Genomic DNA, 72,089 nt, shown 5'->3' with positions numbered 1-72,089 from the left:
ACTCGTCGAGTCCATGCCCTGACTCGACGAGTTAGGCAGTTTGTTGGCATAATTTTTGAGTTTTTGGCCAGTTTTGAATTAGGATCATTACCACAAAATGTTTTAGTTCATAAATTTTTATTTTGTTGGTATGGTAATGATTATCCTCTTCCAATAACATGATTATTGCCAAATTTTAAGATAATTACTTGATTTTGTGAAAAACTAATTATTTGTAAAATTTGGATCATTTTGCTACAAGAGTTGAATTAGATCAATTTAGTAATAGATAAAATGATATGATTGTTTTATTAGTTTAAAGTTTGATCTAAGTGTTTCTTGAATAGTTTCATAACTTGTCCTCAAGTTATGGAACTTGAAAAGTCTCTATTCATAAAACAAATTAACTCCTAAAGTTATGGATTTCAAGAGTCTTGAAAGGTTACAAAACTTGTCATCAAGTTTTGGAATCCAAAAGGTTTTAAAGAGTTACAAAACTTGCCCTCAAGTTTTGGAATTTAAAATTTGATTAATAAGTTTTAATTGTGAAATATTAAATACTAAACCTTTCGACTTCATAACTTAAGTTTAGAATTAAAATTTTTTAATTATGGTTTTGTTGATAATTAATTAAAAGATTAATTAAAAGAGTATTAATAAATCCATAATTATATGGTTTGAGTTTAATTAAATTAAAAGTCTAGTTTAGTTAATAGATTAAACCATCTAGTATTTTAAAAGTTTAAAAATACACCCTTATACTATATAAAATTAAAAGTTTAATATATTATATATGTATAAGTAAAAGGTCAGTCTTACCGTTAGTAGGCCTCATTCACGAACCCGGTCTATAAGGGGGGTCTAAGGTTACTTCCTATAAAATGGTGGTTTAATGGGTGTCGACTCTCACCAACCGCTTCCTTGACTGGTGGAGGGTCGTTAGCCGAACGGGTAGGATAAGACATAATTCTCATTTAAAGTATAATGAAATACCAAGTAACTAAATATTTTTATAAATTCTCAATCTTAGTTACTTAGGGAAAATGTGAATTTGATGCTAACCCATGAAATTGCACATTGCACCTTATTAGTTGTTAGTGGAGCGTGTATGGTTAACTGGCACACTAATATGAGACTAATGAAGGATGGCAATGGGTAGCTCGTTCTTTATCATAGATCAATGGAGCGTGTGTGGTTAACCGGAACATTGATTAGGTGATAAATGACTTCGAGAGTACCAAGCTAATTTGCATGGTTATTCATACCTTTTTTGTGATCCTCGGTATCCCAGTCACAAACTTGAAGGGCATAATCGAGATTAAACATGCCATTGAAAAGGTTTAATGAATCTCAAAGAATCTAGGAATTTCAATTCATTTAAAACCTAATGCTCTTTTTCGTTTTTCATGGTGGAAATTGGTAAGTTGTCATTTACCTACCTTCAAATATTTTACAATTGGATTAAGGCATCCCTCTTCCGAATTGTAGAATAATGTGTTGGGTCCTAGCCTTAATCTTTCATTTTGGGTGTTATATTAAGGACTTAAATCAACTAACTTGAATTTCTCCCCTTATAGATGTCTAGGTCAGACAACTATGGTCTGCCTTATCCTGTTGGAAAAAGCTTTCGACATGAAGATGATATTCCACAATATCATACTTCACTTCCTTCACCTCTTCCAATAATTTTCCATGATCCACATGTTCGTCGACTTGAAAAGTTCAAGGTCACTCAAGCCCTATTGGCTAGCAAACAAAAAGATGGAAGGTATGTGTCTACACATGTATTGGAGATGAAGTCACACATTGACAGGAAGGTAATGTTGGGTGTCGTTTTCCCGAGGAAGTTGGCTGTTGACTTGGTTCTTCAGTCACTCCCCGAGTCGTATGGTCAGTTTGTTAAAGACTACTATATGACATATCACGACGTGACCCTTATTGATCTTACATATTTGCTAATTGCTGCTGAATATGCAATGATTTGGCGTACTGGTAAAGCAAATTTGATTGGAAGATCTACTTCCCAAACTTCCATGGACATTGACAACGGAAACATTGGAAGTCCAGAAAAGTCTTCCCAATGGAAAGGGAAAGACTAAGTCTGAGATTGTCTCGTGTGCCATTCTAAAAGAATATGTTTGCTTCTATTGCCAAGAGAAGGGGCATTGGATGTGAAGCTGCCGTATCTAACTGAAGGACCATAAGGATGGTAAACTCAAAATGTATGACTCCGCTTCAGGTAAGTCCACTATCTAACTCTATTAAGTTCCTATTTGAAGATTCTTAATACATGATGTGATGAGATCACATTTTGATGTTTTGTAGGATCGAAGAAGAGAAAGGAAGCTTGAAAGAAGAGTAAGCTGATTCTGATCGCGAAGAGATGGATTTCGATCGCATGATTCGATGATCAGAATTGTGAGCTGCTACTTAAGAGTTATGATAGATTGCTTAAGAATATTTAGAAACATAGTTTTCATATGTATTTGCATTGTAAGGACAAGTTTTCCGCATTTTATAAATAAAGAAAAATTTTCATTTTATCTTATTTTATATATCCTTGCAATGGCATTTGTGAAAATTGATGTTTGTATGTTTCTATTTTTAGCAATATGAATTTCATTCTTTCGTTTGTGGTAGTTTCTAAATTTACCAAATAAGGAAAGATTCTCATCACCAAGTTTCAATTGGACAGAAACTTGGAATCATGCAACTTGTATTGTATGATGAATTAGAACCTTCATCTTTGGGAAATTAAGACTAATTCCTTGTTCACATATGTATGTGAGTCAAGTAAGGACTAAGGGATCTAGTACACACTGCTGTGTACTGGTCTAGTTCCACGACAAAGAACGATAAGACTATTCGTCATGATTTACTTAAAGCTTAGTGAATATGATTATTCTTATAGGATTAAGTGTAGTTCTGAATCATTGAAAAAGTTTCAATGTATAGTCGAACGAATAAGAAGAATCAATTAGGCAGAAAAATAAAAGTTTCTCCAATCTGAAAGGAAAGGAGAGTACTTTAGTATCATGTTTTCCGATCATCTTATTGATTATGGTACCATGTCACAATTGATCCTCTAAGGACACCTTGGTACATTTGTATGGCTAAGAAGAGGAATCGGGAATTGTAGAAATGGTTAAATCGAGAAGGTGAATCATACTTCGTTCCAAAATCTAGTCTTAAAGTCATACTCCAAGATTGTACATTGAGTGACATATCCTAAGTAGGCTTATAACACATCATGAAATGTAGAGTAGAAAATTTTTCTTACTCATGCACATTTGTAATTGGTAGTTGTGATGTTTTAGATAAGACAAAGACCAACTAAGACTAATTATATGAAGTGTCATTCTTGATAAGAATCTGCACTAACTCTTGGATATTTGTTTGTCAAGGAATGGTTCTTGACAAGAGAATTTTATATGTCAAGAAGTCAGTGGGAGTCTTAAAGATCTTGAAAAGTTTCAGGAACTAATCAAGAATAAACCTATTGTTTATCACTAGCACATGACTTGAGGTTTGTAACCTATCGTGTTGATATATTCTTGTTTCTGTGCCATTCCAGTTAAAGTTGAGTATGCATGTGAGTTCTGCAAGTTCTCAATCGTTTACATAAGGCAATGCACCTTGATCAGTGAAAGTTCATTGATCAGTAAGGGTGATCTTCTCAACAACTTGGAAGACATGATAGGCCCTTATGCTGCCAAGTGGCAAGAAATTAAGATTGAACAAGTTCAATCCATATGAGTTTGAATCTGCCATAGACCTTATCTAATGATAATGGTTGGAAATGACATGTTCATATGGATAGGAACACATACACCAGTAAATTTAAGTGTCATAAGGTTTCTCTCCAATTCATGAAAATGATTGTGAGGAAACTGTTTCACTAAGTAGATTTAAGGAGATAGCAGTTGTGTTAATTGCATTCAAAAATTCGATTATGATTGCGGCATCCCTCTTCATCGTTCAAATTGTGAGAAATAGAAAATAATTTGAACATTCGGGATTTACTGGTATGAGTTCTGAAATAGTTTAGACACACATATGACCTATCTAAGGAAATGTGTATGAGTTTGAGAAGCCTAGATAAAGTCTTATCAAAGCATCTTGTATCAGAAATCTGAACTTTGGTAAGAAATTCAATAAGTTTTGATTTCTAGAAGTCCAATTGATTTCTGGGTACATGTCAAAACTTGTGGGAGCATACGTGTAATGCTAGTAAGAATATAATTATCGTGATAGTGGGAGCATGATTATTATGTGAAGTGTTGCAAGTTAGCAATATTGGTTATAGGAAACAAAGGTTAAGAATTTGCCAAGTTGCAAAGTTTGAAAAGCTGTTTCGCTATAGAAGGATTTAACGGAGAGGCAATCATACTTCATTTCGAATCTAAAAGCTTAGATTGAAATTTTAATAGACTTGGTCATAAATGTCATGTTGAAATGTTTCAACATAAGAAATTCTATACATGGCAATATTATAGCAAAGGACTGGTCAGGTATCATGTCTTTATGTAAGACATTATGAATCGTACTCCATATGCTTCGGGTATAGGATCGATTGCATATGCTATAATATTCACCTGTTCTGATTTTCCAAATGCCTAGAGCATTGAGAGGGAAAAGGGACCAGAACTGGTTATGACTGAAAGTCATTAAACAACCGTCAATGACAATCTGAGGTTTACCAAGGATTGGTTGCTTATGGATAGTTGGAAGTATAGTAATGAATGGACCATATTGATATAATTCTGAATAGATAGGATTCTATTAAGAATGGATAGTCATATGGAAATTATGGATAAGTTTCCATAATGGGGTTGGATATCAAGAATCTATGAGTAAGTTAGAAACTTTTATGCAAGAAGGATGTTCAAAGTAATGTGCTTTGAATATGAGACTTCGTATCTATGGAATTGTCTTGTAACAATTTCCAATGGAAAGTTTTGTAATTGGCAAAGTCTCTGTGACTTGTGTACATAGTAGTTACAAAAGGATCACTGCATATAAGCTTAGAATGTAACAGATTACAGTAAGTGGCAAGGACCTGGTATTCTTACACTTACGATAAGGATTTGGAATTGGGAAATGAGTGTCATTGGAAATGTTTACAATTGATCTATTTCACGAACTAAGGACCATAGGTAAACATAGTGTGCATGCTTGGAGCGTGGGATGACTATTGTTTTACTTCAAGTATTAAGTTGATCAGTCGAAACGTTATACAATGAATAATGTGTAATAGATATGGTGATTAGATAAAAGGTGTTTTATTTATATTCAAAAGTTTTGAGACCATATTGGATTCGATTATTCTTGTGTTTCACTTCGCATGTTTTGACTTCCCGAATAATAAGATTATTCAAACCATCCACAGTCGATTATACTTTGGAAGTAGGTATTGAGGAAAAAATGTCATGAATCCGTCTGTAGATTGTCCAAGTATTAGACACAACACAAGTTTGTTGCAGTGTTCATGAGTACTCCTGTAATAAGATTTAAGTATTGGATTAAAACCATGCTCATCTAAATCACTTCATGGATTTTATCACGAGTGATTGTGAGACGATAATATCTTATATTCTTGAAACGGAGAGATATGAGTTGTCGTTTACAAGTCGGTTGCACATTGATGATATGTAAACGCACCAGTAACTTGGTGTTATAAAATGTATTGTTGTGTGTGATTTTATGAGTAAATTGAGAACGCATATGAGTCAAAGTTTATCAATTCCTTTTACCCTAAGAGGGATAAAAGCTATATCTGTGGGCCCCTCGATGATTTACTGATGACAACCCTGAGTGCTTGGCCATGCCTGGACTAATTTGATTTGTTCAATTAGTCAGTCGTCATAAATCGGAAATCGTAAAACAACACATGGACAGAGAGAATGATTATAATCCATGTCTCATGTCCATACGATATTTAGAATGGAGGAATATATTATCCCTTATCTAATGGACGCATTGCTGATAAGATCAGAGTTCAACAACGGCTTTTGCGAGCTACGATTGCTAGTTGGGTTTTGAAGCCGTACTTGTAGTTATAGTTATTAGACTTATCCAAGTGGGAGACTGTCGGATTAGGTGTCTGAGCCCATAATTATAATCGGTATGTACTTGACCCGAGAGTAGCATGGTCCATTTCGGGTTGTCTTCACCAGAACAATCTGATAGGATGGATAATTGAGAAAGAGGTTATTTGTGATTTATTAATATATTATAAGAATAATACATTAATTGAGAAATCATATTATTTAATTGGTATTGATCAAGAATTAATTTGGAATTAATTTAGTGATCAAAAGAGACTAATTAAATTAACGGGGACTGATTATGTAAATCAGTGATACATATAGTTTGGGCCAATGATCCATGATTGATTAGTGATGGACTAAGTTTGTGTGAGAGTCCGTGAAGTAACCCCTTAGCTCCAAGTGAATTAGGGTTTACAAGATGAAACCCTAGGAATTCCACACTATAAAAGTAACCCCTTAGCTCCAAATTCACCACCCCAAGGGTTCTAAGAGAACCCTAGCCGATTTTGGTGGTTCTAGACTCTCTCTCAAAGTCCGCCATTTGTTCATGGTGTTTGTGACTTGTTTGAGGCATCACACTTGAGGTGCTAAGCTCTTGAAAGGCCAACAACTACAAGCTATAAATAGGAGGTATTCTTCTAACTAGTTTTATGATTCATGTACCAAGTTTGTATGCTAGATAGGTTTCATGCTTTGGATAATTTTTGTTGCATGTATAACTAGAGAAAACTTAGATCCAAGGCATTAGGGTTGTATGTGCACCATAGGAGTTTTATAGTACTAAAAACCCAAGATGGTCACCCTCCCGTGCCTAAAACATACAAATGGTCCGCACCTGGCCTATTGCACACCATTAGCCCACCCAGGTATCTTGGCCTACAACACAAAGCATGACCGCCTCAATCCAACCAACCACATATGTCGACATATAACACAAACAAGCAATCAAGAAAGATCATAAACACATGCAACTTTCTACTCTACTCTACATGTCTAACAGCTAACTACAACCTACCGAGCCTCACACAGTACTCTATGTTACTACTGGCATATCACTAATGAATGCCTAGGTATATGTAATTAGAGGTGAGATAAACAGTCGAACAGGTGATTCCACTCTAGAGCCACAACCAAAAAAGGAATAAGCAAGAGAACCTAGATCAAGAGTTCTCACAATATCCTACATGACCACGTACAACCCCTATGTCACTCAACTAGATGACCACTGACCCCTGGTACTCTAACCAACACACTTCTACTCTTATATCCTAACATACAAGGATATATGCTACAATACATAGTATAGTGAGGAAACTCACATGAAACGAAGACCCAAAGAAGTACAGCAACACCCCCACTCCCTTGCACTGATCACTCTTGCGAACTGACTGACACCAATATAGATAAATCCTTAATCAATAACCCAATTCCTTCAAGTTGGACACCAAGTCAAACTAGTCAAAGTCAATGGTCAACAAAAGTCAACATTCAACCAAGTCAACACTCACCACGATGCGGAGACCTCCTGGCCATGTCGTGGGAATACCAGGACAGAACAATCGTGAAACAAAGAACCCCCACATCGTGACCATCCCATTGCCACATCGTGGGAACTGGGGGATTGCTATATTCTTCATTAAGTGATTAATCCTTATAAATCTAATCCTAAAACTTCATATCTACTTCTTTTCAATGACTTAATGGATAAATTTTCCAACTTTATCCATTAGGACTCCATTCTAAGGCTAGATCTACAACCCTAAGTCCATTAAGTCCTTAATGGGGCCAAAACTTGTGCATGGGACCAAAAATCATCAAAACTAAGGCCTTTTCTCACTCAACAGAACCTATGGATCATTAGAAATCCATAGCAAGCTCTGGAGTTCCTCAAAGTCCAAGAGCATTCATGGAAAGAATCAAAACCACTCGATAATGACCACAAACTTTAATTAAGAAGAAAATATTTCAAGGTGAGAACTTTATACCCATAGATCCAAATCAACTCCTTGCTTCTTTCTTCCTTGTGAACTTTCTTCTTCTCACGCTTCACCAAAATCAAAGGAATAAGCTTCAAATCAAGAGAACGAGCGTTCTATTCTTCATAGATGCAAGGGTTTTGTGGTGAGGGGTATGAGGCTAGAGAAATGCCCTAATCCTAGAGATTAGGTGCTTAAATATGGAGAAAACCCTTAAAATCATGGGCATAGGCTGCAGTCGCTGCCATGTAGTGTCCTTTTTCTTGCCACGTCGTGTAAGCCATCCGGATACACATTTGATGCATTGTCATGCCATGTCATGGTGCTCCATTCACCACGCCATGGCACAAGTTTTTTTTCCCAAAAACCTTACCTTTCATCCCTCTAAGCTGTCGACCGATCTATTTTCAAAAACAGGAGTTACAATTCTCCGCCACTTAAATTAGATTTGGTCCTCAAAATTGGTTCTTACAATTTCCATTTATATCCACTACAACCATCTCATGGTTCTTCTAATACCACTCTAAGTGCACGGCCGGTACGACTTTCTTGCTATGGTTTGCAGCTCCCACCTCAAAACCTTCCTGGATAAAAGAAAATTATATTCATGGACTAGAAGACTTATAATAGATCTCTCGAATTCATCAGCACTGGATCAAAACTTAAATCAGACGACCACCCTCTGGTACTGATGTTGAATCCATCCTTAGAGAGAACTACATGACCTAGCGAAGAATTAAAACTGAGACAACACCACTAACCCACAATTAGCAAAACTAACTTCCTTGTTCTTTCCAAGGTCATGCCTAACTTTCATGTAAACAGAGCCACCCCATACGTCACGCATGCTGACGAAAAGCTCACAGAACTAATCTGCCCTAGACCTCTCGACCTTACATTGTCTTCCAAATAACCAAAGAAGGAATCTTCAACCAAATGCCATAGCCGAAAATCTCACACACAGACGTACCAGAGAAACCCTAAACAAAATCCTAGCAGGCAAAGACTAAAATAACCCATACATCAAACATGTTGATCTAAAATTCGCAAATTTCATTGGTCCGAGATCTTCCCGGCCACACATCGTCCTACTAGTAAACCGAATTTATGCAACCCACAGTCGAACACCATGGACGATAAACTCGCATACAATGCACCAGCAAAGACCTGAACCCAATGAATGGATACTAAACTAGATTATTTACTCACTAGGCTCTAAGAGCCCGGATCCGTTATACACTAACAAATATCGAGCTTAACCCCGATCCGCCAACCAATAACAGTTCTACTCAATCTAATATTAGGCATACGTTGAACCTGCGAAGCTTAAGTATCCCTATCAGGGCTTTGGGTCGTGACTCGGACCCTCAAGTCCCAATAAACAAGAACAGACGAGGAGATCCTCATTGCAACCCTCGACCTGACCGCCTAACACCCTAGGACGCTAATCACAATGACGCCCTACAAAAATACTAACACAATTGCAACTAAGACAATCCGGAAGGAAATCCATCAATTGGAAATGACCCCAACGCAAAAATCAGAAGATTAAGCAACTGCGTGAAATTCTGGAACTTGAGCAATCTGGCTGAAAACTGCATTCTGGTTTGAAGTGTTTCCGATATGAAATATCCACTCTCCACCACTTGGAATCCTCTGCAACAAGCTAGTAGGATCCTCCTTCAACCCCAGGCACCTCAGCTCTCCCCTGGCGTCCATCTGGCATCTTCCAAGCTAAAGATGTAGGGTTATGCACTTCATAAAAAATGAGGAGGGGAAAATAAGTTCTGATGTGGCCATCCTGGTTGCAATGAAAACAAACCTGCACACTCTGCCTATAATCCCTGTAGAAATGTACCTCCTTGACACACCTGTGACATGCAAAAGATCGACACCTTCCATCACCGAACCTCTGACATGTACCACACCCAAAATTCCTCCACTTTACTGCTCCCGATCTTGAGTCTGCGAACTTGAACCGCTTTGTCTCCGGTTGTTTCTGCACGGAAACCAACATTTTCGAAACCTTCTGAATCTCTATCTTCCTAGCATTTGACTGCAACTCAGCCAAGATCCGGTACGGCTGAGTCGACACGAACTATCGAATCTCTGTTTTGAGCATGCTCAAGTACCGCGACATCTACATTTGCTGTGAAGCATCATACTTCGGGCAGAAGAGGGCTCTCTTTATAAACATTCTGGTGATCTCTGCCATCGATTTTGTCTTCTGCTTTAGCAACAAGTACTCATGTGCCAATCGCTCTCTCTCCACTAGTGGGACATACTACGCTTGAAACATCTCCAAAAACCGTTCCCAACTCACTACGGCTCGCTCTGCATGCAGAAAGGTGTAGTTCACAAATTCCCACCAATCCTTTGCTCTCCAGCGAAGAAGGTCAAGCGCAAACTTCATTTTCTGTTCCTCAGGACACGAACATGTGTAAAAACATCCTTCCATGTCAGATATCCATATCAAAGAGGTAATCAGATCGTGGCCCCCCTCTAAAATCTGGAGGCTTCGTACTACTGAACTCTCGGTACTACATCGCCCCACCTCTCTGAAGTCCTGCAACGGCAATAGTTGCAGTGGCTGCGACAGCAACAGCCTCCGCGACAACGACATAGTGCTTGTCAAACTCCTTAATCAACATGGTCTTGACAGACCCAAACATCTCTGTAATCGCCCCTCTGATTTCCACGACCACCTTGGTAATAATGATCTTGCAAATCTCCTCATCACCCAGACCCTCCCTCTCTGGGTTTCCAACACATGATCCTAAACCTCTAAAACCACCATACTAAAAACATACAATAAAAGAGTCAAACATCAAGTCATGGCGCTTAAGCACACCATATGACTTCACCTATTAGTTCCTTCGTAGCCTCGAGATTCCTTCTGGTTCTTATATGGACCCTATTCTTTCAGTAGTACGGGCCTATACTACCTTCCACACCTATGTGTAGTCGACTCATAATTCATCTCAATGTCTTAAATCACTACATTAGACCACCCCTTGGTGCACTAACTCCTACATGCTCCTAAGAGCTGCAACTAACTTCCTAGGCACTCCTCCTAGCGTTCTCCTTAATCACGCGTCCGCTCTACTGGTTTCCTTTGTGCATGCAAGTTGTATACAACACAAGATCAGATACACTATCAAATAAATGACTCTACCTTAAGTCCATAACCAAATAAGGAACATGGAATAAGGCTAGGTCCCTTATTCTAAGGCTATATAATCCTAACCATATACAACTATACAACATATACTTAGCAATTCACATGATCAAATAGCACAGAACAAGCAATTCCCTAGGCTACAAGGCATCATAGAAGTCGGGAAATACTTATCACACAATTCCTGAAAGAATCCTTATCCTACTCACTAGCATACATTTCTAATAATTCACATATCAGCAAGCTCAAATTCAACATATATAACAAGTATGAGTACTTTGGGAATTACTTTCCTATTTGGGCTCTGGATGACTGTACACATCACATATTCTTGTAAAACCAAGGTTGAGACAGAGATCCATGTTCACGATCCCAAGCCAACAATCAAACAAGAACATCGCAAGAGACCGAGCCCATGTCTCTAACCGAACTGTTTTATTAAAAGTTCCTTTTCAAAAACGTTTTGTGAAAATTATCTGATCCTAGTTTGAGTTTGGATTCCCACAAGTGTTCTTCCAAATCCCTCAAACCAGGGCACTGATACCAACTTGTAACATCCCATTTTCACAAGCAAAATTTTCATTTTTAAATGAGGTAATTTCATCATTTACATAAAACCCATGTTATGAAAACCCATTTGTTCCAAAATACAATTGTTTGAAAATCAGAGTAATATATATCATGCGGAATTTCCATTGTTGTGGATGAGTTTGTATAGTCACGCCTTCACCTTCACATGATCACCAGTAGTACCTGAAAAACATTTAGTACACAACTGTAAGCTAAAATACACATACTATGCATACATACATGAGCCTTCAATCTGCCTAGACCACCTCGTAAGGCCTATAGGATGCACAAACCGATCTACTGAGCCTACAGTCTCTTGGACCACCTTGCAAGGCCTACAATTTTTAGACCGCTCCCTTGGGCCTCCAGTCCATAACTGGTCACCCTCTTGTTCCTACATCATAAAACTGGTATGCACCTAGCCTACAACACACCCCTGGCCCACCCAGGTATCTTGGTCTACAACACAAAGCAGGACCACATGAACCCAACCAACCACATACATCGACACATAAACCAAACAAGCAATCAAGAAAGAGCATAAACACATGTAACTTTATACACTAGTCTATCTATCTAACAACTCACTACATCATACCGAGGCTCATACAGTACTATATGTTACTACTATCAAATCACTAATAAATGCGTAGCTATATGTAATCAGATGTGAGATAGACAGTAGAACGTGTGATCCCACTCTAGAGCCACAACCAAATAAGTAACATGCAAGAAATCCTAAATCAAGAGTTCTCATGTTATCCTACATGACTACATACAACCCCTAGGACACTCAACTAGATGATCACCGACCCATGGTACTCTAACCAGCACACCACTACTCTTATATCCTAGAATACAAGGATATATCCTACAATACATAGTATAGTGAGGAGACTCACATGAAATGAAGACCTAAGGAAGTACATCAACACCCCCATTCCCTTGCACTGATCACTCTTACAAACTGACTGACACCAATACAGATAAATCCTTAATCAATAACCCAATTCCTTCAAGTTTAATCCAAAGTCAACATCATCAAAATTCAATGGTCAACCAACTTAACACTCACAACAATGTGGAGACCTCCTGGTCACATTGTGGGAATACCATTACAGAACAGTCGCGAAATAGAGAACCACGACGACGCGGCAAGTCCATTGCCACGTCGTGGGAACTGGGAGACTGCTATATACTTCATTAAGTGCTCAATCCTTACAAATTTAAGCCCAAAAATTCATATCTACTTCTTTTTAATGATTTAATGGATAAAGTTTCCAACTTGATCCATTAGGACTCCATTCTAAGGCTAGATCTACAACCCTAAGTCCATTAAGTCCTTAATGGGGTGAAAGCTTGTGCATGGGGACCAAGAATCATCCAAACTAAGGCCTTTTCTCACTCAACGGAACCTATGGACCATTAGAAAGCTATAGCAAGCTCTGGAGTTCCTCAAATTCCAATATTATTCATGGAAGGAACCAAAACCACTCAAAAATAAACATAAACTTGAATCAAGAAGAAGAAATATCAAGGTGGGAACTTTATACTCCAAGTAGTTTAGAAAACTACAGAGAATGATGGATCCAAACTAGCTCATTGCTTCCTCGCTTCCTTGAGAACTTCCATCTTCTCAAGGTTCACAAAAATGAAAGGAATAAGATTCAATTCAAGAGAACAAGCTTTCTAATCTTCATGGAGGCTAGGGTTTCGTGGTGAAGGTTGGAGGCTGAAGAAGATGCCCTAATCCCAGAGATTAGTTTAATAAATATTGAGGAAACTCTAAAAATCGTGGGCTTGGGTTGCAGTCGCTGCCATATCGTGGCCTTCTTCTTGCCACATCATGTAAGACATCCAGATACGTGTTTCACACATATGCATGTCACAACCCCAAACCGAAACGGCGGAAACATTCAGGGGCGGAGGACGTCATGTTTAGTATCAAAACATATGCATCATAGTAATCATAGTAACAAACAACCATTACATTAATATTAAAGTGTTTACAAAGTATGTGGTTCACAAAAGATAGACTCCAAAAGTAAATAACAAAACAAGACATCAAGCTACTATGCTCCATCTTCTGAATCTCAGTGCGCGTACATGTCTACTAGTTTCCTGAGAATACAAGTTATTTTGAAAGAGTAGATCAGCATTTATGCTGGTGAGTTCATAAGTATTTTAGTGATGTAAAGTAAGTTGAAAGTTCTTTTAGAAAAGTTCGCATGTTCCTCCAGAAGATCCTATATCTCCTTATATGATGAAAGTTAAGTAAAAAATGACTCTATAATTCCTTCTATGAGTACTAAATGGATACAAGTTATATACAATCCAGATCAAACAGACAATCGATTGTGTGAATCTGCCCTAAGCCCACAACCAAACAAGGAACAAGAAATGAGGCGGAAAGCACACATCCCATTGTATGTTAGATCTTCATTGTATATAACCCCGGTGTATTCATTTGGTACTTACGGAGTTAACTGTAATAGTTCCTTTATATTTGATGAAACCATTCTTTAAGAAAAACCCTTATTTCCTTTAGTAAAAATGGTAACCACAATAGTTCCTTCTATAATCACTTAGTTTATACTAGCTATATATAATCTAATATCGAACGGACAGTTAACTGGGTGAATCTGCCCTAAGCCCATAACTAAACAAGGAACAGGAAGTATGGAGGAAAGAACACATCCAACTACCTATCAGATATTAATTATATATATAACCCTAATGTATAAACTAAGGTATTATAGAATTAACCACTAAAGGTCCTTTAAGTTATATTGGTTTAATAAAATGGATTAAACCCTTTTACGGATAAGTTTCTAGTTTTGTCTACTAAATATTCTATTTGAAAAGTATGTTTTGTACTAGAAAACGGTTTACTGAATTTGTATGTTATGACCTGACCCAAACCTGTTACTCCTTATGATTACTTGGTGTATACAGAATATATATCTAGCTAAGATCGAATAGATAGTAGATTGTGTGAATCTACTCTAAGCCCGCAACCAAACAAGGAACAAGAAATGAAGCGAAAAGCACACATCCTACTGCCTGTCAGATCCGATTAATATATATCCTTGATGCATCCATCAAGGAATCATAAAGTTAGCATTATAGGTGTCACACCCCGCTAAAGCAGAAACACGAGGTGTGCCAGTATAAAGGGTTTCATAGCAAAAGTTAAAAGACAACACCAACCATAGTATTAAAAATCATTACAAATTTACAATGGGTTTGAACAACTTTTAAAAGAAATTACAATGAAAATTGAAATACAACACATGCGAATGCTCCTAAAAGTGATGTGTCCCTAAGTGCCACTTACTCGATGATTCCTGAAAAAGCATGTAAAACGAGCGTCAACTATAAAAATAGTTGGTGAGTACTCACAGATAAAAAAAATAATATTGGTTTCATGAATCGAAATCAAAGTTTTGATAAAAGTTTCCATAAATAGAAATATATTGCAAAAATGAGTATTAAGTTTGTAAAAACAAAGTTCTTTGTCATCATGAGAGATAAAGTATGTTGCCCAAATAAGATGCAACATTCATATTCTCATGGAAGATAAAGTTCGTTACTCAAACGAGTAAACAAGTTTCATTGCTAAAATGAGCAATCAATTTCGTTGCTACAAGGAGCAAACAATTTCATTGCTAAAACATGTATATAAGTTTTCAGTAATAAAAGTTCGTTGTTATAATGAGATACAAAGTTTATTGCTATAATAAGTAACGAGTTTGTATGTGTATGAGCAAACAATGAGTTCCCAACCAAGCCTATGACTGATGCCCTATCAAGATCTATGCTTATCGTTCCATAGATTATATGGTATCATGCACTCAAGCAATTGGGCGAGTGAGGAGTTGTCAATTCATAATAGCGCTATCCACAATGACCATTGGCTCAAAGAGTTAATGGTTGGAGTAAAGTATAAGGGAAGGGACTTAAGACGATAAGGCCTCATGTTTCAAGTTTCATAAACATACATAGCAAAATAGAGCAATCAATTTTGATACAAATCAATTTAAATACAACGAACAATAAATAGATTTTCGGACATGCTTTTCCACCCCAAAACATAAAAACCGAAAATAGGAGAGTGCGTGAATACTCACAATGTGCATAATATAGCAGCCAAGTTTATACGAGTCAAATAAATACAACGAATATAAATAGTTTACGACATGCTTTTCCACCCCAAAACATTTAAAAACCGAAAATAGGGGAGTGGTGAATACTCACAATGCATTGAGATGATGCAAATGATGTATTGATCTAAGTTCCACTTGTACCACTACCGAATCCTACAATAATGGTATTCGCTAGTGAGTCTCTAATCGAAATCTAACACTAGTATACTTACTACTACACTAGAATTATGCCAATATTGTGTCAAAATTTAATGTTGATAAGTCACAAACATTTTTCTGTGAAAATTAAATTTCAATGACTCAATTGTTATAAAACAATTTAAGTGGAAAATTTCCATTATTGAAATGTTAATATTTAACATTTTAAGAGGTGTTCCAATGATTGAATATTAAAATCTAAATCAATTTAGTTCTAAAATTTCCCAAACTTTGCATTTCAGTTTTAACTGAAGTCAAAGACCTAAAGATAAATTTGCTTGAATTTTTGATTTGTCTAACTATTTTTCACCATTTTAGTTTCTTGAATAACCATAAAATCATGAAAAATACTAAACAGTTAATAAAAATTACCAAACTTCAGATTTTGGTTCTAACTACATTAAAAGACTTCCAGATAAATTTTCATGGATTATAGATGTGTATAACCATTTTTCTTATATCTAATTCTCTAAATAGATAAAAATTCGTGAAAAATAGCAATAAGTTAAGAAAATTCCCCAAGATTTTTATAATACTGCCATTACACATACTTAAGCTGGGAAAAATATAAAAATGTATTTATAAACTGTTTAACCGAATTTTTTGATTTTTGTGCATTTATTCTAATAAAAATTGAAATAAATAGAAAACAGTTTCCAAAATTGTCCAAAATTTTTGTAACACTGTTATTACATATAAAGAAGCTGTGAAAAATATAAAAGATATTTTTCAATTAGTGTTGCTATTTTTCCTTGTTTAATCCTCTTAAATAATCATTAATTGAATAATAATTATTAATCAGTTAAAGTAAATTACCAAAAATTTTGTAAACTTCATTTACAGTGTAAATAATCTGGGAAAAATACCAAATTTGGTTTTTATATATTGAAATCCGATTTTGTGGATTTAAGTGTATTTAATCTTAGAAAATAGGAGAAAAATAGCATACAGAAGAGAAAAATTATCAAAATTTTTATGTAGCATCCTAATATATTATAAGGTGTTCTGGTAAATTTTCATGAATTTTGCATGAGAAACACTATTTTTCCTGTTTTTAGTCCATTATAAACACAAAAATCAAGGAAAAATAGGAATGCATTATGAAAAAGTCTGAAAATATTTTTCTGAGTCTTACACATAGGGTAGGAGCTGCGAAAATTATTAGACACCCTTTTCATATTGTCTAAAGTGGATTTATGATTTATTGGGGCTAACAAAAAGAAAATTCAAAACCACGCTAAACAGTAACAAAAATCGATGAAACTTAATGAGAAGTCATTATTTAGCATAGGGGTCATCCACAAATTTACCTAGGATTTATAGACTTGAGAAAGTATAAAAATCGATGAAACTTAATGAGAAGTCATTATTTAGCATAGGGGTCATCCACGAATTTATCTAGGATTTATACACTTCAGAAAGTATTTTATATGATTTATTGCCCTATTTTATTGCAATAATTATAATAATTCGAGAAAAATGAATTATTCTCTGAAAATTTGTAGAACGTCTCATTTTGTTGATGGAATACAGGGACAAATCGGATTTGATCAGAAAAGTTGTTTTAGATATTTATTTGGGAATAAATCCTTTATAACCCTATTTCAAAGCTTTTTAACAACAAACTTTGATCATCAAGCATCTAGGCTTGAAGATCATCACATGCATGTTGGTTTGAAGACCATTCATGAGTTTGAAATGTTCAAAAATCATTTTTGATAGAAAACTTTGGATGCATGTGGTGTTTTTCACACAAAACTTATAGAAAAAGTGCATTATGTTGATTTTGACTTAGGTTTTGGTCCTTGGATTTCACCATTTACAACATGCATGTAGTTTTTGGGTGAAATCCTACCACCATCATCATCAAAACCGTGAGTTTGAGCAAGTGTTCATGATTTTACCATAGAATGGAGTAGAAGAAGGAGAAAGTGTAAGAAAAACCTTTAAAACTATAAAGAAAAGTGAAGGAGATTGAAAGATTTTTGGGTTTACCTTTAAGAATACTTTAAGATGATGAAGATTTCATGATTATAGGTGTTATTTGATCTTATTTTTCCAGAAATTTCGTGGGTTTGTGAGAGGTAAAGATGAGAAATGGAGTGGTGGTGATGAAGAGTGTGAGAGAGAATGAGAGGTAGAGTGAATGAGTGAAATTGATTAATGACATGGGAAAATGGTGTATTGGGGGGATGAGTCCGATTTTTAGGAGGAGGAGAGAGGATTTCTCTGTCATAAATCCCATTCAAATCATTTCCCCCAATTTTTATAAATTTCTAAAGTTTTTATAAAATATGCTTAAGCTTTACCTTGTTTTATAAAATCCTTGATTTTCCACTTATAAAATAAGGATAGATGTTGGTACATTAAACTATTATTTCCTTGACTATATTTCCCAACTTGATTATTTTAAGATAATATTATAAGTTTCATAACTATTTTTATATAATTCTTGATGTTAAACTTTATAAAATTTAGGTTTTAGGGTTTTTAGGGTTTTTGGAGTTTAGTAAATCTTTGGATATCAAAGTGAATTGAATTTTTGAGACTTCAAATTATTTTATGGTATTATTACTCTTTTATAGTTATAAATAATGTTTGTAACTTATTTTATTGGTTTATTGGCATTCTATGTAGTGGTTTCGAGATTCACGCGAAATTGCAGAATCAAATATACTAGTCTTAGTTTTCAACTTTGACTTAAGTTTCTATGAAACTTTGACCTAATTTCTACTACTAAGTCAAGTGCACAATGTATGTATATGATTCATGAAAAGGTGTTCGAGTCAAAGAGTGACCCGAATATGGATAGTCTCTACAGTTAAGTAGTTATAGAATTCACATATCAATGTGAAATCTAAGTACACCATCCATTGTATTCTATCTGTTTCCAAGTTTCTACTAGGTTATAACTTAGCTTCTAGTTACTAAGTCTAGTATGTGTTGTGCTTATATGTGCAACTAAGTTTATCAAATCTAGAACTGAATTGAATTTTGACGGTTGTCACAGTCTCCCCCGGTTGAAAGAATTTCGTCCTGAAATTCAATTCGTGACACATTCTATTAGAACTCAGCCGAATACAATTGTATAATTGGAGAGATGGTGAATTGAAGAGCTATTTGATTATTTTGGGTTAATTCCTCAAGGGAAGAGCCCAACTCTTTAGCTATAATCAAATTAATGTTTCCCTAATTCGAGTTCTACAGTCTAGATTGCGAGAAATTAGGATCATGGAAATCATGATCCAACCATGGCGACCTAGTTGAAAAAGATTATATAGTTAGATATTATCTAACTTAAAAGAACGTTATAAGTTTTGCTGAAGCACCAACTGCATTGGGCGTTAAATCCGCATTGATCCTCAAGTCGTATTCTAAATTAGCACTAAGTGTAAATTCGCCTCCTAATAAAGAAGAGATTAGGAACAATTTGTTCACTTCCGGGTCGGCTATTACATCTGGAAAAGATATATTCCGAAATAAGAAGGGTAGCACGAATGAAAGGGAAAGCGATCGAGGGTAAGTTCCTAAAAATACGTACTAAGGGTAGACAACGAAGTTTTGGTACATCTCAAATGTAAAGGCTATTTAAGTGTCGTCTACAAAATAAATTACGAAATGATTGAGGATCTCCGAGGCTATAATTACTACTACGGTTACTCTTACAATAATAGAACTATATTCTAAGAGTATATATAATTACAGAGTCATTGTTTCTAATGAAGGCGGTGAAAGTTTATGATATTTTAAATCACATTGTGGAGATAGCATTTTAAGTGTTTAGAAGTGATAAAAATCTCACTGTTATCAAAATGTGCGTTTAGAAATGATAATTAATCTCACTATTATCAAAATGTGTAATAATTCCAAGATAATGAAGATATATGTGTGGCGATCAAACGAAGTAGTAAAATAATATAAAGATTAATTAAGGTTACAGGTTTAAGTCATCAATAAGGGAATTTATACAAAAATATTTTGATTACTCTTTTGAAAAATTGTCTAATTGTCTAAGTCAGGACAAATTCAAGCTTACAGGTCAGAATATTTATGAAAACAAAGTTGAGATTTTAGGAACTCACTGAAAATTACAAAGTAGAATGCTATTTTAAAAAATGTGTAAAAATATCGATCATTGAAAATAATGGATTCTTAATTTAGTGTTTCTACAAAAACAATCATTTAGAGAATATATAATAGTAAAATTCAAGACTTTTGATGTATTTAAAGAAAAGAAGAAGCATAAGAAAATGTATTCTTTCACATATATTTTATGGATTTAGAAAAATGATAAGAACAATGGTATTCATCTTGTGTATTAATTGTAACAAAAATACAATGAAAATTACATTTTAAATCAAGTTTCCGAATTTAGAACGAAAGAGCAAATGTAAATAAGGATTACTTGTTTATTGTAGATTTCAAAATAAAAACAAGATGTATATGGTAAAAGGCGTAACTGAATATATCAAAGTTGACTAAATCAAAATTATGCCTCACAACTATACACGTATTAATCACTCAAAACGAAAGGGTAGACTTCTAGTCTTTATGTATACGAACATGATACCAGGAGAAGCAAAATAGACAGAAACAAGGTTAGACAATGTATTATGTTAATATTATAGTGTTCGAGATCTAAAATCAGAAGGAGAGCGATAAATAAAGTTCGGGGGAAAGAAAAAGGAAGGTAGCGGCGACAATGATTGTTATTGTTAAAATTATAAGAACAATACCTATAGGTAGACTTAAAACCAGGTTGAGATATATTTCAAACTTCAATATTTGATGTATATTGATGATTAAATAGACATGTGGGAGTTCTAAAGTGTTTATTAAGGATTGCTAAAAATTCATAAGTTATCTATTAAGTTAAACTCCATTTGTGAAAAAGAAGAAGCCCTACAAATGGCAATTGAAAATCTGACAATTTTGACATTTTAGACTGAAGTCCAACAATGATTAAAATGGATAAGGTAAAGACTCAATATATTTAGAAGAATAATTATTCATTGTTGAGAGTGTATCACTGGAAATTTAAAAGTGAACACTAAGTTTTCAAATGCTATAAATTTTATAAACTTTATAGATTATAAAACATATTGAACCAAAGTACACAAATAATCTATGTTTTGAAATACAAGCATTAGAGATGTCTTATAAACATGTTTGAAGTAGAAATTTGCATAAATATCATGTTGGGTTTCGAGAAAACACATTAAAGTAAATTACAATGTCTAAATGAGAAAGCTGTTAAAAGTGTCAAAACAAAAGTGTTTTGAAGATTCGATGAAATTTTTTCACATAATATGAACTTCAATGTCATATGTTTAAGTTTTATAGCATAGAGTTTAAACACTTTTATAAAAGAAAATGTTTCTAAGTTTTTCGAAAACGTGTCAAAAGGGTAAGCAAGGATTAAAATGGTTTACATGCCCTTAAAAGCACATCTATCCATTGAAATGGATTTGAAATGATTAAAATAGCAAGGTTAAAACAAATATTGGTTAAATTGATTTTGAAGAAAAGTGTTAAGTTAAAGCAAGTTGTCAAAAAAATTTTAGCGAGAATATGACTTACATTGTTAGGAAATGTCTATTAAGTTGAATGAAGTGGTTATAAAATATTTTATCGATGATAAATAAAACCGATGAAGCGAAATAACTTTCGATGGAAGATTAAGAAGTAAGGAATAAGTATGTTCGTGTAGCTGATCGTACCTAAATACTAAGGCGAGTACAAGGCGAGTATAAGGCGGGTACCGATGTCTTTTTCCCCAAGATAAAGGACAAGAAAAATTGTTTGAAAAAAATATTTATGGCGTCAATGCAGTTTACGACGTTTTATAGAGGTCAAAGGGACATCATATGCTAAGTTTTAAGCTCAAGGTGGAAACAACGTAGAGCTAAATCGTAGCGTAGTAATAAGGTCTTACGTATAGGTTAAACCTCCGTGTCTCCTCGTGAGTCGAATCTGAAATGTCCGCTAATGGTATCCAAGTGATTACTTAGTGGCGACTCATCTACCTCCTTACGCGATGCTCCAATTATCATCCATGTCGGTATCGAAACGCTCTTTTTTCCTAGTTGTAACTCTAGTACGAAGACGATTGAGGAATAATTGGTATAGGTTTCGACATAAGATTATTACTAGTGTATATCTAGCTACTAACCTTACATCTAAAGTCAATAGCTACCAAGGAATACCCATTCTCAGTACTAAGTGCATTGCTCCTAGAGTGGCTAGTGATGTAACCTAAATGGTTAACCTAGCACTTGATAAGGGATAAGAATATTTCTAAATAAAGGCATTGTGGTAAAAGTGCACTTAGTTTCTAAGTGTACCTAGATGAATGCCTATAATATGCAATGCCCGTACGCACACCGAAAAACTTTGTTTTTCAAAAGTTCAAGCTGAAAATCGTTTTGAACATAATTCTACTATAACCGTTTCCAGCCTCACATTAACTTTCCTTAATTAAGCATAGTTGGCCAGACTATACTTAATTAAAGTCCAATAATGCGTACTCGAATTAGTTATACCAGTAGTATGTTCTATATTTTAAAAAAGTTTAGAAATTTTTTGGCTATAGTTGTGGTTCTCCAAAGGAAAACCGGTATTCTCTATAACCTTCGGCTCTGATACCATTTCTGTCACACCCCGCTAAAGCGGAAACACGAGGCGTGGCAGTATAAATGGTTTCATAGCAAAAGTTAAAAGACAACACCAACCATAGTATTAAAAATCATTACAAATTTACAATGGGTTTGAACAACTTTTAAAAGAAATTACAATGAAAATTGAAATACAACACATGCGAATGCTCCTAAAAGTGATGTGTCCCTAAGTGCCACTTACTCGATGATTCCTGAAAAAGCATGTAAAACGAGCGTCAACTATAAAAATAGTTGGTGAGTACTCACAGATAAAAAAAAATATTGGTTTCATGAATCGAAATCAAAGTTTTGATAAAAGTTTCTATAAATAGAAATATATTGCAAAAATGAGTATTAAGTTTGTAAAAACAAAGTTCTTTGTCATCATGAGAGATAAAGTATGTTGCCCAAATAAGATGCAACATTCATATTCTCATGGAAGATAAAGTTCGTTACTCAAACGAGTAAACAAGTTTCATTGCTAAAATGAGAAATCAATTTCGTTGCTACAAGGAGCAAACAATTTCATTGCTAAAACATGTATATAAGTTTTCAGTAATAAAAGTTCGTTGTTATAATGAGATACAAAGTTTATTGCTATAATAAGTAACGAGTTTGTATGTGTATGAGCAAACAATGAGTTCCCAACCAAGCCTATGACTGATGCCCTATCAAGATCTATGCTTATCGTTCCATAGATTATATGGTATCATGCACTCAAGCAATTGGGCGAGTGAGGAGTTGTCAATTCATAATAGCGCTATCCACAATGACCATTGGCTCAAAGAGTTAATGGTTGGAGTAAAGTATAAGGGAAGGGACTTAAGACGATAAGGCCTCATGTTTCAAGTTTCATAAACATTCATAGCAAAATAGAGCAATCAATTTTGATACAAATCAACTTAAATACAACGAACAATAAATAGATTTTCGGACATGCTTTTCCACCCCAAAACATAAAAACCGAAAATAGGGGAGTGCGTGAATACTCACAATATGCATAATATAGCAACCAAGTTTATACGAGTCAAATAAATACAACGAATATAAATAGTTTAGGACATGCTTTTCCACCCCAAAACATTTAAAAACCGAAAATAGGGGAGTGGTGAATACTCACAATGCATTGAGATGATGCAAATGATGTATTGATCTAAGTTCCACTTGTACCACTACCGAATCCTACAATAATGGTATTCGCTAGTGAGTCTCTAATCGAAATCTAACACTAGTATACTTACTACTACACTAGAATTATGCCAATATTGTGTCAAAATTTAATATTGATAAGTCACAAACATTTTTCTGTGAAAATTAAATTTCAATGACTCAATTGTTATAAAACAATTTAAGTGGAAAATTTCCATTATTGAAATGTTAATATTTAACATTTTAAGAGGTGTTCCAATGATTAAATATTAAAATCTAAATCAATTTAGTTCTAAAATTTCCCAAACTTTGCATTTCAGTTTTAACTGAAGTCAAAGACCTTAAGATAAATTTTCTTGAATTTTTGATTTGTCTAACTATTTTTCACCATTTTAGTTTCTTGAATAACCATAAAATCATGAAAAATACTAAACAGTTAATAAAAATTACCAAACTTCAAATTTTGGTTCTAACTACATTAAAAGACTTCCAGATACATTTTCATGGATTATTGATGTGTATAACCATTTTTCTTATATCTAATTCTCTAAATAGATAAAAATTCGTGAAAAATAGCAATAAGTTAAGAAAATTCCCCAAGATTTTTATAATACTGCCATTACACATACTTAAGCTGGGAAAAATATAAAAATGCATTTATAAACTGTTTAACCGAATTTTTTGATTTTTGTGCATTTATTCTAATAAAAATTGAAATAAATAGAAAACAGTTTCCAAAATTGTCCAAAATTTTTGTAACACTGTTATTACATATAAAGAAGCTGTGAAAAATATAAAAGATATTTTTCAATTAGTGTTGCTATTTTTCCTTGTTTAATCCTCTTAAATAATCATTAATTGAATAATAATTATTAATCAGTTAAAGTAAATTACCAAAAATTTTGTAAACTTCATTTACAGTGTAAATAATCTGGGAAAAATACCAAATTTGGTTTTTATATGTTGAAATCCGATTTTGTGGATTTAAGTGTATTTAGTCTTAGAAAATAGGAGAAAAATAGCATACAGAAGAGAAAAATTATCAAAATTTTTATGTAGCATCCTAATATATTATAAGGTGTTCTGGTAAATTTTCATGAATTTTGCATGAGAAACACTATTTTTCCTGTTTTTAGTCTATTATAAACACAAAAATCAAGGAAAAATAGGAATGCATTATGAAAAATTCTGAAAATATTTTTCTAAGTCTTACACATAGGGTAGGAGCTGCGAAAATTATTAGATACCCTTTTCATATTGTCTAAAGTGGATTTATGATTTATTGGGGCTAAATAAAAAAAAATTCAAAACCACACTAAACAATAACAAAAATCAATGAAACTTAATGAGAAGTCATTATTTAGCATAGGAGTCATCCACGAATTTACCTAGGATTTATAGACTTCAGAAAGTATTTTATATGATTTATTGCCCTATTTTATTGCAATAATTATAATAATTCGAGAAAAATGAATTATTCTCAGAAAATTTGTAGAACGTCTCATTTTGTTTATGGAATACAGGGACAAATCGGATTTGATCAGAAAAGTTGTTTTAGATATTTATTTGGGAATAAATCCTGTATAACCCTATTTCAAAGCTTTTTAACAACAAACTTTGATCATCAAGCATCTAGGCTTGAAGATCATCACATGCATGTTGGTTTGATGACCATTAATCAGTTTGAAATGTTCAAAAATCATTTTTGATAGAAAACTTTGGATGCATGTGGTGTTTTTCACACAAAACTTGTAGAAAAAGTGCATTATGTTGATTTTGACTTAGGTTTTGGTCCTTGGATTTCACCATTTACAACATGCATGTTGTTTTTGGGTGAAATCCTACCATCATCATCATCAAAACCGTGAGTTTGAGCAAGTGTTCATGATTTTACCATAGAATGGAGTAGAAGAAGGAGTAAGTGTAAGAAAAACCTTTAAAACTAGAAAGAAAAGTGAAGGAGATTGAAAGATTTTCGGGTTTACCTTTAAGAATACTTTAAGATGATGAAGATTTCATGAGTATAGGTGTTATTTGATCTTATTTTTCCAGAAATTTCGTGGGTTTGTGAGAGGTAAAGAGGAGAAATGGAGTGGTGGTGATGAAGAGTGTGAGAGAGAATGAGAGGTAGAGTGAATGAGTGAAATTGATTAATGACATGGGAAAATGGTGTATTGGGGGGATGAGTCCGATTTTTGGGAGGAGGAGAGAGGATTTCTCTGTCATAAATCCCATTCAAATCATTTCCAATTTCTAAAGTTTTTATAAAATATGCTTAAGCTTTACCTTGTTTTATAAAATCCTTGATTTTCCACTTATAAAATAAGGATAGATGTTGGTACATTAAACTATGATTTCCTTGACTATATTTCCCAACTTGATTATTTTAAGATAATATTATAAGTTTCATAACTATTTTTATATAATTCTTGATGTTAAACTTTATAAAATTTAGGTTTTAGGGTTTTTAGGGTTTTTGGAGTTTAGTAAATCTTTGGATATCAAAGTGAATTGAATTTTTGAGACTTCAAATTATTTTATGGTATTATTACTCTTTTATAGTTATAAATAATGTTTGTAACTTATTTTATCGGTTTATTGGCATTCTATGTAGTGGTTTCGAGATTCACGCGAAATTGCAGAATTAAATATACTAGTCTTAGTTTTCAACTTTGACTTAAGTTTCTATGAGACTTTGACCTAATTTCTACTACTAAGTCAAGTGCACAATGTGTGTATATGATTCATGAAAAGGTGTTCGAGTCAAAGAGTGACCCGAATATGGATAGTCTCTACAGTTAAGTAGTTATAGAATTCACATATCAATGTGAAATCTAAGTACACCATCCATTGTATTCTATCTGTTTCCAAGTTTCTACTAGGTTATAACTTAGCTTCTAGTTACTAAGTCTAGTATGTGTTGTGCCTATATGTGCAACTAAATTTATCAAATCTAGAACTTACTTGAATTTTGACGGTTGTCACAATAGGCCCCCTTCTAACTGAATGTGCTAAGACTCGACTGTTCTGTTTGTCGTTTGTAATGATGTAAGTTTTCCCTAGTTTATAACTATCTTTACTAGAAAATAGTTTGCATTACCTTTTATGTGAGAATATCACTATATGAATGTAATGGGAAAATGAAAGTATACAGTAGTATTGTATAAAATAACTACTGAAGTACTAACTACCTTAAAACCAGTTTGTAAATTAAGGTTTAAAATGTGATGAGGTTATAACCAAACTCGATTTGACTAGTATAAAACACGACACTCCAAAGACGTCGAAAATGGTATGACATTTGTCACCTGTAGACTTGCAAGTCCCACTATAGCTAGCAGCAAGGTGTGAGGTGTCAATCCCGTATAGATCTATACACAAACTCACGCTCTCCCTCCAGGAGACTCTGGTTACAAAACGCGACATAACAAGTGTATTGCTAAGCCGTGATGTAGTGGTTTCACATTATTGTTATCTTGTTCTTTTTATAGTATGTTCCTCCCTGAACTTGTTATAGTATGTTCCTCCCTATACTAGTTATAGTATGAACTGAAACCCTAAACTATACCTATTATAGTTTACTAGTGTGTTTACTTGAACTGTATCTGATTTGAAGAAAAGACTCGATTATCTACTGAGTTATGATTGTACTTTAAAAACAAAGTTTTTTAAACAATAAAGTAACATAACTTTAAAAGAGTTTTTGCAATGTTTTGATCACTTATAAACACATAAGCAATCCTTTAAAATGATGTTTATCACAAATAACATTTACACAATATTCATTGTGTTCAACTTGTATTCCCCCCCCCCCCTTTAAAGCATTTAAAACATTTAAAAGATTGATTATAGGGGTATGAACTCACCATATGTGGGTGATTCAATTGAAGATTCGCGTAAGGATGAGAAGTTCCACAAATGAATTCCTCGAGACACAAACGAGTCCTAAATGACATATATTGATATATATAGGCATGTAATTAGCAAATCTAAATACAGAGGTGATTGGGAAACAACCTAGGATGCAAGAATAACTCACCAAAAGAGTGCTAGAAGCAAGTTAGTAGATTGAAGGAGTGTTCATGGCCCTATGGTGTGATCACGGCCCAAGAACACATGAAGTGTTCACGGCCCAACAAGGTTCATGGCCCAAGATGATGGGTGGTTTACGGCCCAAGATGATGGTTCACGACCCAATAAGATGGTTCACGACCCAACTTGATGTTCACGGCCCAAAGATGAGTGGTTCACGGCCCAAAAAATATGAAGAACACTTGAAGATCTTTGTGTTTTGGCTAGTGTTTGAAGATCCTAAGTTGTATTCTAAGGAGATACAAAGGAAAGAGGGTGAAAGGAGTGAAAATGGTGTTCTTGAACTATGATACTTGAGAGAGAATGGAGTGTTTGCGGCCAAGGGTTGAGAAATGAGGAATAAATGGAAGAAAGGTATATATATATGGGAGGGGTTCACGGACACCCTTGGGTTCACGGCCGTGAACACCCTTTGATGGGTTTTCCGGATCGATTTCATTCCTCTAATCCTAAGCTAACACTTCTCAACATCCAATCCATAAGTGTACTGGGCTTAGAACTCATTCGAATGACCCTTAACAAGGATAAAAGGCAATAGAAACTAGTCTGACTTTTGGTTGAATGAATTGACTTACAAGGTAGAAATTTTCGGGTTGTCACATTATCCCCCCATTAGAGAGAATTTCGTCCCGAAATTAGCTTTCTTATCAGTACTCCTGGGGTTGTGCTTCTCTGAATGGCAGAATACCTACTCGTAGACCTGGGCAACTTTGCCCTTATGCTCATGATCGGATTCATACTTGGTCCTTCTATCATCACTTCGTGTATACAAGTTGTATATAATTAAGATTAGTAAGACGGTCGGATGTGCGACTCTGCCCCAGGTCCACAACCAAACAAGGAACAGGAGATAGGGCGGAAACACACATACTAAATCTGCATAATCATAATTATATACTACTCTCACGTATACACTTAATAATGATAGGTGGGCTGTATTCGTCCTTAGCCTCTGTGCTTGAACTTGATCTGTTGAACGAGTGGTAGTTCGGGAAGGTCTGCTGGGTATACGGTGGCAAGGTTTCGGAGGGCAAGGTACTCCTCGCATGATTACTTCGGGGTTTAGAAGACAAGAAGCCATTGTGAGGTCTAGGTCAGGTTATCGTTACTAATGACGAGGGTTTCGTGAATTTGTCGGTTAAGGCGATGGATTTTTGAAACATATGAACTTAGTATGGTAAGGACCATGCCAATCCATGACGAATGATGACTACGGACTCTTTATCGAAACAAATGACAGGCCGATTTGAAAGAAACGTTTGTTATACGATGATGTATCTCTAGTGTGCTCTACAATGTATTCTGTGTAGCCTTTCTAGTGCTTTCTGTTTCTCATTGATGTTACCACTGTCACGTATCATACCGCGATAAGCGAGTACATACCGTGAAAGTGTTTTTGATAACTAGTGTCGATACTCTATATTATGATCCTCCTCGTTGCCTCTATGATCGCCCGACATATACAAGTCATGTATAATTAAGATGAATAAGACGGTCGACTGAGTGGCTCTGCCCTAAATCCACAACCAAACAAGGAAAAGGAATTAAGGCGGAATCACTCACTTTAAGTCTGCAAAATCTTAGCTATGCACAACTCTGATGTACATACTAAGCCATCATAGCTCACCTGTACGGATCTTTAGTTCTCTTGTGAATGTTGTGACTTGTTCAGATGAGTGAGTTATTATAATTACTTTTAAATGTTTTCCCCAAGTTTTAATCTTATATAAATATAAATTAAAATTTTAAAGTAATCCTTATTTCGAAGACGTACCGCTGCTCGCTGGGGACTCCGGGGTAGTTTCTCCTGCGGTGATCATCAGATTTCGTCCATCTGCGCCCGAGTTCTTCATTATCGGGCAGTCCCTCTTGTAGTGCCCTGTCTCGCCACATCCATAGCAGGTCTGGTTTTCTTCAACTCCGGGGACTTGGGAGATCGGTTGAGCCGGTGCCCTGCAGAAACGGACAGTGTGTCCCTTTTTGTGGTAGTTCAGGCACTACATTTCTCGACATACTCCAGTGTGGTGATAGTTACACTTACCACACTTTGGGAGAGTTCCAGCATACCCACTGATAGATGCTGGAGTGGCAGGTGTTGTGGCGGCGTGCATCGTAACTATTGGTTGCTCCTGCGGGGTTTCCTGTGTCGTTCGCTTCTTCCTCTTGTTCCCCGACTTCCGTTTATAGTCCCCTCCTTTTGATGGATCGGGAACGGAGACTACCATGCCATGACGGACTCCATGGTCAATGAGTCGCTGGGCCAGGCGTTTGGCACTGTTGAATGTTGTTGGGTTAGAAGACAGTATATCTCCTCGAATCGGGGTAGTTAAACCCCAGATGTACCTTTCTATCTTCTTACTCTCTGGGGTAACCATCATGGGGCATAGTGCTGCCAGGTCGCTAAACCTGTCAGTGTAGGTCACTATGTCTAAGCCGACCATGGTGTGCTCCCATACTTCTTGTTCTAGCTTTTGAACTTCACCCCTCGGGCAATATTCTTCCAACATCAACTCCTTTAGGTTCTCCCAACCTATTGAGTTAGCCACCGGTAGGGTCAGTGACTTAACATGGCTATTCCACCATGTTAGGGCTCTGTCGGAGAAAGTGCAGGCAGCAAACTTCACTTTGCTCCCTTCTGGGCAAAGACAGATTTCGAAGACCGAATCTGTTTTCTCGAACCATCGCATCAGAGCAATGACTCCCTCATTTCCATTAAAGGATTTGGGTTTGTAGTTCATGAAGTCCTTATACGAACACCCCCGAGGGTGCCTGTGACTACCACATTGGGTGTAGTTAACACCTGATCCACTCCTGCTATTACCGGTCGTATTGAATGGAGCTAGGGCTGCCGTAACAGCCGCAGTCACTACAGCTTGAATAGCTGCCAGATCAAATTGTGGAGGACGTATTGGTGTTTGAGTTGGTGTTATTGGAGTAGTGTGTCTCGGTGATCGACGTGGAGGCATCTCGCTAAAAAGAATACAAAGATGAGATGGAAATAAGTCTATAGCAGTGGTTATAAGCCGAAAGCTGAATGACAAAGTTATCCTAGTTCTGAGTGTATCTGGTTCTGACTTTCATAGGGTTCTGGAAACAATTCATAAGGGAGTCTATATAAAATAAACTTTATGAATCAGAAGTGGTTATCCTCGAATGAATATATGTGAATTGAATAACTGGTACTAGTTGCACGAAAAGAAATAATCCTAACACATAATGTGAGCTGTGTATCCACTAGCTCACTAGATCAATCAAGGTTTTTATTTATTAGTGTGACGCATAAGACGTTTTTTTTCTTCGGATGATCCCTCCTTTGAAAAACTCTACATGAACCTCTTCTTGTTCCTCCTTGACTCCCTGCTGAATGCTATGATGGAGTGGTTACATCTTTCTGGGTTTGTCGTGCGAGAATGGAAGTGTCTAAAGAATCTATAAGATTAAGTGAAACATTATGGGGTGATCCTTACAGGGTCCTCCTATAATTGCGCAATATACACAAGTTGTATATAATTTAAGATTAAATAGACCTTCGAATAAGTGATCCTACTCTAAAACCACAACCAAACAAGGAACAGGAGGTAGAGCATAGATCACAAATTTTAAGTCTATAAAATCTCAATTATATAAAACCTTGGGAGTATACATTCCGGAATTATAGACCTACCAGAAGGGTCTTTTTAATTTTCACATATGTTATTTATAGTGCCTAAAATACTCCTATAGTATTTTAATGTAATGAACTTGGTATGTTTTAAACTTGTTGTTGTATGATAGTATCATAAAATACTCCTATAGTATTTTAACTTTATGTTCTGATCTAGAAATCCCTTGAATAGAGTTAGGTAAGTTTTTAAGACTGCTGCAACACCACATCACTCCCAAACACATGTCGGTCATATCTCAAATGAATATAGTTGATCAGGCTATATTGATCCTAGATATGATTACATAACTGTCCAGGTTGACCGCAGTGTCTAACCTTTAAATACTTATGTTCTGTTCTTCTTGTGATACTTGTTCTAGTATGTATATATGTATAAGCATGTATGTATATTTTTATAAGAATATTGTTATATTTTAAAATATACTTTTAGTCAGAGCACTTCGGCCCCATTGCATTTATAGTTGTATATCTTTTATAGGTTGATATACTTAGTTCACTATAAACAATGCTCTGATACCAATCTGTCACACCCCCAAACCAGAACGGCGGAAAAGTTTAGGAGCGGAGGACGTCATGTTTAGTATCAAAACACATGCATCATAGTAATCATAGTAACAAACAACCATTACATTAATATTAAAGTGTTTACAAAGTATGTGGTTCACAAAAGATAGACTCCAAAAGTAAATAACCAAACAAGACATGAAGCTACTATGCTCCATCTTCTGAATCCCATTGCGCGTACATGTCTACTAGTTTCCTGAGAATACAAGTTATTTTGAAAGAGTAGATTAGCATTTATGCTGGTGAGTTCATAAGTATTTTAGTGATGTAAAGTAAGTTGAAAGTTCTTTTAGAAAAGTTCGCATGTTCCTCCAGAAGATCCTATATCTCCTGATATGATGAAAGATAAGTAAAAATGACTCTACAATTCCTTCTATGAGTACTAAATGGATACAAGTTATATACAATCCAGATCAAACAGAAAATCGATTGTGTGAATCTGCCCTAAGCCCACAACCAAACAAGGAACAGGAAATGAGGCGGAAAGCACACATCCCATTGTATGTTAGATCTTCACTTTATATAACCCCGATGTATTCATTTGGTACTTACGGAGTTAACTGTAATAGTTCCTTTATATTTGATGAAAACATTCTTTAAGAAAAACCCTTATTTCCTTTAGTAAAAATGGTAACCACAATAGTTCCTTCTATAATCACATAGTTTATACTAGCTATATATAATCTAATATCGAACAGACAGTTAACTGGGTGAATCTGCCCTAAGCCCACAACCAAACAAGGAACAGGAAGTAAGGCGGAAAGCACACATCCAACTACCTATCGGATATTAATTATATATATAACCATGATGTATAAACTAAGGTATTATAGAATTAACCACTAAAGGTCCTTTAAGTTATACTGGTTTAATAAAATGGATTAAACCCTTTTACGGATAAGTTTCTAGTTTTGTCTACTAAATGTTCTATATGAAAAGTATGTTTTATACTAGAAAACGGTTTACTGAATTTGTATGCTATGACCTGACCCATACCTGTTACTCCTTATGATTACTTGGTGTATACATAATATATATCTAGCTAAGATCGAATAGATAGTAGATTGTGTGAATCTGCTCTAAGCACACAACCAAACAAGGAACAGGAAATGAAGCGAAAAGCACACATCCTACTGCCTGTCGGATCCGATTAATATATATCCTTGATGCACCAATCAAGGAATCATAAAGTTAGCATTATAGGCCCCCTTCTAACTGAATTTACTAAGACTCGACTGTCCTGTTTGTCGTTTGTAATGATGTAAGTTTTCCCTAGTTTATAACTATCTTTACTAGAAAATAGTTTGCATTACCTTTTATGTGAGAATATCACTATATGAATGTAATGGGAAAATGAAAGTATACAGTAGTATTGTATAAAATAACTACTGAAGTACTAACTACCTTAAAACCAGTTTGTAAATTAAGGTTTAAAATGTGATGAGGTTATAACCATACTCGATTTGACTAGTATAAAACACTACACTCCAAAAACTTCGAAAATGGTATGACATTTGTCACCCATAGACTTCCAAGTCCCACTGTAGCTAGCAGTAATGTGTGGGGTGTCAATCTCGTATAGATCTATACACAAACTCGCGTTCTCCCTCCAGGAGACTCTGGTTACAAAACGCGACATAACAAGTGTATTGCTAAGCCGTGAAGTAGTGGTTTCACATTATTGTTATCTTGTTCTTGTTATAGTATGTTCCTCCCTGAACTTGTTATAGTATGTTCCTCCCTATACTAGTTATAGTATGAACTGAAACCCTAAACTATACCTATTATAGTTTACTAGTGTGTTTACTTGAACTGTATCTGATTTGAAGAAAAGACTCGATTATCTACTAAGTTATGATTGTACTTTAAAAACAGAGTTTTATAAACAATAAAGTAACATAACTTTAAAAGAGTTTTTGAAATGATTTGATCACTTATAAACACATAAGCAATCCTTTAAAATGATGTTTATCACAAATAACATTTACACAATATTCATTGTGTTCAACTTGTATTCCCCCCCTTAAAATCATTTAAAACATTTAAAAGATTGATTATAGGGGTATGAACTCACCTTATGTGGGTGATTCAATTGAAGATTCGTGTAAGGATGAGAAGTTCCACGAATGAATTCCCGAGACACAAACGAGTCCTAAATGACATATATTGATATTTATAGGCATGTAATTAGCAAATCTAAATACAGAGGTGATTGGGCAACAACCTAGGATGCAAGAATAACTCATCAACAGAGTGCTAGAAGCAAGTTAGTAGATTGACGGAGTGTTCACGGCCCTGTGGTGTGATCACAGCCCAAGAAAACATGAAGTGTTCATGGCCCAACAAGGTTCACGGCCCAAGATGATGGGTGGTTCACGACCCAAGATGATGGTTCATGGCCCAACAAGATAGTTCACAACCGAACTTGATGTTCACGGCCCAAAGATGAGTGGTTCATGGTCCATAAAAGATGAAGAACACTTGAAGATCTTTGTGTTTTGGCTAGTGTTTGAAGATCCTAAGTTGTATTCTAAGGAGATACAAAGGAAAGAGGGTGAAAAGAGTGAAAGTTGTGTTCTTGAACTATGATACTTGAGAGAGAATGGAGTGTTTGCGGCCAAGGGTTGAGAAATGAGGAATAAATGGAAGAAAGGTATATATATATATATATATATATATATATATATATATATATATATATATATATATATATATATATATGGGAGGGGTTCATGGCCACCCTTGGGTTCACAGCCGTGAACACCCTTTGATGGGTTTTCCGGATCGATTTCATTCCTCTAATCCTAAGCTAACACTTCTCAACATCCAATCCATAAGTGTACTGGGCTTAGAACTAATTAGAATGACCCTTAACAACGCTAAAAGGCAATAGAAACTAGTCCGACTTTTGATTGAATGAATTGACTTACAAGGTAGAAATTTTCAGGTTGTCACAATGCGTGCCAGCTCGTGGTGCTCCATTCACCACGTCGCGCCACAAGGTTTTTCCCAAAAACCTTACCTTTGATCCCTCTAAGCCCTTAACCAATCTATTCTTGAAACCAGGTGTTACATGGAACTTAGAATAAGAGGTTCAAAAAAAATCGAACACGAAAATATGACAAGGTCTATTGAAAGTGGTAGCAGGTTTAGAGAGATTGAGAGAAGTAGAATGAGAAATTAAGAATAATGAATAAAAATTGGATGTCAAATTTGAGCCTTAGAGGGATCCTCGACTCCTCGATCTCCACATACCACACTCATATGATTTTCAAGGGTATTACCGATTCAGTGATTGGAATTCTCAAGAGGCTTCATTTATTTGGAGCTCATGCCTTCACCTGCCTCTGGACGTCGATTCTTCTTGGACTCATGGACTGGACTTAACTTTCGAGCCAAAATAATATATATATATATATATATATATATATATATATATATATATATATATATATATTTGTTACCGTTGACCCAAACAAGCCTAATTTTGACCCGAACAAAAATAAAAATAAAAAGGACCGATAAAATATTATTTATTACCGTTGTGACAAACCAGGACATTTCGTGTCTCAATGTCCGGACCGAATTAAAAAATTACAAGAGAGTAATTTTGCCGAAAGTGACGATAACGATGAGACCGTACTTTTACATAAGACTGCGTTTTTAAAAGAAGAAAAGGTGACACCATCTCGTTATGACTCACAAGATAACGATGTGTGGTATTTGGATAACGGGCGAGCAATCACATGACAGGAAATCGGTCGTTTTTCTCCGAACTTGATGAAGGCATAACTAGGAGGGTTAAATTCGGAGATATTTGTCTATAAAGATCAAGGGAAAAGGATCTGTTCTTTTCCAAGGAAAGTCGGGGCAACAACGATTGATGACTGAGATTTATTTCATACCGGATTTGAAGAATAATATTATTAGTCTCGGACAAGCAACCGAAGCCTGGTGTGATATTTGAATGAAAGACAACTACTTGGCCATGTACGATGCCGATAATTGTTTATTAATGTAGGTACAAAGAACTCCAAACCGCCTTTATAAAATAAAATTAGAAATTGGAGTACCTATTTGCCTTCATTCGAGAAATAAGTGAAGATACATGACGATGGCATGCAAGACTTGGGCACATCAATTTTGAGTCAATGAAAAAGATGACCAAGAAGGGTCTAGCCAAAGGGTTACCCCAATTTGATCATGAGAATCAATTGTATGAGTCTTTCTTTGTGGGCAAGCAAACAAGAAAGTCATTCCCGACTATGACGACATACAAAGCAAAACGACCATTTGAATTAGTTCATGGTGATTTATGCGGTCCAATCACACCAGCAACCAAGGGCTGAAATCGGTATGTTTTCACACTAATTGATGACTTTTCCCGATTTATGTGGATTTATATCATGAAAGAAAAGAGTGAGGCGTTTACACACTTCAAAAAATTCAAAGTTTTGATGGAGAATAAAATTGGAAATCCTTTTAAAGTGTTTAGAAGTGATAGAGGATGTGAGTTTACTTCTCTCGAGTTTAATATTTTTTGTAATCAAAACAAAGTTAAACGCAATCTTACCGCTCCATAATCTTCACAATAAAACGGAATTGTGGAACGAAGAAACCGAACACTTATGGATATGACACGAAGTATAATGAAGGCAATGCATGTTCCAAACTACTTATGAGGAGAAGCAGTAAATCACTCAACAAATCTAATCAATCGTGTTTACACAAGAGTCCTTGGCGATACAACTCCATACGAAAAGTTATATAAAATAAAACCGAATTTAGAAAATGTTCGTATATTTGGGAGTCTATCACATGTAAAAGTTGAACCGGTAAATCTGAAGAAGTTGGATGCAAGATCAAAACCACTAGTGCATGTTGGTTCCGAACCGGGTATGAAAGCTTATCGGTTATTTAACCCGGCGACACAAAAAATAATCGTGAGTCGAGACGTTATTTTTGATGAAACCAAAGGGTGGGATTAGATTAAAGAATCAGGAACCAACAATAAAGAACCGAGCTCATTCATAATACCATGGGACTACCCAGAAGACGAGACGAGCATCAATCAAGGAAACACTGTAAACAACGACCCGATTGAACCAATTGAATCAGATCATGAGATTGGAGACGAAGCGGAAGTATAAGATAATGAACAACCAAGTCCGGTCAATAATAATGTTTAACAAGGAGCTGCAAACCAGAGGCCCTCGAGAACAAGAGTACCTCCAAACAATTTCAAGATTATGAGCTTGATCTTGATAATCTCGAAGAACTTCTCCATACAACCAATGACGAGCCGATGTCAGTTGAAGAGGCGAAGAGAGAACTGGAGTGGGTCAAAGCCATGAATGTGGGAATCAATTCGATAAACAAGAATAATACTTGGATTCTCGTGAACAAGCCTTTGGGGGTGAATCCAACTGGACTCAAGTGGGTGTTCAAATTGAAGAAAAATGCAGACGTCACTATTAATAAATACAAGGCAAGGTTGGTTGCTAAAGGCTACAGACAACAACCCGATATTGATTTTCAAGAAGTATTTGCTCCGGTAGCTCGAATCGAAACCATACGATTTATTATAGCCTTAGCTGCTACTCATGGGTGGGAACTTCACCACTTAGATGTTAAAACGACATTCTTACATGGAGAATTGAAGGAAACCATTTACGTATCGCAACCAGAAGGCTATATAAAAAAAGGCAACGAGCATAAGGTATATCTCCTTATAAAAGCGCTATATGGTCTAAGACAAGCACCTCGAGCATGGAACACGAAGCTTGACGGGATTTTGAAGAGTATAAAATTTGAAAAGTGCATGAAAGAACCATTGGTCTACCGGAAAAGTGAAGGATCTAAATTGCTAATTTTAGCAATTTATGTTGATGATTTATTTGTCACAGGTACAAATTTGAGCATGATCAAGAGGTTCAAATTAGAGATGTCTAAGAACTTTGAGATGTCGGATCTTGGAAGATTGACTTATTACCTTGGCATTGAAGTTAAGCGATAGGAATCGGGGATTACTATAAACCAAGAAGCGTATGCTCGACGCATTCTAAAAGACGTTGGTTTACATGATTGCAATCCGACCCACATTCCCATGGACCCGGGAAGTAAATTGTCGAAGTCCGAAGATGAACCCGAAATCGACCCGACACAATATCGAAAGGTGGTAGGATGCCTTAGATATCTCTTGCAATCAAGACCCGATATGACATATGTGGTTGGAGTTGTTAGCCGATACATGCAAAGTCCAAGAGAATCACATGGCGGTGCAATCAAACATATCCTAAGGTACTTACGAGGAACAACGGAATACGGAATCAAGTACGAGAGGATGGGACAAAACCGACTCATTGGTTATAGTGATAGTAGTCACAATGTTGATCGCGATGACAGAAAAAGCACAACCAGTCACATTTTTTACTACGGGTCATCTCCGATAACATGGTGTTCGCAAAAGCAAGATACCGTTGCTTTATCATCTTGCAAGACGGAGTTCATGGCGGCCACGGCGAGTGCATGTCAAACAATATGGCTTGAAGATTTTCTCGAAGAAATCATGAACAAAGCGCAAGAGAAAGTGGTTCTTAGAGTTGATAACAAGTCGGCTATCGAACTAACGAAGAATCTCGTTTTTCATGGAAGGAGTAAACACATTCACACGAGGTTTCACTTTATTCATAATTGTGTTGAAAACGAACAAGTGGAGGTGGATTACATTCCCAGTGAGAAACAAAAGGCGTACATTCTAACAAAACTGTTGGCTCGAACCAAGTTCAAGGAGATGTGGAGCTTGATCGGGATTGAAGACATCTCTAGAAGGACTTAGAGATTCGGGGGTGATTGTTGGAATCCTAAGTTTAAGGATCACGCAATCCAATTTGGGCAACAAAGTTTTAGGAAACTATTTTACAAGTCGATTCCTAGTTTCCTAATTATAGTCTAATACAAGTCGGTATTTAGATCTATACATACATGTCTTAATCGAGTCTTAGGATTAAGCATTCACAATTGTAACACAAAGGTTTTGAGTTATTTTCCTTTAATCAAAGAGTTTGTTTGATTAATTGTGTCTTAATTAGATCTTGATTTACAAGTTCAAACATTAAAAATACATAAAAAATAATAATAATAAGTTGTAGATGAATCCAAATACATTAAAATAACACATAACCATAAGTTTTTGTGCTTTACATCAAACTATATACGTCAAAAAGAAAACAAAGTATAATACCGAAACAAAATGCGTATAGTTTTAGATAAATACAAACACATCAAAAAACTTTATAACATTTACCATATGTTTTTATTTAGAGAAAACTAAATAGATTTGTAAAAAAACATTAAAGTTTATTATGTAAATGGTTCTTTTTCATGTGTTTTTATTCATTTTAACCGGTTAAACCGGTTTATTTTGACCGGTTAAACCGGGTTTTTTGAACAATCGGCCGGTTTAATCTGGTTCAGAAATCGACGTAAAACAGGTGATAGTTAAACCGCTCCCCCCTGGTTCCTGGTCCAAGCGGTTCGACCAGCCGGTTCATACCGGTTTTTAAAACATTGAAGTTTTCCTCTTCTCCAGATTTCTCCATCGCTAACCGAAGGTTTTCCTATGACTGATTTTGGTTTCAAATTCATTTTTATGTGAATACCATTCAAAGTTGCAATTCCAAAATTCAAACCCTAGATGAAAACGAGGGGCATATTTTTGTTTCTTGCTTGAGTCAATGTGAATCCTCTTTGATGAACAAAGATGTGGCATAAGTTAATTCTTCATGGTTACGACTTCAAGAATTAGATGAGTAAGGTGATGGAGAATACCTTTTGATGATTTTGGATTGGTTAATTTTCGATCCCTAATACGAAATGCAATTTAATCCTTACCTGCTCATATTATCTTCATGATTTTACATCGTTTGTTCATTGTAAATTAAGGATAGCTTCATCAAATTGTTAGAAGCTAGGATATATTGTTTCTCCATTTATTAATTTGTTATTTTTAATTGTGCAGCGATCTATTTTTTTTTTCAATAACTTAATCAATGTGTATTGTGGAGTGATCGAATTAATCAATGACCAAGTTCATCAATTTTACATCCCTTGTTCCATGTAACATTTAAATTGTATAGTTATTTTCTTATTCAATTTCAAATCAACACATTATGTTATTAAGAAAGAGTATATTTATATATTATGGAGTATATAATGGAATTGTTTTCTTCAAACCTTCATCTCGTGATATAGGAGTAGTATTCAGATTGTGTGGTGATTGGCTTCTTTAATTTCAAATAAACATATAACATTACAAAGGAAGAGTTTATATATGCTTAATGATGTATATAATTGGAAAACCAAATTTGTAACTTGTGTGGTGTGCCACGTAGTAATAGACAAACACATAAGCTATTTGTCTCTTATTCAAAGAAATGATTAGCTTCTTATAGAATTATGTATTAACATTTTGTAATTATTTATATTTTTTCACATTCTTACAAAATTCAAATACATTCTTGTACAATATGCTTAATTTTTTATAGTTTCATTACGCTAGAATTTTCAATTATATCACAAGAACTATTGTTTCAAAGATTTTTTTCTTAGATGTGGTATTTTTTTAGTTCATTCTTAAAAGATTCTGATCACATTCTTATAGAATATGGTTAATTTCTCATATTCATTTTCACATTCTATAGTGTGATAGTGGACATGATATTGTTTTAAAATATTTTTTTTTCATGCACAAGAATGGTTGAAAATCAGAAAATCAAGTATACACACAATGTATTTTGAAGGTCTTGTTTGAAAATTGGAAAATCAAAAAGAATTATCGATACATTCAGACCACCGCATGTAATTGAAAATCAAATATAGCGCCGACGTGAATGCTCATTCTTTTAGAATTCATATCAAGAATAGATTGTTTGATTGCATGTTCTTGAAGAATATGTTATACTATATAACATCTTTTGATGTGTAACAATAATATCTATTACTCTTCAACAATTTTGAGTTGGTTTATATCTTTGGTGATATATGTGTAAAAAGAATATTGTATATACTTCAAAAATATGTAAAACAATATTCATGCATCATTCTTAAGGATTGATATATGTTTCATGTATCTCACTAGTTTTATGATACTAGCTCAAAAACATATATTAATCTGTGCATTTTTAAAGCCCGAAATCCGATTCTTAAACATGAAGTCAGTTTCAAGTAAATTTTTGATTTTTAAAGAACGGAATCGTCTGATTCTTTAATTTCATGCTTTGTGCATATTATATATTAGTATTTGGTTAAAAAATGAATGAAATCTCCTAATTCTTTAAGAATGAAATATGTTTCAAGAAATCAAATTATTCTTAAAAAATCAAATCTATTTCATTCTTTGTGATTAGTATGTAAAAATTATTGCAAATTTTTCAATACGTGATTTTCTGATAAATGATTGGGTTTTTTAAAAAGTAATAATCTTGATTTTATTAAAAGATTTGACTTTGTTTCTTAAAATATAGTTTTTCATTTTTATCTCACTAAGAAAATGCCATATTTACCCTTTAATAACCTTATAATCAATTAATTGTAATTATATACTAACCACTATCACATTCTAATTACTATGTATCCTATGATAATCTAATGGTCATAACTTGATCATACATTCATACAATATTTAGGATTCATATATATATATATATATATATATATATATATATATATATATATATATATATATATATATATATATATATATATATGTTGGATTAGTGTCTAAGTCCATAACTATTTTGGTATGTATTTGACCCGATTATGAGCATGATCCTTTTGGGTTGCCTTCACCATAGCAATATGTAGGATGAATTAAGGAGAAAAATGTTTAATTATGATTTATTAATATATTATAAGAATAATATATTAAAGGAGAAATCATATTGTTTAATTAATATTAGTCAAGAATTAATTAAGAATTAATTTAGTGGCTAAAAGAGATTAATTAAACTTATGGGACTGGAGTTGTATTTATAAGATAATTACAATTGGGCTATGGATCACCTAATAATATATAGGTTGGACAAATTCTATGGGAAGCCCATAAGAAATTCGTCCAAGGGATATGTTAAAGGAGTCCATGGGCTGCTTAGGGCTTAAGCAGTCAGATTAGGGTTTCTTAGTTGAAAACCCTAATAGCCTACATGTATATAAAGGCCCCCTATGCACCAAAAAACGTGGTGAACTAATCCTTTAGGGTTTCCAGCCGTTTTTGGTGCCTCCTCTCTCCTCCCTCTTCATCCAAGTTGCTTAGTGGTGTTTGTGACTCCATTAGAGGTGCAACACTTGAGGCACTAAGCTTTCTGAAGCCAAGGATTGATTGTTATTGCTATATAACAATCAAAGGTAAGATCTAAACCCTATTTTCAGTTATAGTTTATTAGATCTAGGGTTTATGGCTTTAGATTATCAATTGCATGTTCATTAGACAAACTAGATCCAAAGCTATTAGGGTTTGCATGTACACCATAGGAATGATGTATTGCTCGAAACCCATCAGTGGTATCAGAGCCTAGGGCTGTTTGTTTGATGTATTAGATGCTATAGTTGATTATTCATGCTTAAAATCGAAAATTTTGAGTTTCTGGGGGCTGGACTCGCCGAGTCCATGGCTGAACTCGCCGAGTCCACTGTGAACTCGACGAGTCCAGTGCTGACTCGACGAGTCTGAGACGCAGAATGCTGTTTTTGCGGGATTTTGACATGTTTTGGCTGTGGATAATTACCTAAAACGTTTTTTGTCAATAAAATCCGAATTTTATCTATATTGGGTGATTATCCTTGCCAAAATAGAAGATAATTGTCAAAATTTAGATAATCTTTTGTTTTATTAGATAAATATTGATTATTTGTAATTTAGATTTGAATTATCTTGTGAAAAAGTTTCAATTTTCCCCTTTAGGTTTTATAGTTTAAATTTGAACTTAAATGTTTTGTTTTTTTTTGAAATTTAAACCCTAATGTTTTGAAAAGTTTCAAAACTTGCCCTCAAGTTTTGGAATTTAATTTTTGATTAAAAGTTAATTTTTAAATATTTGAATTCTAATCCCAAATGTTTTGAAAAGTTTCAAAACTTGTCCTCAAGTTTTGGAATTTAAAAGTTGATTAAAAGTTTAATTTTGAAATGTTAAATTCTAAAACCCTCGTATTTTTGAAAAGTTCAAATTACACCCTTATGGTTTTGTTAATTAATTAAAATGTATAATTAAAAGAGAGTTAATAAATTCATAAAGTTTTGGTTTACATTTAATTAAATTAAAAGTATAATTAATTAAATTAGACCACCTAGTATTTTAAAAGTTTAAAATACACCCTATACTATGTATATATGACATTAAAAGTCTAATATTATATATGTATAAGTAAACAGTCAGTCTTACCGTTAGTAGGCCTCATTCACGAAGCTGGTCTATAAGGGGTGTTTAAGGAAATTGCCTATAAAATGGCGATTGAATGGGTATCCACTCTTACCCACCGCACTCTTGACTAGTGGAGGGTTGTTAGCCGAACGGGTAGGATAGGACGAAACCTTCCATTATAAGTATAATGAAGTACAAAGTAACTACATGCTTTTACAAATTCCCAAATTCTAGTTACTTTAGGCAAAATGTGAAATTGTATGCTAATCCATGAAATTACACTTCGTACCCTTGTCTAGGAGACTGTTGGATTAGTGTCTAAGTCCATAACTATTTTGGTATGTACTTGACCCGATTATGAGCATGGTCCTTTTGGGTTGCCTTCACCATAGCAATATGTAGGATGAATTAAGGAGAGAAAGGTTTAATTATGATTTATTAATATATTATAAGAATAATATATTAAAGGAGAAATCATATTGTTTAATTAATATTAGTCAAGAATTAATTAAGAATTAATTTAGTGGCTAAAAGAGATTAATTAAACTTAGGGGACTGGAGTTGTATTTATAAGATAATTACAATTGGGCTATGGATCACCTAATAATATATAGGTTGGACGAATTCTATGGGATGCCCATAAGAAATTCGTCCAAGGGATATGTTAAAGGAGTTCATGGGCTGCTTAGGGCTTAAGCAGTCAGATTAGGGTTTCCTAATTGAAAACCCTAATAGCCTACATGTATATAAAGGCCCCCTATGCACCAAAAAACGTGGTGAACTAATCCTTTAGGGTTTCCAGCCGTTTTTGGTGCCTCCTCTCTCCTCCCTCTTCATCTAAGTTGCTTAGTGGTGTTTGTGACTCCATTAGAGGTGCAACACTTGAGGCACTAAGCTTTCTGAAGCCAAGGATTGATTGTTATTGCTATATAACAATCAAAGGTAAGATCTAAACCCTATTTTCAGTTATAGTTTATTAGATCTAGGGTTTATGGCTTTGGATTATCAATTGCATGTTCATTAGACAAACTAGATCCAAAGCTATTAGGGTTTGCATGTACACCATAGGAATGATGTATTGCTCGAAACCCATCAATATATATATATATATATATATATATATATATATATATATATATATATATATATATATATATATATATATATATATATATATATATATATATATTGATTTGTAATTGTTTATCTTTGTTTGTTTATGTTTGTTTATGTTCGATTTGTTACATCTATCGAAAATAAATGAACGTGCATAAACAAGATAATTTGTTGAGTAAAGGAATATAAATAAGAAAACTTGTACGTTGTTTGGTTAAACTTAAACGAATGAAAATGAACAAACTCTTATTTGTGTTCATTTGGTTCGTTTAAACCCCTATGTACGGTCTATGGTTCAATTTCCTTTGTTTGTTTTGGTATGGTTGTGTTGTTGTGTTGTCGGTTGACAGGGGTTTAGGAGAGGCGTCTTATATGCTTTTCTTATATAAGGCCTCACGATATACTGAACACGAGGCTCGTCATGGTTGACGTGGCCACGAACAACGGCGGTGCACACTATTCCCAACCTTTGTGGTTGTTCAGTGTCGTGGAGGATCGTGAACACCACCACATTTGACCACAAACTCTTCCTCTCTGCATTCTTTATCCTTCGGGTCTAATTTCTCGCTTTAACCACGATCTCCTCTCTTGCACACTATACCGGTTGCAAGGGGAAGAGTTGTGGTGGTGACGGGGAGGTGGAAGACGGTGGTGGTCGTGAAGACTATTACGGATGGCCTAATGGGCATCTGTTTCTAGGATCTTGATTTTCGCACATTAATGAATTTTGATAGAATATAGGCGGTAATGTGAGATATTTTATCAAAGCTTATAACTTTAATTCTTAGTGATAGTTTACATTTTTGTAATTGCTAGCTTCATTCAGTTTATGATCAATTGAACATAACCCTCGGGTTTTCTTTGTGGATGCAGCATTGTGAAACCATGTAAAATCATCGTGCTTGTTTATTGATATTGATTGGTTGATTGCATCGATGTTTTTCATAAGTTTTGTTCAAAAATTCATTCGTTATATATTTGATTGTTGGACAAGTTTACATAGTTATTGTTCGGACAGTTCGGAAAATTCTTTGAGCTGCACATAGAACTTTTATGCATTTTATACTATAGTGTGTTGTTCGATTTCTAAATTAATTAATATGGCAATCTATATTTCCACTGGTCGGGTCCCAGCTAATGGAAAAAAGTCCGATGGAAATACACAACAGATGACGTCATGGCTTACCAATTCCGATGGTGATGTCGCCTCTACAACTACAAGTCTAGAAGACTAGAACCGGTTGAATTGTCTGCGTGTTCGTATTGTATTAAATTCCTGAAGTGGGAACCAAAATTAACAAATTAGCCGCCTTCCCATTTTACTTTTAAGGGATTAAATTTGAATTTTTTTAAATTATCGTTTATAGCTAGTAATTTAATTTATACAAAGACTTATAGAAAATTTGTATGGCCCCTAACAAAATGGATGCAGGTTAACCAATAAATAATTTGGCAATTGCTAGAAATCAAATTGACTCTGATGTAAACCACTTCACAATAGTTTTCTTTAATTTCAAATAGGAACACCAGTATATTATTGAAACCGATTAAAATATTAGCATATCATAAAAACATATTATAGATTAGGGGTGTGCAAAAAACTGCATAAACCGCACAAACCGCCCACACCGCACCAAACCGCACCGCATAATGCGGTTTAGACATTTCGTGGTGCGGTTTGCGGTTCGTGTTTATTCTAAACCGCACTATGCGGTGCGGTTCGCGGTTATTAGTTATAAAATCGCGGTGTAAACCGCACTGCACCGCATATTAATATTATAGTTTTAAACTAATTATTTTGATTACTTTACACAAATATTGATAAAATTTGTATAACCATAAATTCTACGTTTTATTATGTAATTAAAATGTAATAGAAATACAATTTAGATATTTATGTGTTTTATGAATTTTATTTCATTCGTAAATATTTTGAATTTCATCCATATCATTAGTTTAGTTACATGAAGTTACGAATAAGAAATAACATATTTATCTCATTTGATTATAGGCCATGGTAACTTCACTTTAATATTCATCTCATTTGATTATAGGTCATGGTAACTTCACTGTAAAGCTCCATGTCATGACAGACCGATGCATTTTCCTTAAGAATTTAAAATTCTTATTAATTATTATAGAAAAAGAATAAATATGTAATTACCTTATACGTTAATCATTATTATGATTTAAGTCGATGTAGAGTTAGTGAAACAACTAGTAAACCGCACAAACCGCATTTAAACCGCACAAACCACCCGCACCAAACCGCACCGTTGAATGCGGTTTGGCACATTTGCGGTGCGGTTTGCGGTTTCGAAAAAATACAAACCGCATATGCGGTGCGGTTTGCGGTTTTGACTTTAAACCGCACCAAACCGCATCGCAAACACCCCTATTATAAATATGTATTTGAAATCAGGTTTGTTGTACAAATTCTTTGACCCAATTTTCCAAATGTATTCAAACACCAACCTATGGAATTTTCTTCCTTTTACCCAACAAGATATTATGCTTCTAGAACGCCACCCTAACCTGCTCCTTTTGTGTTTTTTAAACACTTCTATAAAACATCAACACAAAGCCTTAAATAGGAGATTCAACGAATCATAGTATCCAAAAACTCCCAACATTAAGAAAAAAGACAAATGGAACCAACTTCTAGTGTTCATGAGTTACCCTTGAATGAGAACGATTCACAGGATATGTTCATCTATCAAGTCATTAACGAGGCTGAAGCCATTGATGGCCTTGGAGCCAGGAATCCCGCTACTGGTGTTTCCAAAAGTACCCTTGACCCAACTCGTGTCATAAACAAGAGCAAACATTACAGAGGTGTAAGGCGTCGTCCATGGGGTAAATATGCAGCAGAGATCCGTGACTCCAAGCGACATGGCGCAAGAGTGTGGTTGGGGACTTTTGAAACGGCTGAGGATGCTGCGTTGGCTTACGACAGGGCTGCCTTTCAGATGAGAGGTTCAAAGGCTCTTCTGAATTTCCCAGCTCGACTTGTGACATCTATGCCGAAAATTTGCCAAGAATCAAGCTTGAACGGAAAGGAATGGAAAGGGTCATGTTCGAGTAGTAGTTCTGGTGAGGTATCGAGCCTAAAAGAAAATTTTAAAGCTACACCAGGATCATCCTGTCAAGGAAATATGCTGCAGTTGTTTTGAAGTGTGTATATATACATTTATATATGCATTTGTAGGGTAGCATGCAAAGTTGTAAAATTTATATACGGGTTTTCTGGAGCTTTGGTACTCTTTCGATTCCAACTGTTGTAAATAAGGATAAATGCCTTCTCCTAACAGGGAAAGTATAATAATGTTTCGATAGGAAGAAATTAGGTCCAGTTTGAACCATCTAAGACCACACATATGGGCTCTTAACTCTTTACTATTAGAGTAGAGTGCCCGATGGTTTTAAATGTTATAACTTATAAGCTATTCTGGCTTCATAAAGGATAATGGGAAAAGATCTGCCAAACAAATACAAGAAGATCACCTAACTTTTTTATGTCTTAATTACTTATATGTCTCCGCATAATTGGTCTAGTGTATGGTAGTAAGACAGGTGAGTAGGAAACACCTACGAAATGGTCTATACCGTTTATTTGTCTCACTTACATCATATACAACCATACAACATTATTTTTTGAACAAGAGACTACCCACGGTTAAACCCAAAGGATTTTTGTTAGGCTGCGGGGAGTGGTCACAGCCAAGCTATCGGAAAAGCGTTGTCAACTCAGTGTCACGTCAGCTTCACCACCAACTCACCACCAATTCCCTAGACATTGGAAATGGTTACCACTCCACAATATTCTTTTTTTATTATTTTTTATTTTTTAACATTAAATTAAATAAAAAAACATAATTTAAAACATAAATAAATATTTTAAAAACATAGAAAAATAAAAACCACATTTTATTAATTAAAAACATAGAAATTTAAAACCTAAATTACTAAAAAAAACATAAAACATACCAAATAAAACATTACATTACCTAAAAAACAAAAAAGTTTAAAACATAAAAAAAGATAGAAAAATACTACTCATCATCGGCATCATCCGCAACGCCGTCACCGTCCTCATCCGCCTCGTCGTCACCGCTCTCATCCTCCACGTTCTCATTGTCATTTTGCTCATGGAATTGTCTTTCCCATATGTGCTCGGTCAAATCGTGACGTAGATTGTGATGTGTTTCACGATTTTGTATTTCCAAAACCCTTGAGAAGTATGTCGGGCTGCCAACTTGTATTACTGTAGGTGGATTAAGTATATCGTTCGAGATATATGAACAAATAACACTACCCTCTTCTTCTGTTATCATGTTATGTAAAATAACACAAGCAGTCAACACCGTCATCAGTTTTGCCCTATCTCATCTTCGTGTCGGATGTTTGATTATGTGACACTTTTGTTTGAGGACTCCAAACGCTCGTTCCACATCCTTCCTTGCAGATTCTTATGCTAACTTGAACAATTTTCGTTTTTCATCGGCCGGAAATGAATATGACTTGACAATTGTAGCGTACTCTTGATATATCTCATCACCTAGGTAATACTTGTACTTATATTCATTTCCACTCACAACGTATGACATGTTTGGTGCTTTACCCTGCAAAATATTATTAAATAACGGAGACGCTTGGAGCACATTCAGGTCATTGTTTAACCCCACCAAACCAAAGAATGCATGTCAAAACCATAGGTCTTGTGAAACAACCGTCTCTAATATAACTGTCGACACCCCATGATCACCTCACGTGAATTGACCACGCCATGCGTTGGGACAATTTGCCCACTCCCAATATGTACAATCAATGCTACCAAGCATCCCTGGAAAACATGTTTAGCTCGATGCGCTGCATATAACTGTTCGACATCACTTTTAGTCGGATGTCGCAAGTATATGTCAGGGTAAAGCTCTATAACATACTCACAAAAAAGATATGTACAGTCTCGACCTGTTCTCTCATAAATTTTCAAATACTCATCTGATGCGTCTGCGGCTATGCCATATCCCAATTGTCTTAAGAGCGGTCGTACATTTTTGTATTGTAGTAAAACCACGTTTACCTATAGCATCACATCTTAATTAGAAAAACTCATAATTACGTTCCAAATCTCTAGCTCTACGTAAGAATAAATTTCTACTAATACAAAAAACGTTCTTCAAATTTTGATAGATTATATAAACTATCAGGGGAAAAATAATCACGTACCAAAAGTTTATTTGCCACCTCTCAATCCCGGTTGATCCATTTTCTATGCTTCTTCTTGTTGTGTGAACTTTCACCTCTCTCACGTACCATGTCTTGTGCCGCAAACAACAGTGTATGCAAAACCAACTTGTCATCAGAATCATTATCGGATGAAGAAGAAATTGAACCGAAAAAATTATCCATTTTTTTAAAGTGTGATTGTTTTGAAAGAGTGTGTGTATTTTGTTGTGAAAAAATGTGTAAAATATATGTATATATAGAGAGAAAGTTAATTAATAATTGAATGTATGTTTTTTTAATAATTTTTAAACGGGCGAAATGCCCCCCCCCCCCCCCTCGCGCCCCCAACGGTCAAAATCGAGATAGCTAATCATAGCCTCCATCTTTGCACTCATGCCACAGCCAGAGCACCGGACCTAGGGACGGTGTTTACGCATCTTGGGGGCTCCACGCAGCCTCTCATGCGTCTTGGGTCTTCCACTCTGGGCAGCCTTCGAAAACAGGTATGTGAAATAGGATGTTTTGATAATCAATAAATTTATGGATACTCATGTAAGTTCACTTTCCGTATTTTTATTCTACCCTTTGACTAGGTTTCAAGAAATTTGTGATAATCATCAAGCACACTTTCAGTTTTAGGTACAAAATTAAAAGCAATGTTAATGGAGAGTTTATGGAATGTTCAAGATCTTACGAAACTGAAAAGAGTTACGTTTTATGAGTATATATGTATACTCATACAATTTGAAATTGGATAAGATTGACGAATTAAAATTGTGATAATTTGGAGTTAGAAATGGTTTCTTGGAAAAAAAACTTTAGGCACAACTTGAGTTGCCTCGAAGAATAGGTCAGAATAGATGTTATGTAGTAAGGGTGCCATAGAGGCACAAACAACATGACTACCAAGGCAGCTTGAAGTGAATGCTAGTTTGGTAGTTTGTAGTCAAACAACATGAGTTGTCCAGCAGACCTTAAACTTGTCTTTGGTCTCTTATTAATTACTTAATTTGATCATTTTTTTGCATTGCAATTCTAACATGAAATTATATAGAGGTTTCGGGAGTAGCTTCGAACCTTGTAAAGGCACTACTCTTCAAATATGCATGTTGATTCAGTCAGCCGGACCACCACCACTACCAGGGGTTCTTGACATCAGCATTTGATCATTTTCTAGATTAAACTCGCCTTATACAAGTTAGAAATTTATTGATACAAAAATGAAGTAATTTAAACACACTGTGGAAATATTTAAGTCTTAAGAGAGGATCCAATTGGATTTGAACATTATCAACCTAAATACCTGTGACATCCCTATTTTCACGGCCAGAAAAGACCGATTTGTTTATGCTTATTTAAAAATAAGAGTATCCTTTTTGAAAAATAGTATTGCAGAATATGTTCCCAGAAAACATGATAAAGATGTTATGAAAGCAAGTCCGAAGAAATTTATTTTTATTTAAAACATTAGGATGTCATCGTCAATACAGAAACATAAGCATAACAAAATATTACAAGCCTTACAGTAATTAAACTAGTGGCCTATGTAACATCCCGTTTTAAGAAGAATAATTAAAATAATAAACCCGGGACCCCGAGAAGTAATTTTATTATTATTTTATATTATTATAGCCCAAAATCGAATAATAATTACCAGAGTGTTAGTTTCGGGAAGCCAAATGGCATGATTAGAGTTTCGGGGGTTAAAGTTTAATTTCGAGACTTATTTTGTAAAGATTTTTAGAAGACAGGGGGGTGTTTAGTATCATTTGGACCTAATATGAAAGGATTTATGGAAGCAAGGGCTAAAAAGTAAGTTCTGGACCTAAGTTGAAAAGGTTTTGTGGAGAGAGGGGTTGCATGGTAATTATTGGGACTTAATTTAGATAGATTTTGGGAGGCAAGGGTTAAATGGTAAATTTCGGATTCAATTTGTAAGGATTTTAGATGGATGGGGTTAAAAAGGTAAAATAGGGATTTATTTTGAAAGAAATAAGGGAAGGGAGGGACTAGACTTGTTATTATGGAAACTAGTTAAGGCGATCGGGGTATTTAAACCTGTCACCCCCGTCCCAACCCTAACCCTAAATGATAAGCAGTCGCCACCTTCCCTCCTCCTCCATCCGCCGCTCTCGCCTCTTCGTCCTCCAGCGCCGCACCACCACCTCTGTTGAGGTCGTCAACCACCGGACGCCACCGCCTAGTTCGTTTCCGATCAGCCAACACGTCACAGCCCCTAGCTTTCGGCGAGAACATGTCGACGACGGGTTCCGGGTGTGTTCGTTGCCGCCGTTACGCTCCATCAGTTGAAGACGAAGGCGCCGCTAGCCGGCGGTCAACGCTGCTTCGGTCCACGACGGCCTCCGCTCATCCTCCTCACCGTTCTCTCGGTGCTATTTCTCAGTCGCGACTGTTGTTTCCGTATGGCTCAAGTATGTCGCTCCGGTCGTCATTTGCCACCCTGAGGGGCTGTTGTGTTCGTAGGTTTGGGGCTCTGACGAGTTGGAGCCGTGAAGAACCACCATGGTAGCCGGCCATGGTGGCTGTCACCGCAATCCTCCGGTGTGTCGCCTTTGCCGCTGTTTGTGTTGTCGCTGCCGTTGCTGTGAGCCACCAAGTGGGTGGCAGGGACCGTTTCTCAAGCCTTAGTGTGGGTGTGTGTTCTGTTTGGTCGGAAAGTTGTGTGTTCTGTTTGGTCGGAAAGCTAAGAAAAGGCCACCACCACCGTGAGGTGGTGGCTGCCACCATCTACCACCGCCGGCCACCACCAGGTGGCTATGTGTGTGTGTGTGTGTTTAGCTTAGCTTAGTGTATGTTTATTTTTGGATTTTGCGTTGTAAATTGTAATTAGAAATTGGGATAGTGAAAAGAAACCCTAACCACCACCATGAGGTGGTGGCTGCCGCCTCCTGCCGCCACCAGCCGCCGTGTTGGGTGGCGGTGTGCTTGATGTGCTTGATTCGTTGGGATGTTTGGACAAAGGGACTAAAACCCTAATGGTCCTAGTGAAACCCTAATGGGCCTAATGAACCTTAATTGATCAAAAGATCTAGCCACTGGGCCTATTAGGCTAAGATGGGGTTGGAAACCCTAATTAGGGTTTAGAAAACCCTAATATTGGATTTATAGGCCTTGGACTTATCGGGACCCACATTTGGGCCATTGGAATGGGAGTTGTGTGTAAAGCCCAATCAAACCATATGATTTATTTAGAAGAGTGATGAACTTAATGGATTAAGTCCTTAATGGGTTAAGTGAGAAACACTTAAACCTAGTTGTCATTTTATGTGGAACCCTAATTTTGGGAATTTGATCGGGACCCGCACTTGAATCATTCACTAAACTTAATATATTAATTAATAATCATTTGCAATCAACCTAAAGAAATATTGGACTTGATGGATTAAGTCATTAATGGGTTAAGTAGGAACACTTAACCCTAATCATCATTTCATGTAAGAAACCCTAAATTTTAATTGGGCCTTGAGTTGGGCCTTTCTATTGGGTTTTGGTAATTGGGTTGTTAATGGGCCATCCAAGAACAAGCAAATGGACTAGAATAATTTAATGGGATTTAGGGTAAGGCCCATATGAGGGTTTGGGCCCAATTTAGAAAATTGGGTCGTAGATGGGCCATAGTTTGGGCCTTGATGGTTATATGATATTGGGCCATTGGAAATGCCAAATGTTTGGACTGCACTAAGTAGTTGGGCCTTTAATTATGACCATGTAAATGTTTGGGCCCAATTTGGAAAATTGGGCCATATGTTGGGCTTTGGCCCATACTTGACTTTTGGGCCTTTGGAGTGTGAGTTGGACCTTGGGCTTGGAACCCAATTATTAATTGGGTGTTGTTTGATGTTGGCAGTTTAGGAATCTGTCAACCAGCAGCTGGAGTTTCATCCGCGGGACTTCAGCAGTGTCAGGTGAGTTATCCTCACTATATCAACAGGGTCTAAGGCACCAAGGTCGGCCCTTTATGGATTGTATCCGGTTATGGCATGATATTTTTATTGATTACATCCTGGTAGTTAGGATGGTGATATGCTTATGGGTAGTGACGTGGTTAGGTCAGTGTCCTGGTTATAGGATGATGCTATGTTAATGATTGGTTAGGTTTGTATCCCGGTTATTGGGATGTTGCAATGATTAGTGATCTATTAGATCGGTTTGACTGTTATATGATATGAGCTAGCGTATGATATTTATGTGCACATGTTTGTTTGATTGGGGGTTGGGTTGAGGCGGTTCTGCTTTGTGGTGTAGGCCAACATACCCGGTGAGCGGTCCGGATAGGCTGTAGGCCCTGCGAGGCGGTCCAGTCATGCCGAAGGCTCGGGAGCGGTCCAGATAGGTTGTAGGCCCTGCGAGGCGGTCCAATCAAGCTGAAGGCTCATTATACATGTTGTTCTGTATTTGTTATATGATATGGTTATATTTGTATGGCGTTGGTATTTTGGGGGAACTCACTAAGATTTGTGCTTACAGTTTCAGTTTATTGTGTCAGGTACTTCAGATATCTCGGCAAGGCGAAGGCGTGACCGTACATATCCTTGTGTTTTGGACTTATGGTTTCTAGGACACTCTGATATTAAACTATTTTGAAAACATTTTGTAATAATTAATGGTTTATGGATCTTTGAAAAAGTTTTAAATTGGCTTGATCTTTATGGGTGTTACAAGTTGGTATCAGAGCCTTTGTTTGAGTGAATTGGAGGAATACTCGTGTGAATCCAGTCTCAAATCAAGGAAAGATTTTCAAAATGATTTTTAAATGGTTTTCAAAATAAGTAAAAGAGAATGCGAAGTGTACGATCAGCCGGAGCCAATAAGTAGACCCCAAAATACCATACGGTTATTTGATATTGTGATATGTTAGAACAGCATGCTAGTACTAGGCTAGGGATCTTCAGGAACTGCATGATAGAATTGTCTGATTACATGATGCCTGCTAGCCTAGGGTTTCCTTTATATGAGATTGACATCATTAATGTAGTTTTTTAGTGTATGCATCACGACTGTACATAATTAAGATCTTATAGCCCAAGAATGTTTGATTTGGCCTTATGTTCTGTTCTTATTGATTAGGGCTTAGAGTAGGATTGGATATTCGAAAGTCTATAGGGTCCAGCGTTATGTATGGCTAGCGTACACTAGTGCTACAGGGTTGGTGGAAGTTTCATGGATGGGTGGGTTGTGTGGGACCGGTAGGTCAGTTGTGAGATAGTTAGCCTTCCTCTAGGAGTGAGGTTGAGCGACCATCAGGGATATGTATATTGTTAGGGTGTTGTGGTGATACTTGAGACAAATATGGGTAGGTGTGGAAGGTAGTATGGTCCCGTAATACTAAAAGCACATGACCCATACACGTAGCAAGGAAGTCACAACCCCTAGGGTTTAGTTGGAAGTTGGTCCCATGTTATGGTATGGATTATTTGAGACGTTTTGAGAACGGATCCAGATCAGGATCGAGAGCTGGCAGCCAGAATAGGCCAGTATTGTCAGAGGATCGTGTCAGGGAGATCATTCGGGAGGAGGTGATCGAGATCGTTCGGGGACAGATTCCGGAGATGCTAGGGTCTTTCAAGACCGCCATGGTTGAGTATTTTGTCGAGCGTCATGCAGCCATTACTGAGACGGCTGCCGCAGCAGTTTCAACAGATGTAACGATGGCAGGGAGAGGAGCTGGTCGATCTTTCCAGTACCGGGACTTGTTACTGATACATATTCTGAGGAGTAGAGGGCTGTAGTTATCTAGGATCAGGAATATGATCTATACTCGTTATATTTCCGCGGGTTGAGCGGGAGAGGCTAGCACATGAGTTTCTAGATTTGAGGCTTGGGGGTTTGCTCGAGGCCGGAATGTGAGTCGCGGGGACTCTGGAAAGGAGTGATGAGTATGTTCAGCTGGGGTTTTGCAGCTAGAAGTGGAATGGTTGATTGTTGGATTGGATTGTTGTTTTATAGGGCATGGATTGTGCCCTTTCAGTTTTTCGAGCTCGAAGGAGTGAGCAGGCTTGTGACCCAGGAGCAGGTTGTATTCCAACTCGGGGTCAGTTGGTTACAGGGGTTGGCAACATTATTGCAGCGCCGGTGAGCGCAGGTGGGTCGACGTGGCATAAGTAGTTGTGAGGTTCGGTTTGCCTTGGATCTCTTGTATCAGGCGGTAAGGATTGATTGTGCGATCTATTGCACTTTTGGGATTGTAGACTATGTGTTGGGAGTATTTATAGCCCGGTTTAGGGCAGAGGTTGTTTCAACTGCTGCAGTTCAGCTGTGGACATTTGAGCTGGTAAGTGAGTCAGGGTGCGAACCCTGAAGAGAATGATTTCTAGAGCCCGAGAGCGGGAAGCTTGTTTGGAACACCTTTGGAAAAGGGGTATTATGTGGGAGGTCTGCGGATAGGGTCCCACAGAAGGGTTATTCAGCATTGTCAAGATTCAGTGGTTTTAGCAACCGTTAGTGATTGACGGACTAAAGCGCCAAGGGAAGTAGCTCGTCGCCGAGGTATTAGTTTGAGCATCTATCTTGTGGTCTTTAGGACTTGAGTGTGAGGTCATTCAAGCATTAGTGACTGTCGGTTTCACTGGGATTCAGGAAGTGTCCATCTGGTTCTTAGAAGTGTATGATCAATTGGGATTGGCTAGTAATGGAGCACTAGTGGGAAAGAGTTGGTTGTCATCGGATCGATCGTTGGAAAGTAAGAAGGATTGGTAATTCTCCAACTTTCATGTATTGTGAAGACTTAGTCGAATCTAAGTGGGGGAGAATTATCCCAGGATTCAGAAGCAGGAGCGGTTTGAAAATGAGATAAGTTTCGTATCGTGGTCAGGAAGGAAGACCACCCAAGTGACTGTTAGGTTTGAGGGTTGTGTGAGTTGGGAGTTCGGTAAAACTCCCTAGCATGTAAATCGCGTCTTCTCGGTGCTTGATAGCAGAATTTGGGGAATCAGGTTGAGATTCTAGCCATGAATTAAGTTCAGTTGTGTGTTAGGTCGAGTGCGTGTTTGACCGGTATGAAAAGTGTTGTAAGACTGCGGGGGTAGCCATAACATTCACTAGCGATCAGGTAGTATGGAAAGTGTTGTAAGACTGCGAGGGTAGCCGTAGCATTCACTAGCGATCATGTAGTATGGAAAGTGTTATAAGACTGCAGGGGTAGATGTAGCATTCACTAGCAGCAGATAGTGCTAAAAGTGTTGTAAGTCCGCGGGTGTAGCCGTAGCATTCACCAGGTTAGCAGATAGTGCTAGAGTGATGTAAGTCTGTGGGTGTAGCCACAACATTCACTGGGTTGGTAAATAGCATGAGCGCGTTGTTAGGACGTGGAAGGGACAGTAGTAACCACCAGTTCGGGTGTATTAGTGAGGATATGGAAATCCACGGATGGGTTTATGGGTTTCCCCAGAGGGATTAGACCTGGTTAAACCAGTGATAAGACTGTAGGAACGTCACTACAGTTACGAGACCAAGGAAGCAATGGATTGCTTAAGGCTGCTTGTGATGTAAGGCTACCATTGGTCATGTAGCAATCGCTTTTAGCCGTGGATTTGGTAACGACGGGATTCGACGCATGGATCCGATCGGTTAGATCAGGAGGTTGTTAGAGTCGCAGTGGCATGATAACTAGTGGCAACTAGTTCCAGGGAAGGATTTCGTGTGGAAGTCGTGTGAGGCAACTATGTGGGAGAGCTTTAGCTTCGGGACCGGGCCGGAACCCGGTATGTCAGATGATTGGTGAACGAATTGAGACCATGGAGGTCTCGGTAGATTTTGGAAAGCAGCCATGTAGCAGCATACTGCTTCAGGCAGATCAGTGTTCAAACAGTTTCCGTGTTTAGGGCGGTATTGACAAATTGGGTCTTCAGGTGTATGAAAAGTATCTAGATGTTGGAACCCTAGATATCAAGAGTTGAATAGTTAGATGAGAGACAAGCGGACTGGGCTTAACAATAATTACTTGGTATGAGAGGTATGTCGGGGAGCAAGACCATCTCGAGACTTCAGGTTTCGGATCTAGTAAATGTGATCATATTGCAAGGGATTCATTTATTTTCAGGTTTTAGAACCCTGCAAGGGTTGGTTACGGTTGCCTTGGAAAGGCTGGGATATGCTTGTAGTTGCGGCCATGTAGTTCGAGTTGTTTGGCGTGTAAGGAATGATAAGAAACGATTTCGATAACGAAATCAAATTTAAGTGGGGCAGAGTTGTAACATCCCGTTTTAAGAAGAATAATTAAAATACTAAACCCGAGACCCCGAGAAGTAATTTTATTATTATTTTATATTATTATAGCCCAAAATCGAATAATAATTACTGGAGTGTTGGTTTCGGGAAGCCAAATGGCATGATTTAGAGTTTCGGGGGTTAAAGTGTAATTTCGAAACTTATTTTGTAAAGATTTTTAGAAGACAGGGGGTGTTTAGTATCATTTGGACCTAATATGAAAGTATTTATGGAAGCAAGGGCTAAAAAGTAAATTCTGGACCTAAGTTGAAAAGGTTTTGTGGAGGGAGGGGTTGCATGGTAATTATTGGGACTTAATTTAGATAGATTTTGGGAGGCAAGGGTTAAATGGTAAATTTCGGATTCAATTTGTAAGGATTTTAGATGGATGGGGTTAAAAAAGGTAAAATAGGGATTTATTTTGAAAGAAATAAGGGAAGGGAGGGAATAAACTTGTTATTATGGAAACTAGTTAAGGGGATCGGGGTATTTAAACCCGTCACCCCCGTCCCAACACTAACCCTAAATGATAAGCAGTCGCCACCTTCCCTCCTCCTCCAGTCGCCGCTCTCGCCTCTTCGTCCTCCAGCGCCACACCACCACCTCTGTTGAGGTCGTCAACCACCGGACGCCACCGCCTAGCTTGTTTTCCGATCCGCCAACGCGTCACAGCCCCTAGCTTTCGGCGAGAACAAGTCGACGACGGGTTCCGGGTGTGTTTGTTGCCGCCGTTACGCTCCATCAGTTTAAGACAAAGGCGCCGCTAGCCGGAGGTCAACGCTGCTTCGGTCCACGACGGCCTCCGCTCATCCTCCTCACCGTTCTCCCGATGCTATTTCTCAGTCGCGACCATTGTTTCTGTATGGCTCAAGTATGTCGCTTCGGTCGTCATTTGCCACCCCGAGGGGCTGTTGTGTTCGTAGGTTTGGGCCTCTGACGAGTAGGAGCCGTGAAGAACCACCATGGCAGCCGGCCATGGTGGATGTCACCGCAACCCTCCGGTGTGCCGCCTTTGCCGTCGTTTGTGTTATCGATGTCGTTGCTGTGAGCCACCAGGTGGGTGGCAGGGAACGTTTCTCAAGCCTTAATGTGGGTGTGTGTTCTGTTTGGTCGGAAAGCTAAGAAAAGGCCACCACCACCGTGACGTGGTGGCTGCCACCATCTACCACCACCGGCCACCACCAGGTGGTTGTTTGTGTGTGTGTTTAGCTTAGCTTAGTTTATGTTTATTTTTGGATTTTGCGTTGTAAACTGTAATTAGAAATTGTAATAGTGAAAAGAAACCCTAACCACCACCGTGAGGTGGTGGCTGCCGCCTCCTACGGCCACCAGCCGCCATGTTGGGTGGCGGTGTGCTTGTTGTGCTTGATTCGTTGGGATGTTTGGACAAAGGGACTAAAACCCTAATGGGCCTAGTGAAACCCTAATGGGCCTAATGAACCTAAATTGATCAAAAGACCTAGCCACTGGGCCTATTGGGCTAAGATGGGGTTGGAAACCCTAATTAGGGTTTAGAAAACCCTAATATTGGATTTATAGGCCTTGGACTTATCGGGACCCACATTTGGGCCATTGGAATGGGATTTGTGTGTAAAGCCCAATCACACCATATGATTTATTTAGAAGAGTGATGGACTTAATGGATTAAGTCCTTAATGGGTTTAGTGTGAAACACTTAACCCTAGTTGTCATTTTATGTGGAACCCTAATTTTGGGAATTTGATCGGGACCCGCACTTGAATCATTCATTAAACTTAATATATTAATTAATAATCATTTGCAATCAACCTAAATCAATATTGGACTTGATGGATTAAGTCGTTAATGGGTTAAGTAGGAACACTTAACCCTAATCACCATTTCATGTAAGAAACCCTAAATTTTAATTGGGCCTTGAGTTGGGCCTTTCTATTGGGTTTTGGTAATTGGGTTGTTAATGCGCCATCCAAGAACAAGCAGATGGACTAGAATAATTTAATGGGCTTTAGGTGTTGGGTTTTGAGCATTATAACACTCCTAAGTGTACATGCAACCCTAAATACCTTGGATCTATGTTTTCTCTATTATACATACAAATATGAATATTCCAAGGTATTACCCTAACTAGCATACAAAACATTGATTCATATGTAATATAGCAAGTTAAAAGACATACCTTTTGATGTATCTTGATTCCATAAAGCGTAAGAGCCTAGTGCCCCAAGTGTGACACCTCAAATGGTTCACACAACATCAAATACACTTGGAATAACTTAAAGAGAAATGAACACTTCATGAAATCGGCTAGCCCTCACCATTCCTTCCTAGTCTCTCATGGTTGCCGATTTTGGGAAGAATAAGATGCTTATATAGTGTGTTACAATTAGGGTTACACCATGTAAACCCTAATTGTCATGGCCTTTCATTTCCATGATCCATGGGTACAAAAACACCATGGAGCATCCATGGAGCATCCTATGGGTTTTAGCCCAACTTGATAATCCATGGAGCATTAGCCCACTATACAAGTATGGATGATTTACACAATCAACCCATATATTTAATTAGTCTCCTTTTGATCACTTAATTAATTTTTGATCAATACTAATTAAATAATCTTATTAATATATTAGAACTTATAATATATTAATAAACCTTAAGTGTTATTTCTCTCATTTTGGTCTATCCAAATGCATGATGCCATGCAACCCAAATGGACCATGCCAATCGGTTCAAGTACATACCAAATATAGTTATGGACTTAGACACTAATCCAACAGTCTCCCACTTGGATAAGTCTAAAACTATTATTACGTATGACTTCAAAACCCGACTAGCAATCGTAGCTCTTAAAAGCTACTGTCGTCGAACTCTGAACAAATCAATGACGCGTCCATCAGATAAGGGATCATAATTCCTCCATTCTATATATCATATGGACTAAGACATGGATTATAATCATTCTCTCTGTCCATTTGTTGTTACCCGATTTCCGATTTATGACGTCCGACTAATTGAACAAATCACATTAGTCCTGGCTTGGCCAAGCACTTCGGGGTGTCATCACTAAATCATCGAGGGGCCCACAGATATCGCTTTTATCCCTTTAAGGGTAAAAGGAATGGATAAACTTCAACTCATATGCTTGTTCTACTACTTGTTGAATCATACACAAAGGCACGTTTTATAACACCGAGTTACCAAATGCGTTTTCGTGCAATCAATGTATAACCAACTCATAGGCAACAAGTCATATCTCTAGGTTTGAAGAATATAAGATATTATCGTCTCATGATCACTCGTGATAAAATCCATGAAGTCATTCCAATGAGCGTGGGTTGAATCCAATACTCAGAACTTATGAGTACTCATGAATGTTGTAGCACCACTTGCTATGTCCCATACCTTGGACATCTACAATCCAGCTTCATGACAGTCTTGATTCATATCTACTTCCAACATATGACCGACTGTGGATAGTTTGAATAACTTAGTCATTCAGGAAGAACGACCTAGTTATTCTGGAAGTCCAAACATGCAAAGTGAAATACAAGAATAATCGAATCCAATATGGTCTCAGAACTTATGAATATAAATAAAACACCTTTTATTTATCACCATATTGATTACCCACTATTCATTGTATACTGTTTCAAACTATCAACTTTATACTTGAATTAAAACAATAGTTGTCCCATGCTCCAAGCATGTGCACTATGTTTTCTAAACACTAGTCATGCCATACACCAAGTATGCACACTATGTTTGTCTAACCATTAGTTATGCCATACACCAAGTATGCACACTGAGTTTGTCTATGATCTTTACTCTGTGAAATAGATCGATTGAACATAATTCCAATGATTCTCATTTCACAGTCCCAAATCCGTAATGCAAATGCAAGAATTCCAAATTCATGCCATTTACCTAAATTTGTTAGATTCTAAACTTATATGCATTGATCCTCTTGTAATGATTATGCACAAAGTCACAAAGACTTGTAACAGACATTACAGAGTATTCCAATGGAGATCAACTCCATGGAAACATCCTTCTTGCATTAAGTTTTTCTAATCTTACACAAATTTAATGAATAACTTCCACCTATGAGAATATTTCCATGTTCTCATTTTGACTATCACTTCTGAACAAGAGATGCCTCTTTTCAGAATATGTCAAAATGGCCCTTTCCAAAATTTTACACTATACTTCCAACTGTACCTGAGCAACCAATCTTTGGTAAACCTTAGATTGTCCTCGACAATTGCTTAATCATTTTAGTCATATTCAATTCTAGACTTTTCACCTCTTAATGCCCCCAGGTATTTGGAAAATTAAGAAAGGATGAATATTATAGCACATGCAATCGATCCTATATTCGAAGCATATGGGACACGATTCATGATGTCTCACATAAAGACATGATACTAGACCAGTATTTTGCCATAATATTTCTATTTCTATTTGCCATGTTATCATAATTCAGATTATGAGAAGGGATGTTGTAATCATAATCGAATTTTAGAACGCAAATAATGGACCCATTTATAGAATTTCCTTATGTTGAGCCATTTCAACACAAAATTCATATATATCCTTGACTAAAGATGATTAAAACCTCAATCTAAGCTGTTAGAATTGAAATGAAGTATAATTTCCTCTCCCTTAATTATAGCAAAACAACTTTTCAACCCCTGCAACTTCACGAATTGAAACTTTTGTTTTCTATAATTAACATTGCTATCTTGCAATACTAATAATAATTATCATGCTCCCACTAACATGATGATTATTAGCATAACACTTATTCTCCCACTAGCTTTGACATGTACTCAGAAATCAGCTGAACTTCTAGAAATCAATACTTTATTGACTTTCTTACCAAAGTTCAGATTTCTGATACGAGATGTTTTGATAAGACTTTATCAAAATCACACACATTTCCCTAGATAGCTCACATGTGTGTCTAAACAATTTTTAGAACTATGAAAAGGGATGACGTAATCATAGTCTCAATTGTTTATGTTGGATAAGGTGTCTAAGTCCATAACTATTTCTGGTATGTATTTGACCCGACCCGGCATGGTCCATTTGGGTTGCATGGCACCATGTAATTGGATAGACTAAATAAGAGAAATAACACTTGTGGATTATTAATATATTATAAGTTCTAATATATTAATAATATTATTTAATTAGTTTGATCAAGAATTAATTTAGAATTAATTAAATGATCAAAAGATAACTAATTAAATATATGGGTTGATTATGTAAATTATGCATAACTTGTATAGTGGGCTAAGAGGCTCCATGGATTATCAAGTTGGGTTAAACCCATAGGATGCTGCATGGGAGTTACAAACCCATGGGTCATGGAAATGAAGAGTCATGACACATTAGGGTTTACATGGTGTAACCCTATATGTGTCAACACTATATAAAGAACCCATGCTCCACCAAAATCGGTTGCACACAAGAATCAAGAGGGCTAGAGCCGATTTTGCAAGTGTAATATTCTCTCAAAAGTTTACTCCAAAAGCATTTGGTGTTGTGTGAAGCATTTGAGGCATCACACTTGGGGTGCTAGGCTCACAAGGTTTCAAGGATCATAATCAACAACAAGGTAAGTTATTCTATCTTTCATTCAAGTTAAAAATGTTCCCCATGTATGCTAGATAGGAATATAACCTTAGAATTCAACTTTGCATGATAATTAGACAAACATAGATCCAAGGTTATTAGGGTTGCATGTACACTTAGGAAGTGTTAGAATGCTCAAAACCCATTAGTGATATCAGAGCCTAGGTTTGTTTGTTGTTTTTTTTTTGTGCAAACTGCTTGAAAAAAATCGTTTGTCTGTTTTCTGCTCGTATGAAAGTTTGCACATTTGTTGCTGGAAATGGACTAGAAACATTACCCTAAACTGTTTTGATGTTTTAAAACTTGTTTTAGATGGTGTAATGCTTATTCTAATCCATTTACAATGGCAATTATCAAAATTACAAGTTTTTTTTTTAAGTGTAATTTTTGATTCTTGAAAGTGTTCATATTCATGTTCTTAAACTTATGAAGATTAGATGATCATAGGAATTGTTTGTAACCTTCATGGTAGTTTAATTCATGATCATAATGTGTTTTAATGGAGTCCATAACTTGTTCTCAAGTTATGGAAAACCAAAAGTCTCACTTTTATTAAAGCCATTAAAAGAACACAAGAGTTATAAAAATGAAGAGTCTTCATTTTTATTACTCAATTAATTCATAAGTTATAAGAAATGAAAAGTTTTTGAAGTTTACAAAACTTGCCCTCAAGTTTTGGAACAAGTAAAGTCTTGATTAAAACTTTAGTTCCAACCCTTAGAATTTTAAAAGTTAAAATTCAACCCTTATACTTTATAATATTATAAGTTACTAATATATATATGTATAAGATCAAGTCGTCTTACCGCTAGTACGCCTCATTCACGAAGCCGGTCTATAAGGGGGGTATAAGGTTGTTGCCTATAAAATAGCAACTTAATGGGTGTCCACTCTCACCCACCGCTTCCTTGATCGGTGGAGGGTCGTTAGCCGAACGGGTAAGACAAGGACTTATAAATTCTCATTAAAAGTATGATGAATATTATAAAGTAACTAAATGCTTTTATTAAATTCCCAATTTTAGTTACTTTAGGAAAAATGTGAATAAGGTGCTAATCCATGAAATTACACTTTACACTTTGTTTAAGTCGTTGGTGGAGCGTGTGTGGTTAACCGGCACACTAACTTGGACTTAACAAGGTAGGTAAAGGGTGACTTAAGGTTTACCATAGCATCGGTGGAGCGTGTGTGGTTTACCGGCACATCGATTGAGTGATAAACTTTGAGGGTACCAAGTGATTTGCATGGTTACTTCACACCTCGTTTTGTGATCCTCGGTATCCCAGTCACAAAACTTGGAGGGCACACTCGAGATTGAAACATGCCTTTGAAAAGTTCATTGAATCTCAAAAGAATCTAGGAATTTCTAAGAACCAATTAAAAACCTAATATTTATATTTCGTTTTTCATGGTGGAAATTGGTGAATCGTCATTCACCTACCTTTCAAATATGTTATAGCTTGGATTACGGCATACCTCTTCTAAGTTATAATATATTGTGATTGGATCCTAGCCTTAATATTACATTTGGGTGTTTTATTAAGGACTCTCTTAATATCTAAACTAATCTTGTCCTCTTCTTTCAGATGTCTTCAAACAATGCTGCTTCTGGCTCTAATCCTAATGGCTCCTTTACCCTTATGAAATTGTGTGGGAAAGTCACTTTTGATGGATCCAACTTCAATGAATGGATCAGAAACATCAGGATGATTACCCGCTACAAGGACAAAGAATATATCCTTGACAAGGAGCTTAAGGAGATTGATGAGACCATTGCAACTCCCCAGAAGATCGCTGACTTCCGGGCACATGAAAGGGATGCTACAAAAGTGGCATGCATCATGTTGGCCACCATGACAGCGGAACTCCAAAAGTCCTATGAGGACTTCTACCCTTTTGAAATGCACCAAGATCTGATGGAAAGATACCATCAAAGTGCACGACAAGAGAGAGTATGAAATCATATGCTCTATCATAACAACCATGATGAAGGACGGGGAATCCGTCACGAGCCACATGCAGAAAATGCAAAGGTATGTGGATCGGTTGCTGAAGCTTAATGTGAACTTCCCTGAGGAGCTTGCAATAGATATCATTTTGCACTCCTTACCATCGTGCTATGATCAATTCCGCATGACATATCACATGAATAAGGAAGAGGTCACACTCAGCAAACTTCAGGGACTCCTCAAGACCGCAGAAACAGGTCTTAAGGGTAAGTCAGTTGTTAACACTCCTACTCCAAACTCCGCCCCAGTTTTAGCAATCGGGAAAAGTCGAGGGAAGAAGAGGAAGGGCTCTTCGAAGGGTACCAAGGCTAGGACCCTTAATGGCTCTTCTTCAAGTGGAACCAAGAAAGGTTTCGTCACTCCTTCTTCTGACCCAAAAGAGGTTGAATGCTTCTATTGCCATGAAAAATCACATTGGAAGCGGAACTGCCCAAAGTACCAGCAAGATGTGAAGGATAGGAAAGTTAAACCCAACCATGCAGGTATTTACACTATCTTATCTAATAACTCACCCCATTCTAACTCTTGGGTCCTTGATACCTGTTGTGGTATTCATATATGTTCTGATTTGCAGGGACTAAGAAGAAGTGAGAATGTGGAGCATGGAAGAATAAACTTAATCATGGGGAATAGGAAAGCTTTACCTGTCACCAAGATTGGAGTTTATACTTTATCGCTAAGTAGTGGGTTTAGTTTAGATTTGAATAAGTGTTGTTATTCGCCAGAAATGGCAAGAAACATTATCTCCTTTCATGCATTGTATAAACAAGGTTTCACCTTTTCATTTGATAATGAAGTTGGTTCGATTAATGCTTTCTTTAATAATGTTCTTTATTTTAAAGCATTACCTTGTGATGGCGTGTATGAAACTGTATATGTGGTTGATAACTTAGGAAATAATGTATTGTGTATTGATTCTGTTAATAATAATAACTTGGATAAAGCATCATTATGGCATTGTCGTCTTGGACATATAAGCAAGAAACGCATAGGCCAACTCCAAAAGGATGGAGTCTTGGAGTCATTTGACCTAAAGTCAGATGATAGTTGCGAATCATGCTTACTTGGAAAAATGACAAAGTCACCCTTCATAGGTTCTTGTGAGAGGGGTGAAAGTTTGTTGGATCTTATACACACGGATGTGTGTGGACCCTTCAAACATGCCACAAGGGATGCTAATCGTTATTATTTGACTTTTACTGATGATTACAGTAGATATGCATATGTCTACTTAATCAAGCATAAGTCAGAGACTTTTGAAAGGTTTAAAGAATTTAAACAGGAAGTCGAGAATCAATTGGGCAGGAACATTAAGATGCTTCGATCCGATCGAGGTGGTGAGTATCTTAGTTCAGAGTTCCTCGACTATCTTAGGGAATGTGGGATTGTCTCACAATTGACACCTCCCAGGACACCGCAGTTGAACGGTGTAGCTGAGAGGCGTAATCGAACCTTGTTGGATATGGTTCGTTCCATGATGAGTCGAGCTTCGCTACCAATCTCATTTTGGGAGTATGCCTTAGAGACTGCCGCCCATATCCTTAATCTAGTCCCTATAAAGAAAGTTGCCAAAACTCTTCATGAGATGTGGACTGGTAAAGTACCCAAACTAGACCACATCAAGATTTGGGGTTGCGAGGCTTTCGTGAGACGCAAGACTCATGATAAGCTCGAACCTCGAAGCGAGAGGTGTATTTTCATCGGCTACCCACAACAATCCTTTGGTTACCTTTTCTACAGACCTAGTGAAAATGTGGTATTTGTAGCTAGGAGGGCTGTCTTTCGAGAGAGAGAGAGTTCATAAGCCAAGGAGACAGTGGGAGGCAAGTTGACCTTGAAGAAATTCAAGAGTCAAGTGGTGAAGGAACTTCAAACCCTAACACTCAACTTGAGGAGGAAACTCCTGTTGAGCCAATTGACAAGTCTGTACCTCTGAGGCGTTCCACAAGGGTGAGGAATGCACCTGAGCATTACTATGGATTCCATATTACTGCGGAAGGTGATACACTTATCAGTGATGAGACACTGATAAGTCTGGATGAACCTAACAGTTACGCGGAAGCCATGGCAGGCCCTGAGTCAGCCAAGTGGAAAGAGGCAATGGACAGCGAGATACAGTCCATGTATGACAATCAAGTTTGGAACTTGGTTGAGAATGTACTAGGTCGTAAGACTGTAGGGTGCAAATGGATCTTCAAGAAGAAGACCGACATGGATGGTAATGTACACACTTATAAGGCACGACTGGTTGCAAAGGGTTTCTCACAAACTCCGGGAGTTGATTATGATGAGACCTTTTCTCCAGTGGCCAAGATTAAGTCTATTAGGGTTCTGTTAGCCATAGCCGCATTTCATGACTATGAAATATGGCAAATGGATGTCAAAACCGCTTTCCTTAATGGAAAGTTGGCTGAGGATGTTTACATGAGTCAGCCAGAGGGTTTTGTCAATACAGAGTACCCTAATAGAGTGTGTAAGCTTGAGAAATCCATTTATGGGTTAAAGCAAGCACCTCGCAGATGGAATCTTTGCTTTGATGAGAAAGTCAAAGAATTTGGCTTTTCTAGGAGTGAAGATGAATCTTGTGTATATGTCAAGGCTAGTGGGAGTATAGTTAGTTTTTTGGTATTGTATGTGGATGACATACTACTCATAGGAAATGACATCCCAACTCTGCAGGAAGTTAAGTCCTGGCTTGGGAAGTGTTTCTCTATGAAGGACCTAGGAGAAGCTGCCTATATTCTAGGGATAAGGATCTTGAGAGACCGGAGTAAAAGACTAATTGGACTTAGTCAGAGTACCTACTTGGCTAAGGTTCTGAAGAGATTCGGCATGCAGGACTCCAAGAAAGGAGAGTTACCCATCCAGAGTAACGCCAGATTGAGTAAGACACAAAGCCCTAGTACTGAGGCTGAGATAGCAAAAATGAGTCGAATACCTTATGCTTCGGCTGTAGGATCGATCATGTATGCTATGACGTGTACTCGACCTGATGTAGCCTTTGCTTTGAGCATGGTTAGCAGGTATCAGGGGAACCCTGGCAAGGCACACTGGACTGCGGTAAAGAATATCCTCAAGTACCTACAGAGGACTAAGGACTGGGTCCTTACCCTCGGTGGGAGTGAAGACTTGAGAGTTGTAGGGTATAGTGATTCTAGCTTTCAGACTGATAGGGATAATTTCCGCTCTCAGTCAAGCTGGGTCTTTACCTTAAACGGAGGAGCAATTTCTTGGAAGAGTTCCAAGCAAGAGACAGTGGCTGATTCAACTTGCGAATCAGAGTATATAGCAGCTAGCGAGGCAGCAAAGGAGGCGATATGGCTGAAGAACTTCATTGGAGACCTTGGAGTTGTACCAGCTATTAAAGAGCCAATGGAAATTTTCTGTGATAGTGAAAGTGTTGTTGCCTTAGCCAAGGAACCAAGGGATCACGGGAGATCCAGACACATCGACAGAAAATACCATTTCATCAGACATCGAATAGAAGAAGGACTCCTCGTGGCAAAGAGGGTATCATCGGATGAGAACCCAGCAGATCCCCTCACGAAGGGACTGACTCGGGTTAAGCATCTCCAGCATGCTCGGAGCATAGGGCTGAAGGATGATATTAGATTTAGTAGTTAGATAACCTCGAAATTTGTAAAGTGTAATTGACATTAGATGATGAATAAAAGGTGTTTTATTTATGAGTAAAGTGTTGCTATCTCTTGTCGATCGTTTACTATATTTCTTTTGCATGTTTTGACTTCCAGAATAATTATGTTTGGTATATCATATTATTCGAACCTCCACAGTCGGTCATATGTCGGAAGTAGGTATGAATCAAGACTGTCATGATTGGTTGCGGAGGTCTAAGTTGTTGGACATGGCTACAACACTCATGAGTGCTCATAAGTTCTGAGCATTTGACTCAACCCACGCTCACTGGAATCACTTCATGGAATTTATCTCGAGTGATCGTGAGACGGTAATATCATATAAGTCTTCAAACCTAGAGATATGATTTGTTACTTATGAGTTGGTTATGCATTGATTGTACGTTAACGCATTGGTAACTCGATGTTATAAAACATGCTCTTGTGTATAATTCAATGAGTGGTAGAACAAACATATGAGTCGAAGTTTATCTGTTCCTTCTTGGATTAGAAGCTGATATCTGGGCCCCTCGATGATTTTGTTTTGACCTATGTACCGGGCCCGGTCAGAACTAAGTTGATGTGTTCAATAAGTTCTTTGTCAAACAAATCGGAAATCGGGAAACAAACTGCTGGACAATAAGTAAGACATTGTTCCATGTATTTGTCCGGCTGATATCTAGAACAGAGGATTATATGATCACTTATCTTAAATGGCGTATCATCATCTTCTCAGTTCCGAGAGACCTTGAAAGAGCTACGATTGCCGATCGGTTCCTGAAGTATTGCAGTTATAGTTATTAGACTTATCCAAGTGGGAGACTGTTGGATAAGGTGTCTAAGTCCATAACTATTTCTGGTATGTACTTGACCCGACCCGGCATGGTCCATTTGGGTTGCATGGCACCATGCAATTGGATAGACTAAATGAGAGAAATAACACTTGTGGATTATTAATATATTATAAGTTCTAATATATTAATAATATTATTTAATTAGTTTGATCAAGAATTAATTTAGAATTAATTAAATGATCAAAAGATAACTAATTAAATATATGGGTTGATTATGTGAATTATGCATAACTTGTATAGTGGGCTAAGAGGCTCCATGGATTATCAAGTTGGGTTAAACCCATAGGATGCTCCATGGGAGTTACAAACCCATGGGTCATGGAAATGAAGAGTCATGACACATTAGGGTTTACATGGTGTAACCCTAGATGTGTCAACACTATATAAAGAACCCATGCTCCACCAAAATCGGTTGCACACAAGAATCAAGAGGGCTAGAGCCGATTTTGCAAGTGTAATATTCTCTCAAAAGTTTATTCTAAAAGCATTTGGTGTTGTGTGAAGCATTTGAGGCATCACACTTGGGGTGCTAGGCTCACAAGGTTTCAAGGATCATAATCAACAACAAGGTAAGTTATTCTATCTTTCATTCAAGTTAAAAATGTTCCCCATGTATGCTAGATAGGAATATAACCTTGGAATTCAACTTTGCATGATAATTAGACAAACATAGATCCAAGGTTATTAGGGTTGCATGTACACTTAGGAAGTGTTAGAATGCTCAAAACCCATCAGTTTAGACCTTTTCCATTTCTCACAAGTCCATGTTAGTGTGCTGGTTAACCACACACGCTCCACTAACGACTTTGAGAATGCAAATATCACAACTGTTATCTACTTAAAATCTACTTAGTGAAAATGTTTCCTCACCATCATTTTCATGAATCGGAGAGAAACCTTATGACACTTATATTTTATGGTGTATGTGTTCTTATCCATGTGAATTTGTCAAAACCATAATCACAAGACAAGGATAATGAAAAATCCAAACTCATATGGACTGAGCTCAATCTTAATTTCTTGCCACCAGGCAGCACAAGGGTCTGCCATTGCTTCCAAGTTGTTATGCAACCAATTTAGAACTCTTAGAACTCATATGCAAAGCCAACTTTAACTGGAATGGGCACAGAATTAGGAATATGTCAAAACGATAGGTTATAAACCTCACGCCGTGTGCTAGTGAGAAACTACAAGTTTTTACTCTTGATTAGATCTTGAAGCTTTTTCAAGAACTTTAAGACTCCCACTGTCCTCTTGACATATAAGGCTCACTTGCCAAATATTCAAGAGATAGTGTGGATTCTTTAACAAGACAAACACTTCACGCAATTGGCCTTAATTGGTCTTTGTTTTATTCAAAACATCACAACTTACCAATTTCAAATGTACAAGAGTAGAGCACATTTTACTCTTACATTTGACAAGTGTTAATAAACCTTCTTTAAGATGTGTCACTCAAGTTACAATCTTGGAGTCTGACTCTAAGAATTGTTTTGGAATGAAGTATGAGTCATCTTCTTGATTTAACCATTTCAACAATTCACGATTCCTCTTCTTAGCCATTGGAATACACTAAGATGTCTATAGAGGATCAATTGTGATAGGGTTCTTTAATCATTAAGATGATCACAAAACATGATACTAAATTACTCTCCCATCTTTTCAGATTTGAGAAACTTTTATCTTTCCGCCTAATTTGATTCTTCTCATTCGTTCTGCCATACATCGAAACTTTTCTAATG

General features: G+C 36.5%; 1 protein-coding gene and 1 pseudogene across 1 annotated transcript; both read left to right on the top strand.

Moving 5' to 3' along the window:
* The first annotated feature begins 38,348 nt into the window (after nt 1-38,348).
* On the top strand, nt 38,349-39,080 carry LOC145104833 (secreted RxLR effector protein 161 pseudogene; annotated as a pseudogene).
* An 8,343-nt stretch (nt 39,081-47,423) lies between these two features.
* On the top strand, nt 47,424-47,948 carry LOC145104832 (pathogenesis-related genes transcriptional activator PTI5-like). The gene has a single exon (XM_079042004.1). It carries the CDS (start codon nt 47,424-47,426, stop codon nt 47,946-47,948), a length of 525 nt encoding a protein of 174 aa, XP_078898130.1.
* Nucleotides 47,949-72,089: the final 24,141 nt, after the last annotated feature.

The sequence above is a fragment of the Lactuca virosa genome, chromosome 4 (genome assembly GCF_052849685.1).
Source record: "Lactuca virosa cultivar CGN04683 chromosome 4, Lactuca_virosa_CGN04683_v6, whole genome shotgun sequence".
Lineage (NCBI taxonomy): Eukaryota > Viridiplantae > Streptophyta > Magnoliopsida > Asterales > Asteraceae > Lactuca > Lactuca virosa.
The sequence above is the reverse complement of the archived record's forward strand: the minus strand, read 5'-3'. Positions and strand labels throughout refer to the sequence as shown.

Bases quoted from the DNA above. Each gene is read 5' to 3' on its own strand.
- LOC145104832 (XM_079042004.1), top strand. From the start codon at position 47,424: ATGGAACCAACTTCTAGTGTTCATGAGTTACCCTTGAATGAGAACGAT.